This window comes from Nicotiana tabacum, chromosome 8 (genome assembly GCF_000715075.1).
Source record: "Nicotiana tabacum cultivar K326 chromosome 8, ASM71507v2, whole genome shotgun sequence".
Taxonomy (NCBI): Eukaryota; Viridiplantae; Streptophyta; class Magnoliopsida; order Solanales; family Solanaceae; genus Nicotiana; species Nicotiana tabacum.
The window spans coordinates 92,707,269-92,779,357 of NC_134087.1; the positions used below are offsets into that span (position 1 = coordinate 92,707,269).

General features: G+C 40.4%; 1 long non-coding RNA gene across 1 annotated transcript; it reads left to right on the forward strand.

Moving 5' to 3' along the window:
* The first annotated feature begins 11,312 nt into the window (after positions 1 to 11,312).
* LOC142162760 (uncharacterized) lies at positions 11,313 to 20,767 on the forward strand. The gene is made up of 3 exons (XR_012694140.1): positions 11,313 to 11,641; positions 12,717 to 18,785; positions 19,865 to 20,767. It is a non-coding gene; the product is annotated as an uncharacterized LOC142162760 (long non-coding RNA).
* Positions 20,768 to 72,089: the final 51,322 nt, after the last annotated feature.

Below are 72,089 nucleotides of genomic sequence, written 5' to 3' on the forward strand. Positions count from 1 at the left end.
ACTTGCACCGATTCCTACTTTAGTTACTAATTTTGCCATAGTCATGGCTGCTACATCGGGGTCTGCCCGACAGAGAGGAGAGAGTTCCGCCTCTGACATTCAGTACCAACGAGAGTATACCTTGAAGATTACTTCTTTTGTAGGAGAAGAGCAACTTGAGTTAGTGAGAAAAGACTGCGGATGGGGGAGAAAGTAGTGTTACAGACATTTTCCCCGGATGAGGGCATCACCGATCATGTCGATGGATTTTTGAATGTGTACATGCATCCTTTCACACTAGACCCCCTTGATATATTTGTGCTCTACTTCTGTTTAAAGTATCGGGTTACCTTGGCGCAGATCCATCCGTCATTTTGGCGAACGGTGTTGATGGTGAGATGTTTCGCGGAGAAGGCGGGGCTTGAACTTATGCCCAATCATCTTATTAGGCAGTTCGAGCTCTTTCACCATTGAGGTATGCTAACCTTGCGATGCCGATCGACTACGCCCTTCGTTGTTGATGATGTGGAAGATGGAGACCGAGAGTGGATGATTCGCTTAATCCGAGTACGGACTGGTGACATTATCCCCGTGGAGCTTAAGCTATTCCATGAGGAATGGAACTATACACGTAAGTGGTGCATTCCGTGCCTTCTAAGTTTTGTCTTATGGCAAAAGTTTGTTTCGTAACCGTGCCTTCTTTTCCTTTTCTGCAGCGATTTCATGGGCGCTGAGCGCCGTTCCTGATCTATCGAATTGGTACAGAAGTTGGCGACCCACTCGACCTACGACGAGCACAAGTGGCGAGCTTTGTCCCGGGGTAGATGGAAAGCAAAACATCATGGTGTGTGTTGTGATATTTTTTCCTTTCCCTCCCTTCGTATGGAGATGCATTTTCCCTTTATGCGTATTAATCTTGTTGTTGTAGGCATCGGAGAGCCTTCCAAGGCGAGGCCACGCTCCTCTATAGAGGGGGACGAGTTGCCAGCTTCCGGGCTAAAGAATGACAACAATAAGCAAAAGATGCTTTTACAAGGCGATGGCGCTCAAAACAAGGCAAAACGGGATTGGGGCTTTGGGGCGGAAGCATCGCCCGAGACTACTGCATTCGTACTTCCTGGTTCTAGAAAGATGGTGTCCCCATTGTTGTCGCCCTCTTTTTCTATCGACAATACTTCGAAGGATACTAGAAACCCGGGATCGCACATAATGAGTGACCGTGCCTCGACTGGAGTCGATCCTTTCAGAGCTGGGAGAAATAGGTTGGCAGATGTGCGCTTGGTCTTCGAGGAAGCCCAGCGGCTTCAATTCGTGGTGGGTTTTGGCACAGGTCTTTCGAGCTTTCCCCCTTCCCTTCCTTATTGGGTTTTCTTTTGCAGGAATTCGACGGGCTTATGTCCGGGCTACTTCATTGTGAAGCCAGGCTGTGGAAAGCTCTGGATAAGGAGAGATCCTTTATGCTCCTTTGCAATGAAAAGGAAGTTGAGTTGGTATACTTGCGGTATAAGGGGGGCCGGAGCTTGAATTACGAGAACCACTTGAAGGAGCAGGTAATCTTCTCTCTCGGGTGAGCGTACATTCTGCCTCCTGGCTTCTGGGGCTAACACTTCATTTATTTTAGTTGCAGAAAAAGACGAAGAGCCTGGAGTGCCTTCGGGATGAAGTTGACTGGGCTAGGCATGAGCATAGCCCATGCTTCAGAGGGGATGGATGCTCTGGCTAAAGTTCATGCTTTTGAGGCTCAACTTCGCTTGACCCGTGATAATGCTTTGGTTCAAACTGATATGATTAAGAAGCTCGAATTCGAGCTTTCGAAGGTCAAGGCTGAGATCATTGATGCCCGGGCTGAAGCCACAATGAGCCAAACTAAGGTTGACCAGGAGATGGCGATCTATTCAAAGGATGTCGCCGATGCTCAAGCTGAGCTGAGAAGGATCCTTGACCGCGAATAGAGGATCAAAGAATGCGCTCGTTGCAAGTCTCGAAGAAGGACCCTCAAGGAGATCTGTGCTAGAGGTTTCGTCCACTCAGAAGAGTTGGCGCGAGCGAGGGCGAACGAGCGTGATGCTCGATTATTTCTATCCGACACCGAAGAAAGCGAAGATGAGGCTGGCATGCTGTAACTCCCAGGGGGCGTAGATTTCACCATTTGTATGTAGCATTTTCGAAGCATGTTTATAGATGGAGATTGCATTTTTTCGTATATGTGTATAAAAGAAAACCTTGTGGCTTTATTTCTTCTGCACCATTTTCTGTCTCGAATTTGGCCAGGTGAACTGGTCTTTGAGTAGGTAGGAATCCTTGGATTCGTGATGTGGCCTTGGGGATCATTAGACTGGAAATAATGGCTCTTATGCCTTGGGTCAAAGTGACCTTTTGTGCGTGTGGCCCTGAGGCTCATCTGCATGGCAACAATGGCTCTTACGCCTTGGGTCGAAGCGACTTTTATTGTGGGCTGGCGACAATGGCTCTTACGCCTTGGGTTGAAGCAACCTTTTATGTGTGTGTCCATAAGGCTTATCAGGATGGAGACAATGGCTCTTACGCCTTGCTCTTAGGCATATTTTAGTTAATTGTTTTGGGTTTAGTCTCTGAATCAGGTTACGACTAGAGCTCTTTTGACCCTCCAGTTTTCGGATTTGTGCAGGCTGGCGACAATGGATCTTATGACTTGGGTCGGTGCGGCCTTTTAGTGTGGGCTGGCGACAATGGCTCTTACACCTTGGATTGATGCGACCTTTTATGTAGGCTTTATTTTTCCCTCATTAAGGAGTTTTTTAAATAATTTTTGCCGAACTCTTCGATGGTTTAATAAAAAACCTTGATTGTGAGTTGTTATATGGCGATGATCGAGCACCTTGGGAGGTTTGGCTCGGAGGCTGAGTATCTCAAAGCCGATGTTTAGGAGCTGACGTAGTCGAAGCTTTTTTTCCTATGTCGAGGGCAGCTTGTTTAACCAGTTCTTTTCAAAGTAGATTCGAAGTAATTGAAGGCCTGTGATTTTGTAGCGGCGGTCGGGCGTCCCCGAGTCGCGTTAGTTCGGCTGGTACAGCCTTGTGACCGAAGTTATTTGTGTTCGGCCGGAGGCTTTAAGTCTCAAGTGAAGTAGTTTCGGCATGTATATCGAGGGTATGCCTTTTTAGGGGTCTTACTAGTTTGATATATTTCCGAAACTTTGCGATCGGGTTTATGCCTGTAGTAAGGTCTTACTAGTTTTACATGCCTTTGAGGTCTTACAGTTATGGATAATTTGTACAAGTATTGTTCATGCCTTGCTTGAGGTCTTACAGATATTGTTGCTGCCTTATATAGGTCTAAAGAGACCGAGTCTTCCCGCTCAGGGTCTTATGGCCTCGGGTTTTTTAATGAATGGCGATTGGCGACAGTCCCCGAGTCATCAAGGATATCTTGGCTCGGAAGCCATTACTTGTAAACTTTGTATTGCCTCATTGAGGGCTTATGGCTTCAGCGATCCCGACCTTGAGGTCGTGCGTTTTTTGAGATTTTGACGCTAGTCCCCGAGTATTCGAGCCACTTTCAGCCATGGAGACATTTTCGTGGTTTTCATGTTGCCTCGCTGAGGGCTTATGATTTGGAGTCCTGACTGGGAGGTCATTCAGGTGTTGAATTGTTAAGGCCAGTCCCCGAGTGTTCGGGACGTTCTCGGCGGAGGAGTCGTTTTTGCGAGGGTGCCGAGCTTCTTTTGGAGTGTGAGATGCTTTGATAAAAGATATTTTTTGATTATTTGGCACAAGTGTAAATTTTTTTGCCATCGTGGGCCCGGCTATACGGACACAGTTCGTTCGACCGTTTGGCCCAGTACATCATTTTTCTATTGGGACCCCATTTGGCATTTCTTGGTTTTTCCGAGCGGATGGCCTTCCAAGAGGGATATCCCCAGTGTTTTAGTTTGATTTCAAAAGGAGCCTTGAATGCTTGTTGAGTCTTCCTTAGGTAGCATGTGGATGTTGCCTCGTTAAAAACCTTGCCGGTAAAAACCCTTTTCGAGATAAAAACTCGGCCGAAGGAAAAGAGTGCAATAGATGCTTTAAAACCTTAAGGTCTTCGAGCTGGGTTAGCACTTTGACTGGTTCGGTCGGGTGCCTGCATAAAGGTTAGTATGAAATATAAAATGAAAAGGGAGACGGTTATACCTTAGTGTGTGGGATGTGCCGGCGATGTTTCGAGGTCCGATATGTCCCAGTTACTCGAGATAAGGACGTGGTACGGTCCTTTGATTTGTTTAATCGGGCTATATCAAATATGTAGTTCGATTACCCTACAGCTCTTTTGCGGGTGGAGGCATTGGCGGTGGCGCCACATCGTGTACCGCGAACATTTCTCTCATCGCATATTGTTCCTCGTAGACGATTTTAATTCCATCCTTCGATAGGAATTTCTCAATTTGGTGGATGGAGGATGGTACTACTCTCATGCAGTGTATCCACTCCCTCCCGAGCAAGGCGTTGTACCTCATGTCCCCTTCGATGACATGAAATTTAACATTACGGGTTGTGCCGGCCACGTTGACTAGGAGGATGATTTCTCATTTTGTTGTTTCACTTGCCATGTTGAATCCGTTGAGAACTTGAGTGGCGGGCACGATTTGGTCGAGCATTCCAAGCTGCTCTATTACCCTCGACCTGATAATGTTGGCCGAGCTACATTGATCCACGAGTACACGTTTTATTTGAAAAGTATTTACAAGGAAAGAAATTACTAGTGCGTCATTGTGGGGTTCAGACAAGGTTTCGGTGTCCTCTTCACTGAATGTGAGGTCATCCTCAGGTATATACCTCGGTTTCACTTTTCTCTGGTGATGGATACTTTTGTCCTTCTCATCACGGGTTCTAGTGGGGCATCGATGCCTCCCAGGATCATGTGATGACATGTTGTGGCTAATTTGCTTTGTTCTTCTTGGCCGCCTCTCTTTATCAGAATTGATTTTTGGCTTGGTCATTGAGGAATTATCAGAGGTGACCTTTGTTAAGTAGTCGGGCTACCTCTTCTTGGATTTGGTGGCAATTCTCGGTCCTATGGCCGTGCGTGTTGTGAAATTTACATACTAAGTAATGATCCCTTTGCGAAGGATCTGATTGTATAGGCCTGGGCCACCTGGCGTCTCTAATTTTGCTAATGGCGAACACGATGTCTGACACATCGGAGTTGAAGGTGTACTGTGATAATAGAGGTGACTGCGTTAGCCCCGCGCTCTTATCAAATCCAGCTCTGTTGATGAGTCCTCGAGGATTCTGTCCTCGGTCTATCCTTCGATCGTTGTAAGGTGGGTTGCACCTCGGGGCATTCCTTCTATCTTCGATGTATGGCTGATATCTTTCTTTGTTTGGCTTTGGCTCCTTCGCCAAAAGCCTGCTTGGGTATACTGAGCCCGAGAGGGCTCCTAGATGGTCATCTTCAACCCTGATTGTTTACCGTGAAAATGGTAAAAACAATTAAATTTGTTTATGGGATTCTAAAAATACGTGATCTATTTTTATGCTAGTTTGTTAAGCAGTTGATGCTATGTGTGAAGTTTAGAAATGAGATAAAAGTAAGGAGGGAAGTGATAACCAAACCGATAGGATAATTATCGGGGCCTCGAGCTTGTCGATTCGGGGCCTTGAGGCCGATTCTAGAGCTCGGCTAGGAGCTATCGCAGGCAGTCGAAGTATGGCTAATAGTTATAATAAAATCAACGAATGCTCTTTGTTGATACCCAATTTTTTCCTATATATTTTAAATATGCATAAATACCTTCAAAATAGCATATATATATATATGCATGCACGAGGTTTTTATAATTTTCTTCAAGTAGGCCCAGGTTTCCCAAAGGCTCCAATGGTCTCATAAGCCTCAAATCCATAGACAAATCAGGGTCTAGGTGCATCAAAGTTCCCTAAGGGTCTCAAGGGCCACGGGAAATGCTTACACCTACACTTAATAACCAAAGAATTGAACAAGTGCAGTGTGGAAATGCCAGCCTCAGTATGCCAGAGTTCATAGGGTTCTCAAAAGGATCCCAAGGCAGTACACATACTAGAGGGGGTAGAACTTATTGACTAAGAGTAAAGTGAGAAGTGAAGGACACAAATTGAAAAGGTTTTAGGAAGACTGTACTTTAATAATAGTAATTCAGTGAAGCAACAGAGGTTATCTAAAAAAGAGATTGGAGTAGTTAGAAAAGTTCAAACACTTTAGGATAGGATCATGCACATCTAGTTCACAGAACCAATTGAATTCATTAGTCACGCGGGGGTCAAGGGGGTTTGGGACACATAGAACTTTTGGCTGCAAACACATAACCTAGCAAAGGTCTTAGGACTAGTTCAGACATGCTCAGAAACAGCTGACACTAGCATAGTCACAGAACTAGTCATGAAGAACACAAACACATAGAGGGGTGATAGGGATTTGGGAATCTATGGGATATAAGATGGTAAGTATACAATAAGTAAGAGACAATTGGTAAGGCATGCTCAAAAACACACATAAGGGGAATGTACTAATCTAAAGGAAGGGGAAGATATAATAACATGCTCATAAGGTAACTTTTAACTACACATTTCACAACAGAGCCACAAATAGAAGCAAACCAGAAACAAGAGAAACTGAAATAATAATAGAAGCATGTTATTGTTGGAACTCTAAATTGAAATTAGGACATACCAGTGAAGAGGAAAATAAACAGAATGAAAGAACAAGAGAGAACACATGGTTAGCCTTGGCTTACAGCCGGCTAACAGTAGCAAATAGCACAAGAGAGAGAGAGCAGAGATATTTTAGTAAGAGAGAGTTTTTTGAAACCAAGTGTTCGTGTGTCTATGTTAATGAAAGACTAGAGTATTTATAGCATTGAAAATAGGTAGAAAATAAGGTAATAAGTAAAGATTTAGCATAATTATGGAAGTAATCACAATTAGAATCTAATTAATACAAGTGCTCCCCTTTATTCAAGGAATCACAGCTTAAATGGATACCGATAGGGATAATCAAGGAAATAAAATCAGTTGATAAAGACTGATTTTTACCATATAAGGGGTAGTAAAAGTATAGAGCATATGATTGAGTCTAAGTACAGAATATACCAATTAAGGAAAGGATTCAGTAAGAACGAAGTACCACAGCAAATAAGAAAATGGAATCAGTCAATTTAAACAGACAAGGCAGAGTTTTAGGGTTTTAAAAGAAAATCTTTCAATCAAACCATCAATTAAGGAAATCAGAATCAATCAAGAGGGACTCATGTTTCTATACTTCAACATATAAATAAACAAGAACAAATAGAAGTAGCAAACCGGCAAGGTCAGCAATATTGACAGAAAGAGGCAAGAGATGAACAAATCAAGATGAATACAATCACGCAGAGGTGATACAAGTAGGCTAAAGACTCAGTAGAAAACCCATTCGAAGCATGGTAACCACATAAACTTAACAAGAGTCGAGTAGTCATGCTAACACATAGAACAAAAACAACGAGGATCTAAAAAAATTTGGGCTTTTAACAGAGACATGTTGAAAAAGCAGTAAGAACATACAACCAAGCAAGATATGCAAGGAAAGAGTTTTAAACATAAAGAAAAATCAGTTTAAACAAGTGTAGAAGAAACTCTGAGAAACCCTGACTTTAAAGAAAGTAAAAACGGCTTAAAGTTGATGATTTTTCAAAAGAAGTTTGAGAATAATGTAAAACATAGAAAGAAATAGACTTAAATCGTTAAATGAGCACAAATCTGAGAGATATAAACGAAAGTTAGGGTTTCAAAGGAAACCCAAATAGAAACGGAAGAACCTGCTTAAACTTCAAAGATCGTAACATATATGGTGTGATTTTACCCAAAATCACACCAGAGAAGCCATGAACAACCAATCCAGAAACCCTAGATACAAATCAGCATGGCTCAGGGCCCTTGAGGGCCTCAGAGATGATGAGCAAGGCCATGGAGGGACCATTGGAGGCTTGGGGTTGAAAGGTGGTCGCCGGAGAGGGAGGCGGTGGTTGAAGGAGGCTAGGGTTAGGTTGAGAGAAGAGAGACGACCAGAGGATTCAAAGGCGGCGTGTTTGGAAAAGTGATTAGGGTTGGGGGGTGTTTAGAGTTAAAAAAGGAAACGGGAAATGAGGGTCGTTGATCTTTTAGATCAACCGCCAGGATTCAATGGAGCTTTGGGTCGGGTAGGAGTAATTGGTGCCTGGGTCGGGTATTTTAATCCGAATTTGGGTTAGGGATTGGGTCCAATTAGGCTAGAATTGAATGCCAAATCTGGCTATAAATTAAATAGCCCATTTTCCTTATTTTAATTTTTAATAAATAATAAATAGTTTTCTGAAAATAATTTTTCTATACCAAAATAATTTAAAATATTCAATTATAATTTTAAAAATATAGGGGCCAACTTTACACATATAAAATATAATTATACATTAAAATGGGCTAACATTGCAATTATATGCAATTTAGCTTCAAAATACTAAATGTAATTATAAAAATGCATGAAAAAATATATTAGCCATATTTTGTTATAAGTATAGAAATTAAATGAATAAACTATCATAAAAATAATTTTGGAAATAATTATTGGGGATTTGATGAATAAAAGGGGAGAAAATAAATCAATTTAAACCCTTAAAATTATGGGGCTCCCTATAGAATAGCTTCTTGATTTTCTATTTCTACTTATGTAATTCATTCATTGGCCTGTAATAATTTGTAAATAGGTATTTGAGGTATTTAGTAAAAGGGATGGGTGGATGTATACTTTATGGGGTAATACAGATAGAAATCCTACTTTTAGGATCTTATTTTTAAAGTTTGTCTGCTTTACTCAATAGAAAACATGTTCATAGGGTTTCACTCTTTAATCTAATTTCTTTGCCTAAATAGAAAACATGCTTATAGGTTTGCTCTTTAATCTTTTTTCTTTGCCCAAATAGAAACCATGTCTATAAGGTTTTACTTTTTGTCATGTTTAGAAACCATGCATATAGGTTCCGGACAATAACGTCTTAAATCAGTTTAATAATAGATGTCATGCCTACAGGACTCAATTCCGATTCAGTTATAATGTGTATTTCTGTATGTTGCTGCAAATCAATTAAAATCAGTAATCCACCTAGATATCATACCTATAGGGATCTCTACTCGCAATACTTTCTGATAATTTAATTTAGTCTAACAAATCAACTTCATTATGCCTAGTTCCTTTTATACTGGTCTTATTAGGTATTAAGCATTTTCTGAAACAAGCTCTTTCAAATTGCCTCAACCTCATTGGATATCATGCCTATAGGTATTAAAGGAGTCTATTTCAAAATCTATTTGCTTTCTGCATTAACATAGACACCAATATTCTGCATATAGGCAAGCCTTAGGGCGTTTTCAACAATTGCATTTCTCTAAAATTGTCTCTGTTGCTTAACGTTTCTGATTCTAACAGGCTTTTAAAATAGCCCCTAGGCAACTACTAGGGTATAATTTCTGAGTCCCAAAAAGGTTTTTGCTATTTCTGAATATTCACTTAGATATCCTGCTTTAGGACATTGTCTAATAAAGACCTTAACTGTGTTTGAGTCATGCTGCTTGTGTGTTTGTTTGAGGAGGAACCTCTGAGCCTCTTAATTTCTCCCATTATGTGAATGTCCTAAATATTTTGATTGTCGCCTTAGAATTTTTGCCTTTCTAAACCTTAAGGGTACATCTAGAACTACCTATAGGAAGAGGTCCTACCTCCCTCCAGGACCATTAAGAAGGGACGGGTAGCAGCACGCAATAGGAATCATTGACCAGGCACTCGCTTTGCATGACCAATAAGGCGATGGAAAAGGTAGACATGGGATATGATGACTATGCGTTAATGTCACGTGTAGCCCCTCATTGAGGAGTGTTTACTGGAAATTGCATGGGATGATCCTATAGGATAACCAACCTAGGACCCCTCTTTACCCAAATCCTCTCTTTATTTAAACTTTTGTTTTACAACTTGTTCAAACCTTTATCTTGCTACTTGAGTTGTCCAATGTGCTTTACTCATAACTTATTTGATTCAACTGTTTATATGGACTAATTTGTGAATATAAGTTCGGTTGGGACCCACAGTTGTGGACCAAGAGGGGTTCCTAACACCTTCCCCTCGAGGTTACTTCGAGCCCTTGCCCTAATCTCTAGTAATGCAAACCAACCCAAGAGTTAATCGCTCTAGGTGCCCTAATGCACCATAATACGTTAGGTAGCGACTCTTCAAATACCCAATTCCCAAAAGGAAATGAGTCATTACACCCCGTGAATGTCAATAAGGAAGATAGTAGATGAAAGCAATAATATCAAGAGAATAGGTTAGAAATCAAAGAGAATGTTCTTGTATATTAAATGTAGAGCATCTGAAGAAACAACATGGGTTTTTAAAATGATAAGTATCCCCTTTATATATAAGGGGAATCCTAACATAGTACAAAATGCATTAATTACAAAGAATCGGAGATGGGACAGCTAGATGACATCCTGATTAAGGGCTAGGGTAGTCTACTAGGCCCTGTCAGTCCTAGCCATATGCCTTGGGAACTACCCATTTCTACCGTGGCCGCAGTCAACGTTGTCACAAGATCAGAAGTCGACGAACCTCGAGGGAGGAAACTTTGCCATAGCCTTTGTTACACCCCATATTTTCGTACATGAAAATACGCCATAAGTAAATTAATGAGAACCCGAAAGTGAGATGTCACGTCCCACAATATTACATTACGGTGATGTCACGTTTCGCAATATTAAGTTACAATGATATTGCACCCCGAAGTATTGTACGTTAAAGATTTCATTTTCAGTTAACCGACGTAGAATGGGGAATGAGATTGTCTTGACGTTAACATACTTACGCTATTTATAACAAGCGATAAATAAGTGTTATGAAGAATAAGAGGGTACACGGATTAAAGAAAATGAGTTTCGTTGAAAGTGGTTAATTTAGAATAAAATACGGGTCGAGCGATAATACCCGATAATTATAAAATAGTACCATGTAAGGTACCATATGATCACGGTAGTATAATATATAAAGTATATATGAAGTATTTTAAAAATAAATAGAATTTTAAGTAATTTGTAGTAATTTTTAAATTATGCGGGTAATCGATTAATTACGGGGTAGCGGGATATTATCTGGTTAACTAATAAGTGGATAAAACTTAATTAATTATACTCGAAAAGACATGTGGCAACATATGAGGTGACTAAGCAATTAAAATAGCCTATGTGGCAACCTAGGAAATGATATTATCCAAAAGCAAGATATTTGTTCAAGTCTTAAATTCCAAAGACTAAAAAAGTAACGTTACTCATTCAGAAAGAAAACAAGAGAGATTTCTTTCTTAAATTTGAAACGTTATCCTTACAAGTCCTCTTTCCAAGATTATTTCATTTCAAAAACAAAAGTCTTCATTCCAAGATTATTTCATTTCAACAACAAACTCCATTCAATAATATTTTCGTTCCAAACTTCAAACAGATAACGTTTTCCTCTCAATTTCAAGGAAGCCAAAACTGTTATTTTGTTCCAGAATTTTTAAGAACTAGAAATAAGTTTTCGTCCATAAATTTCTAAGGAGTAGAGGCAAATTTCGTTCAATCTACGAAGATTTCCAACGAAATATTATACGGAGTTTTCCCTACTCCAGGTATGTTAAGGTCCTTCCTTCTTTTCTTTTGGCATGATCCATACAATAAATTTAAATAGCATACTTGCAAAGTTGTGATGTCTATTAGTATTACCCAGAAGGGTACTTAGAAATTTAAGTAATGGAAAGTCTCACTCTGTTGCTACACAAAAAAAATACAGAATATGACATACCATAGAGTAATATATTAGATTGGTAAAGAAAGAGGAAAAGGAAAAATGCTTTAGTTATGGTTATGCATGACACTGGAGGATAGAGTTTAATCGTAAAATAAATATGGATCTTTAGGAAAAAGAAAATGATAGACAAGCTATCAGCACCTTTTATAACAGTAATCTCCATAATCATAGTAACTTCTTTAAGTATGAAGTAAATGAGCTTCCGTCCCTTTAATTTCAAGACACAACTACTGATGATTAATGATAATGAATTTAACCTTTTTAGTATGTTAACGCTAAGCTCTTCTTTCATTTGGCATGATCTCGTCATTACATTCACATCCCGGAATTTACGTATATTTTGCTAGTCTCGCAAATTGCGTATTTTTTTCTAGTGTTGTAAGTTATAATATTATCCTTATCGGGATTTCATATTTAGTTGAGTATTTCCTTCTTCAAGTCAAGAGAGCAGAGAAGTTACATATATACAATATTAAAAGTATTTTAATTACCATCGAGCTATAATCGATGGGCAGGCCCCTATTGGGCAACCTCTGATCAGATGGCAAGTTATATGACGATCCTACTGTGGCCGAGCGCATATGAGCGAGCCCAGTTGGTCGAGATACATAGCCTAGTATGGCCGAGCGCTTATGAGCGAGCCTACTACGGCAGAGCAGTTATATATATGTATACCGAGTCTTATAGGGTCGGACAACTATTTTACTTACTATATTGAGACAGTTGAGTCAATATCAGCAGGTAAGCATATCTTCATATTATATTTGACTTCTAGCTACTTGCAGTTATTATATTATGAGTTCAGTTTCAGCTTTCAGTATATTGCCTTACATACTCAGTACATTATTTCGTACTGACGTCCCTTTTTCTGGGGGCGCTGCATTTCATGCGTGCAGGTCAGACAGACAGATGAGTAGGCCTCTTCAATAAGTGTTGCCCGAGTTCAGCTTGATCGGTAAGCTCCATGCCTTTCAGAGTTTCCGGGTCTAGAGCCTTATGTATATATTGTATATATATGTACATATGTCATGAATAGGTCGGAGGGCCTTTACGATCACAGTATATCCATCAGTAGAGGCTTGTAGATATATCTTGTCAGTTAGTGCAGTATGTTAGGCTTTTAGGCCTTGTATGTATATTTGGTTGGTTTGTCAGCTGTAATAAATATGACGGCCTTGTCGGCCAAGTTTTATATTGATATTTAGTCAGCATTCGCAGTTGTCTTTCAATGTGGCCCATGGCCAAAGTATGAAATCACATGTGCAGAGTTCCTTAGTCGCAAGTTGGTACGCAAGGATAGGTGAGGCATTGAGTGCCGGTCTCGCTTCTAGGTTTGGGGCGTGAAAAAAGTGGTATCAGAGCAGTTCTATCCTAGGGAGTCTACAAGCCGTGTCTAGTAGAGTCTTGTTTATGGGTGTGTCGTGCACCACACTTATAAGCAGGAGGCTACAGGGCATTTAGGATTGTCACTCTTTCTTCTTACTCTAGATCGTTCTATAGAGCTCACTTATAATAATCCAAGTTCCGAAAATTCTATTTTATTCGAAAAAAGACGATGCCTACATCAAGAAAGAAAGTTGGAAAGAGAGATAGTTGTGGAGGAGCTGAGTCGGAGGAATTAGATTTTTGTATAATGCCTACGATAAGTAAATGTGAGGTCTTTAGCAGATCATGGGTATACTGAAAGGTGTAAGCTTCTTGATAAGAAGCCATACTATAAGAATGCTTATCCATCTTTATGGTGAAGGACAATGAGAGATTAAGAAGATAAGTACAAGTTTCAGCAAGTAAAAGGAGTAATGTGAAAAAGGGTACGAGGTACCCAGTTAATGAAGGTTAACAATGGTTATAATTGAGGTAGAGGAACATGAGCTTTTTGAGTTATATTCAATAGTAACAAAGGTATATACAATTTTGCCGCACCCATTCTAGATATGCTCTATAGGGGTTAACAAAAGTAGTGTAAAAATATATGATGGATGAATTGTTTGCGTCAGTTGACATTTTCGAAGGATATTACAAATGTTCTACTAGATTTCATTATGAGACACCCAAATGGTACACTATAAAATAGTGCAGCCAGATATGAGTACTACAAAGACATGTACTATAAGCCTTGAAGGGATAAATATTACCTTAATGTGGTTCGCATCCCTAGTAAGTGAGAATGTTAAGCAACTAGAAGAGCCAGTGGATGGAGCAAAGGAAAGCTAAAAGCGAAAGAACATCGTATTGAAGTTTTTACAAGAAAAGGGATATGCAAAAATATTAGCAGAGTAATGAGAAGAGAGAGAACGAAGAATTATGAATAAGGTGTGACACGTAGATGAAAACGGTAGAGTGTTACAGAACCTATGGTCAAATGAAGGAAGATACGAAAGGTGATGGGCCTTAAGACAACAAAAAAGTATAGTCCATAAGGTTATATCCTCATTTCGAGAAATAAGTTCGTAACTCCAACGTGACTACCAGAGGAGAAAGTTAATCCCCAGAGTAATGAAAATCTGTATGTGCTGGTAAACAAGATAAACTAAAAATGAATTTGGGACTGAATGATTGGAAAGTGCTTGGCATCATGGTAATTTTAGATTTTGTTCCGGCGGTAATAGAATGGACCACAGAAGAAGATTCATAAGGAATTCACAGAATGGTCATTCAGGAAGACGCTTCCCTAAAGCAAGCAATGATAGCAAAGTTAAGCTTAAGGGACTATATGTACCAGTTACATTAAGTGTCGCCCTCGCGAGTAAGAGAATTTGTCATCCTTGGTACAGAAGGATTGCCGCAAGGCGAGTAAGGATCATTGATGTTGGGAAACAACGCTAAAGATGAAGATGTAAAACATCTATAGGTAGATCCTCGTAGCTTCAGCTCTTAGTACACCCCTAAAGGGGGGAATATGGAGTGATGTGGCATTAAGTCAAATAAAGGGGTTCTAGTGACTATGGAATGGTAAAGGAAGAATGCGATAAATGAAATAGGAATGAGATGTCACTTATCCAAATCTTACAGATACGCAATGATTCAAGAATATTGTGCATGCACGACGTCAAGGAAAGGAAGTAAAGGTTCATGCCTGAGTGGTTATTAGTAAATAAGGAGCCAGTGCGAGACGTAAGTTAAAACAAAGTATATAACCCAAGAAATATTACAAGGAAGATTGATATGAGAATGGAACAACGAGTAGTTAGTAATTGGTCAGGGAGATCCCAGTTACGGCTAAAAAGGAGGCTACAAACGAGTCATCAGTTCGTGTAAGATAAACATAGTAGAACCCAACATGGAAAATTCAACCTCGAAGAATGCCGTTATAATACTCGAGATATATTCAAACAAGAGTCGGAGTAGTTAAAGGTACCGTATGAGTGTTACGAGGGTAAAAGAAAATGCCACTAGGAAGGCAGTCAAAATATCAGTTCAGAAGCAACCATACAAGCACAAGGGCATGGAAGTAAGCAACTACAAATGATTATAGGCAAGTAAGGACATCAAAAAGGTCCGTAATAAGCTCACAACTTTACGAGAGTCAAGGGTTTTCCCAAAGTACTACAACGAAAGACTAACTGAGGAGATAAAAAAGAAGGCTTCACCTAAGCACAACGACCTAAAGAGAAAATGGTCGTGTAATAAAAATCTCGCAACGACATTATAAGCATTCCAAAGGAAAATGGCATCTACCGTGGGTCATGAACGAGAAGTAAGTATTAAAAGTAATATTCAAAATCATATGAGTTGTATGAAAACTCTAGCCAGTCTGAGCACTAAGATAAGCTAAGTATGGACGCAACAAGGGGTAAATAGACTAGGAAAAGTAATAGCTTACATTGAAAGAAAGCTAATATGGAACGAAAGAATAATTTGATCAATGATCCAGAGTTAGTACGTTATGGACACACTCCAGATTTTGGAGCATTATCCAGGCAGTATATTTGTTGACAATCATACAGCCATAGACGACTCTGGTATAAGTTAAAAGAAAGAATTGAGCCCAGGGCATAGACAAAGGATTGAATTGTTAGAAGATTATATCATGGATATTCCATAATGCCCTTGAAAGGCTAAGGTAATGATTGATACCATGAGCCATAGATCGGAAGACGGCTTAAGCCTACGTAAAGGCTGATCAGAAGGAGAGGAGACTAAAGAATTACATCAACTAATTAAATCAGGAGTCTGATTATTGGACCTAGAAAAATTATAGAACTTGTGCTTGTGAACATGACAGAATCACTCTTAATATCAGATGTTCAAGAAATAATACAACAACCATAATTTATAATGGTTATACAAGGATGCCAGTTAGAAGAAATACCAGCCTTATAAGAAGTCAGTACCAAGCTCCCACCATATTGTGTATGTACCTGAGGTGCGAGTATTATAATAGAGCTTCAATTTATGAACTTGAATTACACCTAGGTGGAAGGGAGGTCAGGAAAGAGATAGAAGATACGATGAAGGATTTTAAGGTAAGTAAGGTAAAGGGGAACAACGTACGAGATACTCAAAAGTAGAAGATCATGAATAGTCCTTACTTCAGATAGAAGGCTAGAAGAACATGAATCCAATAACCGGGAATGATAGTGGCATCGTCGGTGGCATGTCTTCTAACCAATGGTTTCTATGTACTGAGAGATCTAGTTAAGAGAATAGAGAAAAGTTGGAGACGATGTGATGTATCACTTGACATTCTAGTATAACATAAGGAAATCTATGGTGCAAGCAAGTTGAAGGAAAGTTGCGAGTATTATAAATAGATATTTATAGGTCGCAAGTTAAAGTATGGTAGAGCGACAAAGTTAATAAAACATGAGTAAGATTGAGGAAAGACAAGTAAAAAAAAGAAAAACCAACGAGAATGGATAAGTCCTCAGAATTAAGTCTATGAAAACAAGAGAGATAATGGTTTCTCTAAGTTATTGAAAGTTCAGTATAGCCTGAATGAACTTAAAGGAATCTAAAATTAATAGCATTCGGAAAGAATGAAATGCTGACCTAGTAATAAAATGAGGGGATAATTGTGGCAGATAAATGATGACGTTTGGGCCTTCGTTTGAATAATGATTTGAAAAAAAGAAGAGAAAATAGAAGAAGAGAAGGAGAAAAAGATTTCGCTGGCGGCACAAAATCAAGATACCCCATAAAGTGAATCACATTGAGACACTATGAAATATGATTATGGAAATCACTTCAAATATTCCTCAATACAACGTAAGCTCTAGCGGTAATGTATTATGTAAAGAAGTTTCAAGTCTTCAAGTAAAGGATTATAGATCAACGTTGAGGCGAATCAACAATAGTCAGTTATAAGTTACAAAGTATGACATGAGGCTAGGCCATGATTCTTAAGACGAACGGTAATGAAGGGGCAGTGAAGGACTGAGATTTATACCTAAAGGGTAGGCAGCAAAAGTAACTAGGAACTTGGTAAGCATACCTCAGTAAAGGTAGATTGAAGCAAAGATTATGGTATAGTATAACCCATGTAAATGCAGTATAGTCATGTGAATGGGTAACCAGATCTATGAAATAAGATATAGCCATATTCCCAAGTTCTACAAAGTATCGAGCAAAGGATATCAGTATACCTCTAGAGGCCCAGAGAGGTATCCTATTAAGCCTTGTATATACAAAGTAAGACCTAAAGATTGACTAAAAGATAAGATGAAAAAGGAAAGATGAATTACATAAGTGCACCTATAAAGCCGAGGTCATACAAGCTGCATGACAAGAGGGAACAGAAGTTGCAAGATTAGGAAGATTTCGACCACAGGTCGTGATATGGGCAAAAAGACTAAAGGGGGGAATACCCTGGCCTTTAGACTTATTCGCAGAACAGTTGCCTAAATGGCAAGAGGACAACTAAAGTATTCGCAAGAGCTATGAGATATGAGAACGATAAGCGCATCAGTCAACATTCGAGGACGAATGTTCAAAAGGGGGGAATGATGTTACACCCCATATTGTACATGAAAATACGCCATAAGTAAATTAATTAGAACCCGAAAGTGAGATGTCACGTCCCGCAATATTACATTACGGTGATGTCACGTTTCACAATATTAAGTTACAATGATATTGCACCCTGAAGTATTGTACGTTAAAGATTTCATTTTCAGTTAACCGACGTAGAATCGGGAATGAGATCGTCTTGACGTTAACGTACTTACTCTATTTATAACAAGCGATAAATAAGTGTTATGAAGAATAAGAGGGTACACGGATTAAAGAAAATGAGTTTCGTTGAAAGTGGTCAATTTAGAATAAAATATGGGTCGAGCGATAATACCCGATAATTATAAAATAGTACCATGTAAGGTACCATATGATCACGGTAGTATAATATATAAAGTATATATGAAGTATTTTAAAAATAAATAGAATTTAAGTAATTTGTAGTAATTTTTAAATTATGCGGGTAATCGATTAATTATCGGGTAGCGGGATATTATCTGGTTAACTAATAAGTGGATAAAACTTAATTAATTATACTCGAAAAGACATGTGGTAACATATGAGGTGACTAAGCAATTAAAATAGCCTATGTGGCAACCTAGGAAATGATATTATCCAAAAGCAAGATATTTGTTCAAGTCTTAAAATTCCAAAGACTAAAAAAGTGACATTACTCATTCAGAAAGAAAACAAGAGAGATTTCTTTCTTAAATTTGAAACGTTATCCTTACAAGTCCTCTTTCCAAGATTATTTCATTTCAAAAACAAAAGTCTTCATTCCAAGATTATTTAATTTCAACAACAAACTCCATTCAATAATATTTTCGTTCCAAACTTCAAACAGATAACGTTTTCCTCTCAATTTCAAGGAAGCCAAAACTGTTATTTCGTTCCAGAATTTTTAAGAACTAGAAATAAGTTTTCGTCCATAAATTTCTAAGGAGTAGAGGCAAATTTTGTTCAATCTACGAAGATTTCCAACGAAATATTATACGGAGTTTTCCCTACTCCAGGTATGTTAAGGTCCTCCCTTCTTTTCTTTTGGCATGATCCATACAATAAATTTAAATAGCATACTTGCAAAGTCGTGATGTCTATTAGTATTACCCGGAAGGGTACTTAGAAATTTAAGTAATGGAAAGGCTCACTCTGTTGCTACACAAAAAAAAATACAGAATATGACATACCATAGAGTAATATATTAGATTGGTAAAGAAAGAGGAAAAGGAAAAATACTTTAGTTATGGTTATGCATGACACTGGAGGATAGAGTTTAATCGTAAAACAAATATGGATCTTTAGGAAAAAGAAAATGATAGACAAGCTATCAGCACCTTTTTATAACAGTAATCTCCATAATCATAGTAACTTCTTTAAGTATGAAGTAAATGAGCTTCCGTCCCTTTAATTTCAAGACACAACTACTGATGATTAAATGCTAATGAATTTAACCTTTTTAGTATGTTAAGGCTGAGCTCTTCATTCATTTGGCATGATCTCGTCATTACATTTACATCCCGGAATTTACGTATATTTGGCTAGTCTCACAAATTGCGTATATTTTTCTAGTGTTGTAAGTTATAATATTCTCCTTATCGGGATTTCATATTTAGTTGAGTATTTCCTTCTTCAAGTCAAGAGAGCAGAGAAGTTACATATATACAATATTAAAAGTATTTTAATTACCATCGAGCTATAATCGATGGGCAGGCCCCTATTGGGCAACCTCTGATCAGATGGCAAGTTATATGACGATCCTACTGTGGCCGAGCGCATATGAGCGAGCCCAGTTGGTCGAGATACATAGCCTAGTATGGCCGAGCGCTTATGAGCAAGCCTACTACGGCAGAGCAGTTATATATATGTATACCGAGTCTTATAGGGCCGGACAACTATTTTACTTACTATATTGAGAGAGTTGAGTCAGTAACAGCAGGTAAGCATATCTTAAAATTATCTTTGACTTCTAGCTACTTGCAGTTATTATTTTATGAGTTCAGTTTCAGCTTTCAGTATATTTCCTTACATACTCAGTACATTATTTCGTACTGACGTCCCTTTTTTCTGGGGGCGCTGCATTTTATGCGTGCAGGTCGGACAGACAGATGAGTAGGCCTCTTCTATAAGTGTTGCCCGAGTTCAGCTTGATCGATAAGCTCCATGCCTTTCAGAGTTTCCGGGTCTAGAGCCTTATGTATATATTGTATATATATGTACATATGTCATGAATAGGTCGGAGGGCCATTCCGATCACAGTGTATCCATCAGTAGAGGCTTGTAGATATATCTTGTCAGTTAGTGCAGTATGTTGGGCTTTCAGGCATTGTATATATATTTGGTTGGTTTGTCAGCTGTAATAAATATGACGGCCTTGTCGGCCAAGTTTTATATTGATATTTAGTCAGCATTCGCAGTTGTCTTGCAATGTGGCCCATGGCCAAAGTATGAAATCACATGTGCAGAGTTCCTTAGTCGCAAGTTGGTACGCAAGGATAGGTGAGGCATTGAGTGTCGGTTTCGCTTCCAGGTTTGGGGCGTGATAGCCTTGTAGCCTCGAGACTTTGAAATGGTCTTCTAAGGTGCCTCGATGATGATAAATTGGACCCTTTGATTTTACCATATACAGATAGTCCTCGCATTTCTTAGAGAGAAGCGATAAGAAATAATTTTGACATCCGACTCTTCGAACTTTCCGCAATGACGTCATACCGATGATGCATGCCTCCGTGATTACCAAAACGTCCCGTTGTTTCACTTCTCCAAGATCATCCAAAGCATTACAGTTTTTGATTTTTCAAAGCTATAATGTCGCTGAGGATACACGCCCGAGGAGATGGCGCTCGAAGATGATGCTGTCGAGGATGCACCTTTGGGAGAAGGCGAGGCTTTAAGCTTTTTGCTACATGTGTACCTTTTCTCTTCTTTGTTTCTGTGTAAAGTCCCCTCGTGGGCTTTTGTAATCAAGTGTTTTCTGAATACAAAGAAGTTTCTTCAATTTCGTCTTTGATGCTTGCTGCATTTCCCTTTATTTACGTTTATTGAGTTTCTAAATATATGACTCTACCAGTCGGTTCCAATATCAAGCCCAGATGTGTGTGTTTTTTCCCGATTTCTGATTGATTAACATGGCTTCTCGTGGAGCCCTTCACCGTTCCTTGGATCAAGCTTGGATTGGACCGATAAACTCTGGTTATCGGGACTTTTATTCCAAGTTGAATGGAAGTAACGCTTCGAGCCTTGGAACCGTGATTTATCACTTAGGCTCCGTGGTAACCTTTGAGGGGAAATTTGCCTGGAGGCCCGTGGATAGGGACTGCCTTTGAGCATAGTTTTGATAGCCTTAAGGCGCTGTAGATAGTTCTTGGAAGAGGGTTTTTACGAACTCAGACGGTACCCCGGGGCCAAGCCCATACGGGTGGAGCTTAAGTGCTTATTTCCTTGGAGCCTAACTCCTTTTGGACGAATGTCCCCAAGGTCGGGTACCACCTCAAGCCTTGTAACGATGTTATTGGATTTTTAGGGCCTAACTTTCCTTTGATGGAGGTCCCCGAGGTCGGGTACCACTTTAGGACAGACACTTATGTTGTTGGCCTCTTAGCGACTAACTTCTTTTTGATGGAGGTCCTCGAGGTCGGGTACCACCTCGGGACTGGCGATGATACGAGGATTTCCGTTCTCAAAACATTACATGGTGTCACTTAATGTACGATAAGGTTGCCAAGTTTTTGGGGTGACTTGGTGACATCTGCCAGTGTTTCTAATCGACTTTGAGGCAGGCATATCGTCGCCGTTTTATCCATATATAAATATAGGTATGTTTCGGCTCTTTTGGAGATCCCACCATTTTGAGTAATTGCCCTTCTTTTTCTGCGTTAAGTCTTTCATTACTTCAATACTAACATACTTGCACAGATTCCTGCTTTAGTTCTCTAATTTTGCCATGACCGCTACATAGGGGTCTGTTCGGCAGAGAGGGAAGAGTTCCGCCTCCAGCATTCAAGACCAACGAGAGTATAACTCGAAGATCACTTCTTTGATAGAAGAATAGCACCTCGAGTTAGTGAGAAAAAGACTGCGGATGGGGGGAGAAAGTAGTGTTATAGATATTTCCCCCGGGCGAGGGCATTACGGATCATGCCGATGGATTTTTAATGTCTACATGTATCCTTTTACACTGGGACCCCTTGATAGGGTTGTACTCGACATCTACTTGGAGTATCGAGTTACCTTGGTGCAGATCCACCCGTCATTTTGGCGAACATTGTTGGTGATGAGATTTTTCGCGGAGAAGGCGGGGCTTGAACTTACGCTCAGTCATCTTATTAGGTTGTATCGTCCCTTTCACCAATGAGGTATATTGACCTTGCGATGTTGATCGACCATGACCTTTGTTGTTGATGATGAGTAAGATGGAGGCCGGGAGTGGATGAACCGCTTTATTCGAGTTCGGACCGCTGAAGTTATCCCCGTGGAGATAATGCCATTCCTTGAGAAATGGAACCATACACGTAAGTGGTGCATTATGTGCCTTCTCTATTTTGTCTATGGCAAAAGATGGTTTCGTAACCATGCCTTCTTTTCTTTTTCCACAGCAGTTTCATAGGTGTCGGGCGATGTTCCTGATCTGTCGAACTGGATGCGGAAGTTGGCGACCCACTCGACCTGCGACGAGCGCAAGTGGTGAGCTTTGTCCCGAGGTAGATGGGAAGCAAAACATCATGGTGCATGTCATGCTATTTAGTCATTTCCCTTCCTTCATTTGGAGAGGCATTTTCTCTTTATGCGTATTAATCTTGCTATTGTAGGCATCAGATAGCCTTTCGAGGCGAGGCCATGCTCCTCTGGAGAGGGGGAAGGGTTGCCAGCTTCCAAGCTAAAAAATGAAAACTACAGGGCGATGATGCTCAAAGCAAGGCAAAACGGGACCCGAGCTTCGAAGCGGAAGCATCGTCTGAGCCTGCCGCATCCGTGGTTTCCGATTCTGGAAAGATGGTGTCCCCATTATTGTTGTCCTCTTTTTCCCTCGATAGTACTTCGAGGGATACTAGAAACCCGGGGTCGCTTACACCGAGCGACCATGCCTCGATCGGAGTCGTTCCTTTTAGAGCTGGAGGAACTAGGTTGGCAGATGTGCGCTCGGTCTTCGAGGAAGGCTAGCGGCTTCACTTCATTGTGAGTTTTGGCATAGGCCTTTTGAGGTTCGCGCCTTCCCTTCCTTATTGGGTTTTATTTTGCAGGCCTTCGACTAGCTTAAGTCTGGGTTGCTTCATTGTGAAGCTAGGTTACTGAAAGATCTGGATGGGGAAAGATCCCTTAGGCTCCTTTGCAATGAAAAGGAAGTCTAGTTGGTACACTTGCGGTATAAGGTGGACCGGAGCTTGAATTACGAGAACCACTTGAAGGAGCAGGTTATTTTTTGTCCCTGGTGAGCGTTCATTCCGCCTTCTGGCTTCTGAGGCTAACACTTCATTTATTTCAGTTGCAAAAAAAGTTGGAGGGCTTGGAGCGCCTTCAGGATGATGTTGACCAGGCCAGGCATGAGCATGATGAGCTAAAAGCTCGGGCAGAGGCACAGGCCTTAGAGGGGAAGGATGCTCTAGCTAAAGTTCCCGCTTTTGAGGCTCAACTTCGCTTGACTCGTTATAATTCTTTGTTTCAAAATGATATGATTAAGAAGCTCGAATTCGAGCTTTAGATGGTCAGGGCTGAGATTGTTGATGCCCGGGCTGAAGCTGCAATGAGTTGAGCTAAGGCTGAGCAGGAGATGACGATCTATTTAAAGGACGCTACCAATGCTCAAGCTAAGCTAAGAAAGGCCCTCAACCGCGAAGAGAGGATTGAAGAATATGCTTATTGAATGTCTTGGAGAAAGACCCTCGAGGAGATCTATGCTAGAGGTTTCGTCCTCTCGGAAGAGTTGGCACGAGCGCAGGCGGATGAGCGTGATGCTCGATTACTTATGTCCGATATCGAAGAAAACGAAGATGAGGCTGGCAGGTCGTAGCTCCCAGGGGTCATAGATTTTTCCATCTATATATAGCATTTTCAAAGCATGTTTGTAGATGGAGATTGCATTTTTTCGTATATGCGTATAAAAGCAAACCTTACGGCTTTATTTCTCTTGTATCTATTTTTGTCTAGAATTTGGCCAGGCGAACTAGTCTTTGAGTTGGTAGGAATCCTTGGATTTGTGATATGGCCTTGGGGATTATTAGACTGGCGATAATGGCTTTTATGCCTTGGGTCAAAGCGACCTTTTGTGCGTGTGGCCCTGAGGCTCAACAGGATGGCGACAATGGCTCTTACTCCTTGGGTCGAAGCGACCTTTTATGTGTGCGTCCCTGAGGCTCATCAAGCTGGCGACAATGGCTCTTACGCTTTGCTCTTAGGCATATTTAGTTAACTGTTTTGGGTTCAGTCCCCGAATCGAGTTACGACTCAAGCTCATTTGACCCTCAAGTTTTTGGATTTGTGCAGCCTTTTAGTATGGGTTGGCGACAATGGCTTTTACGCCTTGGGCCGATGCGGTCTTTTATATATGTGTGCTAGCGACAATGGCTCTTATGCCTCGGGCCAGTGCAGCCTTTTATTGTGGGCTGGCGATAATTGCTCTTATACCTTGGGCAAATGCGACCTTTTATATATATGGGCTGGCGACAGTGGCTCTTACGCCTTGGGTCAATGCAACCTTTTATGTAGGCTTTATTTTTCCCTCGTTCAGGACTTTTTGAAATAATGTTTGCCTGACTTTTCGATGGTTTAATAAAAATCCTCGATTGTGAGTCATTATATGGCGATGATCGAGCACCTCGGTAGGTTTGGCTTGGAGCTGAGTATCTCGGAGCCCATTTTTTAGGAGCTGACGTGATCGAAGCTCTTTTGCCTATGTCGAGGGTATCCTGTTTAACCCATTCTTTTCGAAGTAGATTCGAAGTAATTGAAGGCTTGTGATATCATAGCGACGGTCGGGCGTCCTCGAGTAACGTTAATTTGGCTGGTATAGCTTTGTGAACAGAGTTATTTGTGTTCGACCGGAGCCTTTAAGTCGTGAGGGAAGTAGTTTCGGCATCTATATAGAGGGTATGCCTTTTTAGGGGTCTTATAAGTTCGATATATAGCCGAAACTTTGAGATCGGGTTTATGCCTTTAGTAAGGTCTTACAAGTTTTACATGCCTTTGAGGTCTTACAGTTTTTGATACTTGGTACAAGTATTGTTCATGCCTTTCTTTAGGTCTTACAAATATTGTTGTTGCCTTATATAGGTCTTACGAGACGGAGGCTACCCCGTGTGGCCTTACGACCTTGGGTTTTGATAAGTCGATGGAGATGGCACTTGACGGCAGTCCCCGAGTTGTCGAGGTTTTCTTGACTCGGGAGCTATTACTTGTAAACTTGGTATTGCCTCATTGAGGGCTTACAATTTTCGAAATTTCTAACCAGGAGGTCATTTGAATTTTTGACGCCAGTCCCCGAGTGTTCGGGTCATCTTTTGGCTTTGAAGCCACTTTGTGATCTTGTTGTTGTTGCCTCATTGAGGGCTTACGAGCACGAAGCTCCGACCTAGTGGTCGCATTGTTGTGAGTTATCGACGCCAGTCCTCAAGTGTTCGGGACACTTTCGGCCTTGGAGACGCTGCGTGATTTTCATGTTGCCTTGTTGGGGGCTTATGAGTTTGGAGTCCCGACCCTAAGGTCCTTCAGGTGTTGAATCGTTGACGCCGGTACCCGAGTGTTCGGGATGTTTTCGGCGGAGGAGTCATTTTTTTTGAAGGTGCCAAGCTTCTTTTAGAGTGTGAGATGCTTTGATAAAAGATATTCTTCAATTACTTGGTACAAGTGTACATGTTTGTGCCGTCGGGGCCCCGGCTATACGGACATGGTTCATTCGACTGTTTGGCCCGGTACATCATTTCCCTATTGGACCCCATTTGGCGTTTCTTAGTTTTTCCGAGTGGATGGCTTTCCGGGAGGATGCCTTCTAGTATTCGAGGTTGATTGAAAAAGAAACTTTGAATACTTGTCGAGTTTTCCTTAGGTAGCATGTGGATGTTGCCTCATTACAAACCTTACCGGTAAAACCCTTTTCGGGATAAAAACTCGGTCGAAGGAAAAGAGTGCAACAGATGCTTTAAAACCTTAAGGTCTTCGGGTAGGGTTAGCGCTTTGACTGCTTTGGTCGGGCGCCTGCACAAAGGTTAGCATTTTAAATATAAAATAAAAAGCGAGATGGTTGTACCTTAGTGTGTGGGATGTGCCGACGATGTTTCGAGGTCCGATATGTCCCAGTTACTCGAGATGAGGACGCGACATGGTCCTTTGCTTTGTTTAATCGGGCTTAATCGAAGATGTAGTTTGATTACCCTTCGGATCTTTCGTGAGTGGAGGTATTGGTGCTGGCTCCACTTCGTGTACCGCGAACATTTCTCTTGCCGCATGTTGTTCCCCGTAGATGGTTTTAATTCCATCCTTTGTCAGGAATTTCATCATTTGGTGGAAGGTGGATGGTACTACTCTCATGTAGTGTATCTACGGCCTCCCGAATAAGGCGTTGTACCTCATGTCTCCTTCGATGACATGGAATTTGAAATTCTGGGTTGTGCCGACCACATTGATTGGGAGGGTGATTTCTCCTTTCGTTGTATTACTTGCCATGTTGAATTCATTGAGGACACGAGTAGCGGGCACGATTTGGTCAAGCAGTCTGAACTGCTCTATTACCCTCGACCTAATAATGTTGGCCGAGCTACCTGGGTCCACGAGTACACGTTTTATTTGAAAAGTATTCACGAGGAAAGAGATTAACAGTACATCATTATGGGGTTGAGACAAGGTCTTAGTGTCCTCTTCCCTGAATGTGAGGGACATTCTCGGGTATATACCCTCGGGTTCGCTTTTCTCTGGTGATGGATATTTTTGTCCTTCTCATCACGGGTTCCTATGGGGCATCGATGCCTTCCAGGATCATGTGGATAACATGTTGTGGTTCATTTATTTCGTTGTTCTTGGCTGCCTCTCTTTCCCGGAACTTATTTTTGGCTCGGTCACTAAGGAATTCTCGGAGGTGACCTTTGTTAAGTAGTCGGGCTAACTCTTCTCGGATTTGGTGGCAATCCTCGGTCTTTTGGTCATGCGTGTTGTAAAATTCACACACTAAGTTATCATTCCTTTGCGAAGGATTCAATTGTACAGGCCTGGGCCACCTGGCATCTCTGATTTTGTTGATGGCGAACACGATGTCTGACGCATCGATGTTGAAGTTGTACTCTGATAAGCAAGGTGCCTCTGTTGGCCCCGCATTTCTATCGAATCTGGCTCTGTTGATGAGTCCCTGAGGATTCTGTCTTTGGTCTATCCTTCGATCGTTGCGAGGTAGGTTACGCCTCGGGACGTTTATTCTGTCTTCGGTGTATGGATGATATCTTTCTTTGTTTGGCTTTGGCTCTATTGTCAGAAGCCTGGTTGGGTATATTGAGCCCGAGGGGGCTCCTAGGTTGTCGTCTTCGACCCTAATCTTCGACTGGTATCGGTTGCGGACGCCCGACCAGGTCACAACGGGATACTTGGCCAAATTCTATTTCAACTGCTTTGAATCCATCGAGCTGCATTCAATCAGACCTTGAGTAAAGGCCTGCACTATCCAGTCATCGGAGACCGATGGTAGGTCCATTCGTTCCGTTTGGAAGCGAGATATGAACTCTCGCAACATTTTGTTCTCCCTCTACTTGATGTTGAACACGTCAGATTTCCTTGTTGCTACTTTGATGGCACCGACATGTGCCTTTATGAAGGAGCCAGCTAGCATGGCAAATGAGTATATGGAGTTAGGAGCTAGGTTGTGATACCACATCATGGCCCCCTTCTAGAGTGTTTCCCCGAACGTCTTTAGTAAGACGGACTCGATCTTGTCGTCCTTTATGTTGTTGCCTTTCACTGCGCAAGTGTAAGTAGTAACGTGCTCATTGGGGTCTGAGGTCCCATTGTATTTTGGGAGTTCTGCCATTTTGAACTTCTTTTGAATGGGTTTCGGGGCCACTTCCTCTAGGAACGTCCTCTGTATGAACTTCTTCAAATCTATGCCTTTCAGGACCGGGGGTGCGCCTGGAATTTGGTCGACCCTAGAGTTGTAGGTTTCAACCTTCTTGTCATTGGCTTCTATCATTTTCTTGCCCGATTTGATCCCTCTGGTGAGGTCCTCGAGCATTTTTACGATGACGGGATCGGCCATCGACACGTTATTTCTCGATCTCTCTGGTACCTGTTCGACTGGGGCAGCTGTCCCTGGAGCTACCGTGCTATGATTTTGCTGGTGACTTTGTAGCTGAGCGATAGGCAGCTTGTTGTGCCTGCAACATTTCAAAAATAACATGAAGGCTAACCTCTCGTTCTTCCTTGGTTGGGGTTTTCTAAGATTCTTGTTGATCCCCTTGGAGCACGCTCCTGTCAATGTGGGAGTTTATGTCGATGCGTTGGGCGTCGTGTCAGACCGCATCCACGGGGATTGGTTCTGGCGCATTCCCAAAGTTTTGTAGTGGCACACCAACACCTGGAACACCCACATCGTTTTCTCCGTGGTCCTCAAAATTGTTGTTTTCATCTCGATTCACTGAGATAGACATTTTGACCTAAAATCGAAGATATTGGACAAGAAAAAGCGTGAAAGATAACTTGCGTTGTGTAGCTAAACCAGCAAGAAAATAATCTCTATTATTATTAGCCCCACGGTGGGCGCCAAACAATTTACCGTAAAAATGGTAATAACAATTAAATTTGATTATGGGATTTTAAAAATACGTGATCTATTTTTATACTAGTTTGTTAAGCAGTTGATGCTATGTGTGAAGTTTAAAAATGAGATAAGAGTAAGGAGCGAAGTGATAACCAGACCGATAGGCTAATTATGGGGGCCTCGAGCTTGTCGATTCGGTTCCTTGAGATTGATTCTGAAACTCGGCTAGGAGCTATCGAAGGCAGTCCAAGTTTGTCTAACATTTATAATAAAATCAACATAGGCTAGTTATGGCCAATGATAAGAAATAAATGAATAACAATAAGGAAGATAGTAGATAAAAGCAACAATATCAAGAGAATAGGTTAGAAAGCAAAAAGAATGTTCTTGTATATTTCATGTAGAGCATCTGAAGCAACAACAGGGGGTTTTAAAATGATAAGGATCCCCTTTATATATGAGGGGAATCCTAACATAGTACAAAATGCATTAATTACAAAGAAGCGGAGATGGGACAGCTAGATGACATCCTGATTAAGGGCTAGGGTAGTCCACTAGGCCCTGTAAGTCCTAGCCATGTGCCTTGGAAACTCCACACTTCTATCGTGGCCACAGTCAACGTTGTCCCAAGAGCGAGCGTCGACCCTCCGATTTCACCGTATACACTGATATTCGACTGGCATCGGTTATGGACGTCCGACCAGGTCACAGCAGGATACTCAACCAAGTTCTGTTTCAACTGCTTCGAAGCCATCGAGATTCATTCATTCAGACCTTGAGTGAAGTCTTGCACTGCCCAGTGATCAGAAACCGATGGTAGTTCCATTCATTCTGTTTGGAAGTGAGATACAAACTCTCGCAGCATTTCGTTCTCCCTCTACTTGATCTTGAACACGTCAGATTTCCTTGTTGCTACTTTGATGGCACCGACATGTACCTTTATGAAGGAGACTCCTAGCATGGCAAATGAGTCTATGGAGTTAGGATCTAGGTTGTGGTACCACATCATGGCCCCCTTCGAGAGTGTTTCCCAGAACTTCTATAGTAAGATGGACTCGATCTCGTCATCCTTTATGTCGTTGCCCTTCACTGCGCTAGTGTAAGCAGTAACGTGCTCGTTGGGGTCTAAGGTCCCATTGTATTTTGGGAGTTCTGGAATTATCAACTTCTTTGGAATGGATTTTTGGGGCGCTTCCTCTGGGAACGACCTTTGTATGAACTGCTTCAAATCTATGCCTTTCAGGACCGGGAGTGCACCCCGAATTTGGTCGACCCTGGAGTTGTAGATCTTAACCTTCTTGTCGTTGGCTTCTATCATTTTCTCGCCCAATTCAATCCTTCTAGTGAGGTCCTCGAGCATTTTTATGATGACGGGATCATTCATCGACCCTTTATTGCTTGATCTCTTCGGTACCTGTTTAGCTGGGGGAGCTGTCCCCGGTTTTACCGTGCTAGGATTTTTCTGGTAACATTGCAGCTGAGCAATAGCCAACTGTTATGCCTGCAACATTTCAAAAATAACATGGAGGCTAACCTCCTGTTTTCCCTAGTTGGGTTTTTTTGAGCATCTTGTTGATCTCCTTGGTGCACGCTCCTGTTGGTGTAGGAGCTTATGTCGATGCGTTGGGCATCGCGTGAGACCACGTCCACGGAATTGGTTCCGGCGCATTCCCAGGGTTTTGTGGTGGCACATCAACTCCTAGAACAGCCACACCGTTTTCTCCGTGGTCCTCAAGATTATTGTGTTCAACTCCATTCACTGAATTAGACATTTCGACCTGAAATCGAAGATCTTGGACAAGAGAAAGCGTGGAAGATAACTTGCATTATGTAGTAAAACCAACAAAAATATAATCACTAATATTTTTAGCCCCATGGTAGGCACCAAACTATTTACCGTGAAAATGGTAATAACTAATAAATTTGATCATGAGACTCTAAAAATAAGTGATGTATTTTTATGCTAGTTGTTTAGCAGTTGATGCTATGTACGTGATACTTATAAACTAGATATGAGTAAGGAACGAAGTGATAACCCAACCAATAGGCTAATTATCGGGACCTTGAGCTTGTCGGTTCGGGACCTTGAGGTCCATTCCGGAGCTCGGCTAGGAGCTATCGAGGCGGGTCAAAGTGTGGCTAACAGTTATAATAAAATTAGCAGAGGCTCTTTATGTCCAATGATAAGCAATAATTGATGAACAAATATGAAGATAAATGAATGAAAGTAATAATATCAAGAGAATATGTAAGAGAACAAAGAGAAGGTTCTTGTATATTTCGTGTAGAGCAACTGAAGCAACAAAGGTCTCTAAAATGATAAGGTTCCCCTTTATATATGAAGGTAATCCTAATATAGTAAAAAATGCATTAATTACAAAGATAAAAGGATGAGACAGCTACATGACACCTTGATTCAGCGCTAGGGTAGTCCACTAGGCTCTGTCAGTCCTAACCGTGTATCTTGGGAACTCTCTGTTTTTATCGCAAATGTGGTCAACATTATGCTTAGGCCGAGTGTCAACGAACCTCAAGGGAGGAAACTCGACCATAGCTTTGCATCCTCGAGACTTCGAGATGATCATCCAAGGTGCCTCAATGATGAGGAATTGGAACCTCTGATTTCACCCTATACAATCTTATTTATTTAGATACCATTCCTATATGTTGTTACAATATCTTATCTATCTAGATACCATGCCTATAAGTTGTTACAATATTTTTTCACTTATACATCATGCCAATAGGATTCAAAAAATCGATCCTGCATTCTGATAACATGTCTGTAAGTTTGTTGCGATGTTCGCTTAGATACAATGCCTACAGGGGTTTTAAAATTAATTAGTCTTTCCTGAAAATGATCAGATTATGCATACTAACAATGTTTAAATTAATCTTCAGCATGTTTTAATCACTACATTTAGATGCCACGCCTATAGGATTCTAAGACCAGTTTTTGCATTTAGCTGCCAGCATCTATAAGTCTAAAATCAGTTATTCAGCGCCTAGACCAGCATGTCTATAGGACTTAAAAAACTCAAACTGTTTTAAAATGGTTCGTAGAATTCTGATTGCATTTATATAGCATGTGTATAGGGTATTACGGATTCACTCCTAGGCAAGCCTATAAGTAATCAAGGTCTAATAAAAACTATGAAACTGCTTTACTTATTATGACTGCCCAGATTAATAGGTTCTAAAAATTCGGTAGGCAAACTGAATAGGTCTTTAACACTTTTGCCTTAACTCAACATTATATATTCACTACTTGTCATGCTCACCTAGATATCTTGTTCTAGGGCTTTTCTTAAATATCTAAAATCTGTTGTTGAGACGTGCACTTACTTGCTCCAATTGTGGAGGTAAAATGTAAGCCTCTTAATTGTTCTATCTTTGGTCCAGTCCTATATGTTTTGTATGTCGCCTAGAGTTTTCTCCATTTAATTATTGTAGGAGAGTCTAGATCCACATTAACTAGAAGTCCTAAATACCTCCGGGCTATATAAGTGAAGGGACGGGTAGTGCATGCATAGGATACATCTTAAGATTGCTATAACGCTTAGGCTATGACCAATGGGAGGGTAATTGGATAGTAAAGGATATGATTATATGTGCGCTAATGCCACATGTAACCCCTCTATTTGAGGAAGGCTTACTGGGTATTGTACAGATGTGATCCTATTGGCTAACAAACCTAGGACTTCCCTCACCTTATTTACATATGTGTGCTTAGACTGCCTATCTCTTAAACTTTTCTTATTTACATATGTGTGCTTAGACTGCCTATCTGTTAAACTTCCATTATTTACATATGTGTGATTGGACTGCCTATCTATTAAACTTCCTTTATTTGCATATGTGTGCTTAGACTGCCTATCTGTTAAATGACTAATTCATATAATTGAGTTCGGTCGGGACCTACCGTTGTGGACTGCGAGAGATGCCTTACACCTACCCCTCAAGTTTATTTCAAGCCCTTACCCAATCTCTGGTAATGCAAATTAGTTATATGAGTTAACTGCTCTAGGTTCCCTAACATACCTTAATCCGTTAGGTGGCGACTCTTCAAATACTCAATTCCCAAAAGGAAACGAGTTGTTCCCAATGAATGTCGAAACCCGGACTCCGCGAGGAAAAAAGGGGAGCGACACTCCACTCATGCTTACTATCAACATAGCGGCGCTTGATGAGTGTCCGGGCCTTCTTAAAAACACCTTTTTGAAACCGAAAAGGTTTATTTGTAGTAGACTAGTCGATCAGCGGTGCAATCGATGATCTCGTGCCTTTCCCTCTAAAGTTTTCCACTTCAGAGTACAAGTCTAGACCTTTCTAGAAACCATATTCTGACTTGAAATATACATACATCATGCTAAAGCTAGTATGGATTGAGACGTCATTGACGTATCAACCCACTTAGATGAACCTTGTCCAAAGTCCAATAGGATTTCAATAATCCCAAAGGACACCATCATATTATGTGCATTACTTGGAGAAAACGTGCCAATATGTTGATTATTATTGCGTAAATAATCGAATTTGGGGGTGCGGGGAAGGATAACTTTTTTTTGTTTTGCAGAAAATGAAGCATGAAATCCCCAAGTTTGGTATGGTCCAGAATATCCTGCCTAATTGATTGGTGGAACGACCTTACACCTTGTGATAGAAACCATGTGAGGAGAGTACTGGGTAACTTGCCATCTTTGTTGAATTATTCAACCTAACAGGGGGCGAATTTAGGCAGCCACCATGTTCTGGGATGAAATGAGAGCTGTCTTTCGATTTAGCAATATAGAAATGACTCCTCTCCTAGAAGAAATAGGGGGCTTCGCCATGTTACCATGGCATAGTTTGGGTCTATCGCTACCAGAAAACTGCACCCCATGCGTTTTTCTGAAGATGCTGGTTTAAGAATAACGACTAACTGGTCTGCCCGAAGAAATCATATATCCCCTTTGAATTTCTCTATGAGTGTTATGGGCATAGCAAACCATATTGCCTTCATTATGAGGAGCTAGCCATTACCTCATTGGGGTGGGCGCACCATCGAGTCAATGGCTTCATAGTCTTCTTCTTGGGTTTGTTGATCTTTCAAAATGTAAGGGGGAAGAACTCATACTCGCTTAGTCATTGTCGTCGGGACCTTAATGGAAGGTATCAAGGGGAAGAAATACACTATCATACCGATGATCATAGCTAAGATATACCATTCTTTGGATCGGTGCAAGCATGGGTTCGGACACTTCGAGGGTTGTAATCTCCTACTACAAGTTTGGCTGTTGGAACACTTTCAGAGTGGTGATTATCGCTAGGATCTTCTACGAAGGCAACTTAATAACTACATATCCAGTCATTAACCAAAGAAGATGACATTCATTCCAGACTGGTTTTCAAAGCCTGGAAGTGTCGTAGGCTGGGTGCATTTCTTCAATAATCTGGCAGACGAGAAAGTGCATTGGATATTTGAATAATTCCCTAATAGTGAGTTCATCATTAGGTCCAAAGGAACCACTCACTTTGTATTGATCAGGCTACAACGCATCTACCCTTATGCTCCTATAAAGGTAATGAGGCAAGCTGGGAGGAAGCATGTCATACCTTGGGTGTCCAACATTGTTCAGTATAAAGAAAACTTCAAAGAAGATGTCATCCCATTAAAATTTGAAACCCAACACATGTGGAACCAAAAGATCATCATAGAGGGAGAAACTATTAAGCCGAAAAAGTATCACGCCGGTCATATGTACTACTAACTCTCATGGTTGGAAGACGGCATAGCCGGGGACGTCAAACCGAGGGTCAAAAGGATAGGATCATAGATAAGGTGGTTGTGGCACAGGTAAGATACAAGAGACTACATTAAAGAGTGTTCGAATCTGCAGCTAAGCATCTAGAACAACATAAGGTGGATATGGAGGCGATATGATAATGGAAGGAGATTGCAAATAAGTCGACAGAAAGGTTGGAGTATCTAGAGAAAGGACTGATGGAGCGAGAGGGGTAGATGAGAAAGAGGCTTTGGGATTGTCAAGGCATGGATCCTAGTGAAGGAGGGAAGATGGCAATGGCATACTTGATACTCGACATGCGAGATCTAGGAAATGTGATTGATGGAGTCAAGAGATCCAAGCATGGAGAAGGTCCTTCATTGACCAAGTACACTAGGAGATATGTTCTTTACTGCTTTAGTATAATATTAGATTTCGATGTAATAAGGCTTAATGCCATTAGTGACTTTATAATTATTATTTCGATTTACTGAAAAATTATTTTGGCTTATTTTTGCATTAATGGAATGAGGCAACATTGGCATGAATTTTCTCCAAGTCTATGTGTTGCTTAGTCCTACCTCGAGCACAATGAGGTCCCCAAATTAGGATGTGAATTATTGCATGACCTTACGTGATACCTACTTAAATACTGCAAACACTATTTTACTTCATCTTACTGATTTGGTTACCTTTTATTTTTTCTTTGTTTTTATTACTTCCATTGCCAAAGGTTGGTTCGTGCATTCAGGAATCATCACCGTACCACGCCAGATCCAGAGGTCCTCCACTTCCTCCCCCACCGAGAAATCCAAAAAGCAAAGGAAAAGGGAAGATGGATGATCTAAGTGGTAACCGAAAAGACAATACTACCATGGCAGAGAATGGTGAAACCTTAGACAGAAAAAGTATGACAGGACCGAATGAGTTGGTCCTATGTTTGGAACAGAAAATCTTGGAGCTACAGGGTTAGATTGAGAAGGTACAAAATCTCGCAAACCACTCCCTTACTCTAAATGTTCTTGACATAAATCAGCAAAACACAACCACTCTAAATAAAACACCACCGCAAAATTCTCTCGTAACGCACAAGTATCACAATCCCGCACCTTTTCAGAACGTTAACCTACCACCAGTGCAAACCCCTCAATAACACCACCATCATCCAACCCAATATCTGTAAACCACCACTTATCATACCACTCAAAGCGCACCATAACTCACCCCCGATCCCCCTCAAACTTCGATTAATGATCACCCATATACCTAAATAACAAGAACTCTTCAAGGAAACCCTATATATGTGGAAACCTTACCCCACACCCTGCAACAAACCTTGTACATACCTGAACTGACCGAGAATGACCTACTCATCCGAAACATGAAAGTGGCACTCAAGAAACTGATAGAGAAAGTCTAGAGTGTTAAAGAGTGGAAGGGTGTTGAAGGTTTAAACTACGAAGACTTGTGTATCCAGCAAGATGTAGAACTGTCGGAGGGTTACAAAACTCCTAAGTTCGATATGTTAGATGGAAACGGTAATCCCAAGGTGCATCTGAGAACATACTATGATAAGCTTGTAGGAGTGGGTAACAATGAGCAAATCCGCATAAAGTTGTTCATGTGAAGCCTTACAAGGGACGCCTTATCCTGGTACATTAGCTAGAATCCGAAGAAGTGGGAGAACTAGGTGAGCATTGCACCTGATTTCATGGATAGATTAAGGTTCAATATAGAAAACGTGCCAGAAGTTTTCTATATCCATAACCTCATGCCGACAGAAACCTTTTGCGAATATGCTACTCGTTGGAGATCAGAGGCCGCCAAGGTGAGGCCACCACTTGAAGAAGAAAAAATGAAAAAGTTCTTTTGTTAGAGCTCAGGATCCTCAGTATTATGAAAGGTTGATGGTTATCGCTAATTACAAGTTCTCAGACATCATCAAGTTAGGAGAAAGGATAGAAGAAGGAATAAACAGCGGAATGGTGACCAATTTCGAGGCACTACAAGCCACCAATAAAGCCTTGAAATTATAAGTTATCTCGAAGAAGAAAGAAGTGGGTACCGTAATGGTATCCCAGGGCCCTGAGTCTCCCCTTACATACCAAACACCTCCACATGTATACCAAGCCTAACCTCCAAGATACCAATATCCTATGACAAACTACCATACCTATAGCATACAACCTGCATATTACCATTCACCTCCTAATGCCCTCCCAAACTTCCCAAAGCCACAACCAAACTTTGATCGCAAAGCACCCAAACAATATAACCCAATCGCTGAACCCATAGCAAAACTGTATGAGAGACTAAAGATCGCTGGTTACATCACTTCATTCCTGTTGTTGCGGTCGGGAACCCTTCCCAGTGGGTTATCCCCAACAAAATATGTTCTTACCATTTAGGAAGGAAGGGCCATACTATTGAAGAATGCCGAAAGCTGAAGGATATGATTCAAACACTAATCAACACTAAACTTATACAAGCAAAAGAGGTTGTGCCAAATGTCCGTAATAATCCTCTTCCTGATCATAGGGGCGAGGGAATGAATATGATAGAAATAGATGAAAAATAGGATCAAGAGGGATTCATCGGACTTATTCGATGGGGGATGCTCCTAAAACATCTCTTATCACCCGCTCATCATTTGTGGTGCAAAACTAGGCACTGTCGAGGTAGTTATGCTCTTCACTGTGATGGTATGTCCAACACCATCCTATAAGTTTGATGTTGTCCCATGAGATTATGTGGCAGAGACAAGGAGAAAAGGAAAAGCCATGATGTAAGAGACAGGTGTTGCACAAGGAATGGCTAGAATTGTTAGAGTTTATACACTTGAGAATCTTGTAGGAACAAGAAAAGAGACCACATCTAAGTCACCTATCGTGGAGACAGACACTAATGATCTTTGGAGGAAGGTATAGGCGAGGGAATACTCTGTTGTTAATCATCTGAACAAGACTCCAACCAAGATATCTATCTTGTCGCTGCTGCAAAAATCAGATGCGCACAAGAATGCCTTGATGAAGGAGTTAAGTGAAGCTTATGTGCCTACCGGTATCACTAGTGGAGAGATGGCCAATACGGTAGGACATGTACTGGAGATACACAAGATTACTTTCCACGAAGATGAGCTATCACTAAAGGGATTGAGTCACAACAAAGAATTGCACATTACTGTGCAATATGAAGACAAGTTCATTGCTAGGGTTGTGATAGATGGGGGTTCGAGTATGAACATATACCAGCTGACTACTCTGAAAAGACTGGGTAAAGTCCTGCAGGAGATATGGATGGGAAGCATGAATGTGAAGGCATTCGATTGATTTTAGAGAGCCACTATTAAAGAAATCAACCTTGATCTACAGATGGGCCCGACCTGGTCTGCTGATAAATTCCAAGTGCTAGATATATCCACCACCTATAACTTTTTATTGGGACGACCATGGATATAGGCAGTTGGGGCAGTTGCTTCTACTATGCAACAAGCTGTAAAGTTCTAGTGGAATCATATATAGGTGATTATTCACGAAGATGGAAGAAACTCTATCTACACCAACCAAACGGTGCAGGTTATTGAGAACAGGAGGAAATTGGGAGGAGAAACATATCACCGCATTGAGCGCGTAAATGCAATTGAGAAGGGTTAATGGTGGAGCAATAATATAGAAAGCATACTAATGTTGTTAGGGTATGAACCAGGCAAGGGTCTCGGCAAAAATCTTCAAGGGGTCACAAAACTAGTACGACAACAATATCATGGCACAACCTTTGGTCTCGATTATGAATATACTGTGCAAGAATACCAACATTGGATACTGCCATGGCGTGCCACTTACTATCCATTGGAACAACCAGTACCACAGCTGCACCAGACATTCCGCCAAACTGATGTAATTTAGGGATACAAGGAAGATTAGGTTTTGTCCGGCATGAGGAAGTTGTTTCTAGACAAGGAAGACATGGACTGCAGTGCAATATTAGAGGAGGAGGAGGAGGAAAACCTTACCATTCAAACAGTGCGAGAAGGAGCCGTTCTCAAGAACTAGACTGCTGCACCATCCCGGGCTCGCCGAGTACCTAGGTAGCCTTGGAAGAATTAGCATGATTAATTTTAAAATTGTTTTTGGGCATTTAAGACATTTTCAATATTCTGTTTTTAAATAATTACTTGAGACATCGAGTCGTACTTGTTGATAATTTCAAGTTTTATTAATGCATTATCGTTTTTGTTTATTTATTATTATCTTTCTACATTCTTTTTAGTGTAGTTATTACATACCTTGATGAATCTATGACTGTGACATCTAATGCGACAATGAAACATAAGGAAAGTGATTCGAGGATTTGGAAGATGATATAATACCTGAGGAAATTGTCAAAGAAGTAGAGAATTTTGAGAATAAACCAAAGTCCAATTTGGAAGAAACTAAGGCTGTTAAGTTAGGGGATTCTGAAATAGTCAAAGAAACTCGCATAACCATTCACCTATCACCATTATAGAAGGAAGAGTATATGGGGTTTCTAAAGGAATATGAAGATATTTTCGTATGGTCCGACGACGACATGACTCGGTTAAGCACATCCATAGTAGCTCACAAGCTACCTACCAACCCCATGTGTCCACCGGTAAAGCATAAGCTCAGGAAATTCAAGCTAGATATGAGTCTGAAGATAAAGGAAGTGGTTACCAAGCAAATCAAAGGCAAGGTTTTTCGAGTAGTCGAGTAACCATCCTGGCTAGCATACATTGTGCCAGTTCCAAAGAAGGTTGGGAAAGTCAAAATGTGTGTTGACTATCGATATTTGAGTAGAGCAAGTCCTAAGGATGACTTCCCATTGCCCAACATACACACATTGATCGACAACTGCAAAAAGCATAAACTCCAATCCTTTGTAGATTGCTTTCCAGGATATCACCAAATTTGGATGGACGAAGAGGATGCCGAAAAGACATCCTTCATCATGCCATGGGGGAATATATTGTTATAAATGATGACGTTTGGTTTGAAGAACACCGGGGCTACCTACATGAAGGCCATGATGACTCTTTTCCATGACATGATACACAAGTAAATAGAGGTGTACATGGATGATGTTATCATCAAATCTAAAAGAAGTTCGGATCACAGAGCAGTCCTGATGAAGTTTTTTGACCGGTTTCGAAAATACAATTTGAAGTTAAATCCTGCAAAATGTGCTTTCGGAGTCCCCTCTGGGAAGTTTCTAGGCTTCATCGTTAGTCGTTGTGGTATTGAGCTAGACCCGTCAAAAATCAAATATATTCAAGACTTGCCACCGCCAAAGAACAAGAAGGATGTGATGATTTTTCTAGGACGCCTCAATTATATCAGTCGTTTTATAGCACAACCAATGGTGATATGTGAGCTGATCTTCAAAATGTTGAGAAAATATGCTACGACAAGCTGGATCGAGGAATGTCAAAAGGCTTTCGACAAAATCAAGGAATATATGTCTAAGCCACACGTATTGGTCCCGCCAGAGCCAAGAAGACATTTGTTGTTGTATTTGTCTGTGTTGGATGGAGCTTTTGGTTGCATCATAGGGAAACATGATGAATCCGGGAGGAAAGAGAAGGCGATATATTGTCTGAGTAAGAAGTTCACACTCTACGAATCCTGTTATGCTATGTTGGAATGCACCTATTGTGCTTTGACATGGATAGCTCAGTTGAGACACTACTTCTATGCATACAATACATATCTTATATCACGGATGGATTCACTAAAATACGTCTCAGAAACCCACGCCTACGAGTAAGTTAGCAAAGTGGAAGATATTGCTAAGTGAGTTTGACATCATCTATGTGGCCTAGAAGGTAATCAAGGGGCAAGCATTGGCTAATCACTTGGCAGAGAACCCCTTAGACGGAGAATACCAACCATTGAAGATGTATTTTCCCGACGAGGAAGTGTCACATGTAGGTGAAGATATTGTCGAAATATATAATGGTTGGAGGATGTTTTTTTACGGAGCCTCAAACTTCAAAGGAGTGGGTATCTAATCTATTTTATTATCAGAAACTGGTCAACACTACCTATTGTCCCCTAAGCTTAGGTTCTCGTGCACCAACAATATGGCGGAATACGAGGCTTGCATCTTGGGACTCAAATTGGCCATCAACATGAATATTTAAGAGTTGCTAGTCATCGGAGATTCAGATCTACTAGTAAATCAAGTACTTGAAGAGTAGGCTATCAAGAAGACTAAAATATTACTATACTTGCATTGTGTACAAGATTTTATCAAGAGGTTCGTAAAGATAAAATTCAAACACGTTTTGAGGATTCAAAACGCATTTGCAGATGCGCTGGCTACCTTGTCTTCCATGATACAACATCCAGACAAGAATTTCATTAAGAACCTGAGTGCACGCTTTGAAGATTTGCCAACCATTTATTTCAAAGCGGAGGAATTCTTTATAGGAGGACTCCTAATTTGGGATTGCTGTGATGCATCGATGCCAATGAAGCATCTAGATTACTTGAAGAAATACGTGTCGGAACTTGCGTACCTCACATGAATGGGTTTGTTCTGGCAAAGAAGATATTAAAGGCAGGGTATTTGTGGATGAACATGGAGACAGACTGCATTAAATATGTTCAAAGGTGCCACCAATGCCAAGTACATGCTGATATGATACGAGTGCCGCCCAACGAACTCAATGCAACAAGCTCACCCTAACCATTCTCCGCCTGGGGCATGGATGTCATCAGACAAATTGAACCCACTGCTTTAAACGGACACAGGTTCATTTTGGTGGCTATAGATTACTTCATAAAATGGGTCAAAGTCACTTCCTTCAAAGCTGTAACTAAGAAGCTCGTAGCAGATTTCATTCAGGATCGTATTGGTTATCGATTTGGAGTGCCGGAGTCAATCATTACCTACAATGCTGCCAATCTCAACAGTGCTCTAATGAAATCCATGTGTGAAACATTCAAGATCAAGCACCGGAATTCCACAACATACAGGTCATAGATGGATGCAGCCATAAAAGCCACCAACAAAAACATCATGAAAATATTAAGGAATATGGTGGACCACTACAAGCAATGGCATGAGAAGCTACCATTTTCTTTGCTTGGGTACTGCACCATAATTCGTACGTCGACTGGGGCTGAGCTCAGTGGTGTAGAATAGATACGGAGCCGGTATGAGAAATTGGCTCTCATTGACGGTAAGAGGATGAACGTAGTGTGTTACGATCAACTCTACTAGAATAGAATGGCAAGGGATTTCTACAAAAAGGTTTGATCAAGGCAACTGATATTGAAACGAATCTTCCCGTATCAGGATGAAGCAAAAGGGAAACTCTCATCGAACTGTCAAGGCCCTTACATGGTTCACTGAGTACTAACAAGGCCCTTACATGGTTCACTGAGTACTGATAGGTGGAGCGCTTATACTTGTAGAGATGGATGGAGAAATATGTCCAAACCCTATCAATTCGGACCCAGCCAAGAGATATTATGTTTAAGATTATATTTGAACTTTCTCTTTGATATAACCTGAACTACGCTTGACCTTAATCCCATTTAATAGGGGATACATAGGCAACCTTGTAGGTTCGGTCACATCATAATAAAATCTCCATCCCCCTTTATGGTCAGGAACTATGGCAAGATTTTGAGTTTTGTCAATCGCATTACGTCAAGGGTCGCTAGGAAGTATACTGCTGAGAGTGTACATTTAAACTAGGGTAGAATTTTGAGGAGGGTCCTCAAAATTCCGAGTTGAGAAGGTCGCGATATCTCAAAGCATGTCACAATCTCTGATTCGACAAAATTGTTTGTTTTATGCATCATCGCATATTTTGAAAAACTGCATTTCTCACAAATGATATTGCCTAGGGTAACTCGAACAAGGCATCAAGACAAGGAGCAAAGGAGAAATGAGGAATCAAAGGCACATACCAACCTTCCCCCCAAAACTCATGATTTTTCTTTAGACGGGGGCATAACGGACATAACAAACATGTCCACAAATACATAACAAGAATGCTATCATCAAGATAGAAGACACCAAACACAAACGCATCAAGCTAAGGACCACTTCCATCTCACATTTAATTATTGCTTTCTTTGCATAGGGCTAAGCACTACTCTCACCATCGCATAAGGGTAAGCATTGCCTTTCTCAGCATAGGGCTAAGCACTGTCCTTATTCTTTGCATAGGGCTAGGCACTGCCCTCAATCATTGCATAAGGCCGAACATTGCCTTTCCTTGAATGGACTAAGCACTGTCTCCATCACATTTTTATGAGGCTAAGCACTACCTCCAACATTGCATAAGGGTAAACACTTCTTTTTGCATGATACTAAGCATTGTCTCCATTACATTTCATGAGGCTAAGCATTTCCTCAGTTATCGCATAAGGCTAAGCACAACCTTTCTTTGCATAGGCTACGTATTGCCTCCATTAGCGTATAAGGCTAAGCATTGTCTTTCTTTGTATGAGACTAAACATTGTCTCTGTTGCATTTACATGAGGCTAAGAACAACCTCCTTTATTTAATAAGGCTAAACGTTGTGTTTCTCTGCATAGAGCTAAGCACTACCCTCATCACATACAAGGCTAAGTGCATCCTTTTTCCTTTCTCGCATATGATTGAGCATCACATGTTCCCTCTATCAAATTATAAATATCACCACATCATTATATTTCATGGGCTGAACACTGCCACATGCCCAAAGGCTTCATAATCCAAAGGCATCATCCTCATAGCCTGAAGACATCATGTCATGGCCTGAGGATCTCTCGATGCTTCTCTGCATAGAGCTAAGCACTACCCTCATCACATACAAGGCTAAGTGCATCCTTTTTTCTTTCTCGCATATGATTGAGCATCACATGTTCCCTCTATCAAATTATCAATATCACCACATCATTATATTTCATGGGCTGAACACTGCCACATGCCCAAAGGCGTCATAATCCGAAGGCATCATCCTCATAGCCTGAAGACATCATGTCATGGCCTGAGGATCTCTCGAAACTACATAGCATTATTCAAAGGCATCATATTCTAGAGAAACCATCCTCATGGCCCGAGGACAACATCTCATGGCCTGCAAATCCCTTATCATACGCTTCATAGCCCAGGATGTCATGGTTTAAGAACATCATCCTAATCGTCCAAAGACAACTCTTATAGTTCGAAGGGAATTTGCATCATGTTTAAATTTCCGCAATGACCATATATATTTGCGTGTATTGTGTTTTAAGTTTTGCAGGTAACTCGGGAGGTAACCGTTTTACAAACAGGAGCAGTTCTCTCTCCGATTTTCATTCATGATGTTCACGTCCTTTGATTATCTCAGACATAACTGATAATCAGCAATTGTTTACTCTTTGTCCCAACCACCCAAACGTTTATCTCAAATATTTGTAACATCAAATTCACATTCATAGCTCCACCCAAAATTATCCGCTACTCATGACACCATCCTATACAAAAGATCTTTCCTCGAAACATAACTCCATCGGTTCCATTCACCGCTAGATCTAGAACTACACATGGCCTGATTCCTATAACACCAGGGATATGTAGGCAACTCAGGAACCAGGGTTTGGCCCCATTTTGTTCAAAAACACATCATCCTCACTCATTTCGGACAAAATTGGTCATCATTTTCTTTACCCGACGATCTTTAATTAGGGTTTGATTTTCGATTTCTCCTTCTATCATCCCCATTATTAATTGCATGTGATATTTTCTTTCCTTATTTGTGCTTAATTTATTGTTTTCCATATTTATTTGTTCAATTTCTACTACTATATAAACCCTTTTTTTTGTTTCCCTCTAAGTTCGGAACGACTATCACTTGACTACTATTACGACCACTATTCTCTAATTGTCTATTATTCTGAGATTTTGAGTTTGGCCGGCTAAAAACCAATGACACTGGAATTTGATTGTTTAACCTCTCTCAATGTGAGCACTGATCAGGATTCACTTGAAACCCTTGGTAACACTGACGCATTGGGATTTTGGGGTTTTGCTTCTCTTTTTCTACTAATGATTAAAGTCCTTCTAGAAATTATCCTTCTTACTTACTTGTCCGTTAATTTGTAACTGGTAAGTACCTTTGGCCTTTGTAGTTTCATTCTCTATTCGTTGGTGTTCATGCTCTATATATCTATGCCATAAATATCTTTGTGAATCAATATGCTATTATGTTATCTATATTTGCAGCTCTATTTGCTCTGAAGTTATTCTCGTGGCTCTATATTTTTTCTAGCATCTAAACTAGCCTAAATTATAACCCTGATTCTATCCTTCCTAAGCATGTCTAACCTAGTGTGTTTTTTTGTGTCTGAATGCTTACATTTGTTGCTTGTCTTGAGTTTACCTACTATACTATTTTGGATTCTTATGATATACCAATTTACGCTCAGAATATGTTCTAATTCATGCTGAATCATTTATGTATGCTTTCCTAGAGTTAATTCTTGATCATATTATTATTCAAACATGCTTTTTTTTCTACTTAATGTGTGCTCTCTGATTTGTTCAATCATGGGCTCCTTAATATTGCCTAAGACCTCTAGAATGACACTTAATATCTAGCATCTTCTCCTATATGTGATTAAGACCTAATATCTATATGTCCTATTAATATGGAGTTTATATATTTTCACTTAACATTAACTCTAGTATTGTTTTGAACCTTTGTGCTATGATTAATACTCGATATGTTAAGTTCCGTGTTCAACTAAGTGACATATTTGTCAACTGTTGCAAACTATGCCCACTAGCCTATTGTTAAGATGTTTGTGACCACATCCTTATAAGTCTCTCATGTTAAAAACCATTATGTGAAAACTGACATCCACATGTTCCTCTCTGTGACTTTGCTAGATTCTCATCTTAATTGGCTGACGTCCTGTAGGCTAATTTTGGACTATGCTTTGCCTCTTGAAACTCTTGTTGGAATAATTCACTAGCGTATGATGGTCAATCATGTAATCCTAACGTTGTTTCTGAAAAATATAAGCATCAAGCTGCCTTGGGAACTTGGCAATATTTCGTGTGATCCTATCTATATTCTTTGGTTTAAACTACTGTTAGATATAATATTACAAACTAAGTATTTTTGCCAAAAATGCTACTAGTATGATTATTATGCAAGGCATTCATGTTGAAATTCTCATATTAAGATTGTACTCCAACTTCTTCTTGCCTATGATTCTACTAGGTTGTCATAAGAAGCTCTTTGAGTTGGTTCTATTTTGAAACACTATTTGCAGTGGTTTGTTAGTTTATGATATCCGATCTTGTCACAGTTAATCCTGTTTTTCTGGAATTACTTGCCCGTATGTGTCTTTGATACCATTCAACTTAGCATAGCCATGTCTATTGGCTAAAATTGCAGCTTTTACATTTGTAAAAAACTAAGTGTTTAAGTTATTCCATGAGTAGTTCTGTTACCTATATGACTAAATTTTTGATCCATTAGCTTAATTACTGGAATAGTTTGGGCCTTGTATGTTGGGTCTTCCTTTGGTATCAGGGGCTCGAGGAATACTATCTGCACCTAGAGTTTTGGCATGTTGTCCACATGAAGTCCTAAGTTATTTGAAGTACCAGAATATTACTGGGATATTCTATATTTGTATTTGGGCCTATAATTTATTTAGAATGATCTGTAATAGCTTGTAAAATTGATTGATGGGGAAATTAGTGAAAAGAGGGTTGGGGTATTCTAATTTTTGCATGAACGAGTAGAAAACATGTCCATAGTATTTAATTGCCTTGTGTGATCTTTTTTGACGTGCTTTGACTCTACACACTAATAGAAATCATGCCTATAGGAATCACATGTTTCACTTAACTTTTCTAATACTTGTACATTATTCAAAGCATATTAGTTTAAGTAATTGCTATACCTTTTTTCATGTCTACTACTATGCGCTCTTAGACAACATATCTATAGGGATCAAACGCCTTGCTTAATTATTAGACAACATGACTATAAGATGAAATAGTACATGCCTTCCCTAGTGCTCATATGGATATCATGACAACAACAACAATAATAACAACATACCTTGTATTATCCCACACTGTGGGATCGGAGGAGAGTAGTGTGTAGGCAGACCTTAACCCTACCTTGTAAGGATAGAGAAGTTATTTTCAATAGACCCTCGGCTCAGGAAAGCATAAGCTCCACATTAATGAAAATATAAACAAGAAGGGACAATACCAAAAAGCCATATAAAAGCAGAATAGAAACAACAATATTATTAGATGATTAACAATGAAAGAAAACAACGGTTAGTCATAAAAACCTACTACCAATAGAAAGCGAGACTGCGTGCCAATACTACTGTAATGAACACTCTAGAATACCTACTATACTACCCTAATCCTTGACCTCCATACCTTTCTATCAAGGGTCATGTCCTCAGTCAGCTGAAGCTACACCAAGTCTTGCCTAATCACCTCTCCCCATCTCTTTTTTGGCCTACATCTACCTCTCTGTAGGCCCTCCAATGTCAACCCCTCACGCCTCCTCACTGGGGCATCTGTGCTCCTCCTCCTCATATAACCAAATCACCTAATCCGCACTTCCCCCATCTTGTTTTCAATAGGGGCCACACCCACCTTGTCGCGAATAACCTCATTTTTATCCTATCTAACCTGGTATGCCCGCACATCCATCTCAACATCCTCATCTCAGTTACCTTCATTTTCTGGGCATGAGCGATCTACTGGCCAACACTCAACCCCATACAACATCGTTGGTCTGACCACCACTCTGTAGAATTTACCCTTAAGTTTTGGTGGCACCTTCTTGCAACATAAAACACCAGAACTGAGTCTCCATTTCATCCATCCTGCCCCAACATAATGTGTGACATATTTATCAATCTCCTCATCCCTCTGAATAATAGACCCAAGGTACTTAAAACTCCCTCTCCCAGGGATGACCTGCGAGTCCAGACTCACTTCCCTTTCCCCTCCTTGATTCTCGCCACTGAACATACACTCCAAGTATTCTGTCTTGGTCCTACTAAACTTAAAACCTTTAGATTTCAAGGACTACCTATATACCTCTAATTGCACATTCACACCATCTCACGTCTCGTCAATCAATATAATATCATCTGCAAATAACACGTACCACAGAACCTCTCCTTGGATGTGGCGCGTCAGTACGTCCATCACTAGAGAAAACAAAAAAGGGTTGAGTGCTAACTCCTGATGCAACCCCATCATATCTGGAAAATGGTCTTAGTCCCCACCCACCATCCTCACTTGTATCTTTACCCCATCATAAATGTCCTTAATCAACCTAATGCAGGCAACAGGTGCACCTCTAGCCTCCAAACATCTCCATAAAACCTCCCTCGGAACTTTATCGTGCACCTGTTCTAAGTCGATTAACACCATATGCAAGTCCTTATTTCTTTCCCTGTACTGCTCCATCAATATCCTAACAAGGTGTATAGCTTATGTAGTCGAACACCCCAACATAAACCCAAACTGGTTCTCGGAAATATACACACCTTCTCATCCTTAACTCTACCTCTCTCTCCCAAACATTCATAATATGGCTAAGTAGCTTGATACCTCCATAGTTATTGCAATTTTGGATATCACCCTTGTTCTTGTATATAAGAACTATCGTGCTCCACCTACACTCTTCGGACATCTTCTTCGTTCTAAAAATGACATTAAATAGCCTAGTGAGCCACTTTATGTCTGCCTTGCCCCCACTCCACCAAAACTCTACCAGGATTTCATCCGGCCCGGTCTCTTTTCTTCTACTCATCTTACGCATAGCCTCCTCTACTTCATCATCTATAATCCGCCTACAATACCCAAAGTCACAACGATTCTTGAAGAGTTCAAAATCACTCAGTACAATATTCCTATCCCCCTCCTCGTTCAAGAGACTATGAAAGTAGGTCTGTCATCTCCGACGAATAAGCTCCTCATCCAACAAAACTCTACCTTCTTCATCCTTGATGCACTTCACTTGGTCCAAGCCACGCACCTTCTTTTCTCATGCCTTGGCTAACCTGAACAACCTCTTATCTCTACTCGGCCCTTGAGTTCCTCATACAAATGACTAAAAGCTGCAGTCTTGGCCACCCTAACTGCTAGCTTTGCCTCTTCCTTAGCAAACTTACAATGCTCCATATTCGCCCTCTTCTACTCCTTGTCTACAATTTCCACTAGATTCAAATATGTTTCTTTCTTGGTTTGCACTTTTTCTTACACCTCTCCATTTCACCACCAGTCTCCCTTGCAACCACCAGAGTAACTCTTTGAGACCCCTAATACCTCTCTCGCAGCTTCCCTAACAAACTGTGCAGTCGTGGTCCACATAGCGCTTGCATCCCCACTACTCCTCCAAGCCCCCATAGTCACCAACTTGACCCCATACTCCTGCGCTTTAGCTTCCATCAAGGATCCCTATTTTATCCTATGTTGGCTATACATCTCCCCCTCTCTCCATTTCCTTGTGATCTCAAGGTCCATGACTAGTAGCCTATGAAGGGTCGAGAGGTTCTTACTCGGGATGACCTTGCAATCCCTACAAAGACCTCTATCAAACTTCCTGCAGAATAATAATCAATCTGAGTCTTGGACACCGAACTCCGGAAGGTGACCAAGTGCACCCTCTTCTTCAGGAAAGTCGAGTTTGCTATCACCAAATCAAATGCTCTAGCAAAGTTCAGCAGAGACATTCCTCCTCTATTCAAAGTAAAACCTCCAACAACTAGTTTAATAGTCATTAGCATGTCATTCACCCTCCTAACCTGCACTACTAGTTCACAGAGGTCCTTATCAACCAAGATACCTACCCTGTTCCTACACCCATCCTCCCAGAATACCAAAGTTTGAAACTACACAAATCTTGCGTCTTATCTCCTACCCACCTAGTCTCCTGTACATAATCTTCCTTTACTCGAGAACTTTGCTAACTCTATCCATTTTCCAGTCAAAGTTCTTATGTTCCAAGACCCCACTCTTAGCCTTGTAGCTACCTTAGCCCTCTTACCCCCTTACCCCCTCCCCCGCGCCCCGCGCTGACAACCCCGAGGACAAGACCTTACCCTACCATCATTCGCCAAAGCCACTATAATCTAGGAGTCACTATACAAGGACTATCCCAGAAGAAAAAAAAGCAACAAAAATAAAATGAATTGTCGAAGTATAATCTACCACTAAAGGTCGCAAAACAGGTGAAGAAATAAAAATAAAGGAGTTAACGGGAACATTAATCTACAGCTAAAGGTCATAAAAATAGGTGAGGAAATAAAACAAAGGAACTATAATCTACAAGTAAAGGATAGAAAAATAGGTGAAAAAATACAATACAAGAGCTAAAGGGGGCTATAATCTACAACTAAAGATCACAAAGAAAATGTGCAAAATTAGAACAGAACTACTAGGGGATATTTGAAATAATGATTCAAAATAAAGATGTAAAATAGGTAGATAACATTATAAATAAGTAGGCAAAGCTATCACTAAATGCACTTAATTTGATAATAATAGGGAAAAGACTACCTAAAGATTCAAGAACAAAATAGCCAGGTAACGAGATAAAATATCGCAAAAATATCAAACTATTAAAATATCAAGACAAGAGAGGAACAATAGAATCTGGATTGCAGCCCTTAAGTTAGTGAAAATCTGGTTGTGATGGATTGCTTTATGGGAATCCTTCGAGAAACTCTCCAAATAACGGAAGTAAAGCTACCAAAAATAATTGTGTACTCTTTCTTGTTATAATAATGGAAAATGAAGCAAGAGATAAATTTGACGGTGCTGGATGGATTTTGACGGTGGATTTTAGTAGGTGTTCATAGACTATAATGGAGGAATTCTGTGGCGGGGAAGAATGAGATGAAGGTGGTCAGCGAAAGAAAAAGATCTACCATAAGATAAAAGTGTGGTAGTAACCCAAGTTTTTGGTTTTATGCCTTTCTGTCCTAGATATCATGACTATATAATTTTATTAAATAAACCTACTTCTTTTGTTGCTTTCATTATACTACCCAACCTAGATGACATGCCTATAGGGATAAAATATTATAAAATCAAGTTCAATTGTCAACTGCTAGAAATCCTACATATAGGATATTGTCACTCGCCTAGAAAACCTATCTATAACATCAACACTGTTAATTCTGAGCTTTCAAACATTTATATTGTCTCATTGCGCAAACAATTAAGAGATCATGCCTATAGGGATTTTAACACGTTTAATTTGCAAATTCAATAGTATAAAGCTACAATAGTACTCGTACGATACGGGAAATTAGAATCACATAGAAACTATGTCTATAGGACTTAACGACTCTCATGCGTTTTAACTCTAAAACTGTCTACTGCCTAATCTGTCTGCATGTATTTGTTGCTTATTTGTAGAGGATAACTCGAGCCATTTATTGTCATTAAGTGAAGTCCTATATGTTTAGAATGTGCGCCTAGATTTTGAGCATCCTAAGAAGAGTCTAGAACCACCCAAATAGTAGGTCCAAATCCTCTTAGACTATAGGCATGGGGCGGGTAGCGCACGCATAGAAGATGGTCTAGAATTGAATTAGAGGGTTTTAAGTAAACAACTTTAATATAGTAATCGATAGCAGGAGATGATAGTCTATGCCAGCTAAATAATATGAGCAACCCCTACCCTAAGGGAGTTGCGAAGTATTATTTATGTTGCACGGGGTGATCTTTTAGGCTAAAAAACTTAGGACCTCCCCTCCCCCTCCCTATATATGTTTATTTTTTTGCACTTCGTCTCTTGAACTTGGAGTAATTAAGTTGTATCATGTAGCCTACAAAAACTTATACCAATTATCTATATAGTTTAAGTCTTGTACGAATTTCTTTACACTTAGTATAACCTTTAAATTCCTTGTCTTCCCTTACATATATGATCACATAGGACAATTATAATACGCTAATCTCACATTGCGTAAACTTTGGCCGGAACCCCATAGTTGTGCGCCTTGAAGAGTTCCTAACACCTTCTCTTTGAGGTAATTTGGACCCTTACCCGATCTTTGGTGACGTGGACTAATTAAACAGAGTTATTTGCAAATAGGTGCCCTAATGTGCTTTAAAATCGTTAGGTGGTGACTCTTCTTTTTTAACACCCATTTAAAAGAGTTGTCATGGCGAAATCTGCTTTTGAGAGAAAAAGAAGCGCGACACCTTAAACTAACAAGACACGAGGTAATCACCCTACTATCATGCATTAATACCACGCCAAGCGTAATACGCGATGTATCACAATACACGGTATATGATCTCAAACCTGTAGACAGCACCAACACTAGGGTTGTAGTCAATGCAGTCTTGATCTTCTAAAAGCTCACCGCAGTCTTGATCTTCTAAAAGCTCACCTTGCACTAGTCAATGCAATCTTGAGCACCCTTCTAGGTCAACTTGGCCAATGGGGCTGACATAGATGAACACGAACTGGTATAATAACCTGCCAAACCTAAGAAGCTCCAAATCTCTGTAGCTGAAGTAGGTCTAGGTAAGTTTTGAACTGCTTAAATCTTCTTAGGATTCATCTTGATACCCTCGGAAGACATTGCATAACCCAAAAACCCAACCGAGTCTAACCAGAACTCACACTTTTGAAAACTTAGCATATAACTAACAATCCCTTAAAGTCTAAAGTACGATTCGCATGTGTTGCTCATGCTCCTCTCGACTACGAGAGTAAACCAAAATATCATCAATGAAGATGATCACGAAGGAATTCAAATAAGGGTTGACAGTTTATAAAATCCATAAAGTTTGTTGTAGCATTAGTCAAGACAACTGACATCACCAAGAACTTGTAGTGATTATATCGAGTCTAAAAAGCTGTCTTAGAGACATTTAGTGCCATAATATTCACCTGATGGTAGCCAGATCTCAAATCAGTCTTGAAAAATACCTTGGAACCATGAAGCTGGTCAAATAAGTCATCAATCCTTGGTAATGTATCCTTGTTCTTGGTAGTAACCTTGTTTAACTGCCGATAATCTATGTACATCCTCATTGATACGTCCTTTTTCTTCACAAACAACACTGGCGCACCCCAAGGAGAGACATTAGGTATAATGAATCCTTTGTCAAGCAAATCTTGTAATTGATCGTTTAATTCTTTTAATTCAGCTGGATCCATATGGTATGGTGGAATAGAAATAGGCAGAGTGCCCAAAACCAAATCAATGTGAAAGTCAATATCCCTATAGGGTGGCATGCCCGACAAATCTGTACGAAACACCTCAGGGAACTCACTTACAACCAGTACCAAATACGCCAAACACCCATACGTCGAGCCTTCACATATGAAACCATCATCCTGGTAGAATGACCAATAGTCCTTCTACACTCCAATCTAGGCAACCCTAACATAGCTAACGTCACAGTCTTGGCATGACAATCAAAGATTGCGTGATAAGGGGACAATCAATCCATACTAAGAATAAACTCAAAATCTACTGTATCCAACAACAGAAAATCAACTAAAATACCGTACCCATTAAATGTAAAAATACAAGACCTATACACCCATTAATTACTATAGAACATCCGACCGGTGTAGACACAGAAACAGGAACATTGAAGGAATCACGTGGCATACTCAAATATGAAGTAAAGTCTGAATACACATTGGAATATGTATGACCTGTATCAAACAATACAGAAGCATCTCTATGATAGATCGAGATAGTATATGTGATAATTGTATTAGAAGACTACCCCTCAAGTATAGCTGGAAATGCATAGTAACTCGGCTGAGCCCCAACAACCTGAGCTCCCCCCCTCGACCGACCTCTCACTGACTGGCCTCTACCTCTAACTCTAACTATCTAACCACCACCTCTGGCTACCTAACCCCCGGCTCAAGCTGGATGAGGAGGTGATAAAGCTACCGGTGTCGGAATCATGGCATGAGTACCCTATTGTGGACTACTACTCAATCTAGGATAATACCTCCAAATATGGTATGCATCTCCGCACTCAAAGCAACCCCTCGGCTAGCGTAACTATTGAGTTTGAGACTGACCTTGATGACCCGAACAACTACCTTAGTAACTCTAGAGTAGTTGTGCACTAATAGAAGCTGAAGGCACACTGAGTAATGGCTTCTCGGAATAAGACCCATACGCACCATGACCACCTGAAAGACCATGAGACACCAGAAGTGCTAACTGAACCATCCTGATAGGATAGCCTCTACCAAATGAACCCCAGTCTCAAGATGAGGCACCACTAAAACCACCGAAATAATGATGCCTCTTCTCATATATCGCCTCTCTACCTTGACCATGTGATAAGTAAGGATTTTAACCATTATTTTCTCTCTTTTTACTTGCGTTTTGGGCTTAAAATGCGTAAAAGTATCCCCAAAAACTAACATAATATGTTTGCTTGCAGGGATTGTTCACAATGAGCCAAAATGGCCATGATCAACTCATAAAGGAGTCAAAACAGGAACAAAGACAAAGACTGGACCAAGATTGTAGAACGTGGACTGCGACAGAAAAGTACGATCGCGAAAGTGTCACCGCGGACGCGGTCATGAATTCACAAACCTCGAGAGGGAGAATTGGAGACGTGGTTTTTGGGCACATACATAGATGCGGACCAGGCCAGAAATTAGCAGCCGTGAAAATACTACAACGACTGCGATTGGAATTTTGCTGATTGCATTTGCTTAGGTTCGGAAAGATCACTAGAAAGGTAAAAATGTTAAGCGCGGGCCGCATCAAAATTACGCCTCCGCTGAAGGCTTTTATGTAGACGCGGTTACAATTACACAGTCCATGAAATAAGTTCAAGTCCGGTCTTAGATATAAAGAAACACGGGCCGCGCTCAATATTACACAGCCGCAAAAGCAAGAGTGCGGCCGTGGTCAAAATTACGGGGCTGCGAAACCTCCGCAGGGGCATTTTTGTTCAAAAAATTTTGCCTAGTATAAATAGATTTTTTTCACATTTTTAGGTCATGTTATATTTTGCTGAGTACGTGAGACAACTAGTATTTCCTATTTGGGCAATTCTTTACAAGATTTACCTTATAACTTTAGATTTTCATCTTTTAATTTAGCATTATGGATTTTCTATTCTCTTTATCTTTGATTTTCTATTCTCTTTATCAACTCAATACAATGAATTCCAAAATCACAACAATAAAGGGAACCAAAGCGTATAAATCACCAAGGAAATACGAGTACAAACAGAGAACAACCAACAACTCAAATTCATAAAGTATCCTCACATCATAAGACAACACGAACCTCGACAAGTCATTAACGCAAGAGCAGCCAAGGTCTCGCACAATCAAATATAACCTAATAAAGTGAAACAAGTACTAAGTATAGGCCATAAAGGCAAGTAAAGACAATAATGGCAAGGCATGAAACAGTAAAGACGCTCATTTACCACAGGTGAGAGCATCTAGCAGGTAAAAGAAGATAATATTAAAGGAAGGTTTTAACAATTAAAATTAATGACAGGTAACAAGTAAAGGCTTAAATATCAAGTAAACACCTCTATCAAATAAAGCATGTAATAAGATATAGATGGTAGGTTGATAATAGCCCACCCCGCATGCTTGAACCCATGATAATGCATATACACATGTTACCTATCATATGTGATGCCCCCACACATAAATCACATAGCAAATAGACCAATCAAATTCTAATTCCCTCAAATCAATGTTAATCACAATACTTACCGCTTTTTGAAAATAAGTCAACAATCAATCACGATTTTTCCTATAGAACAAATCCCAAAACCAGTCGAATCTAGCCAAATATCGTTCCAACAATTCAAAACAAGCTTTAGAAACTAACCACAAATGAAAAAGGCTCAATCTTTAAATAAATCGAAAAGGTCAACAAAACGTCAACCCAGGCCCACGTGGTCGAAATCTAAGATTCATACCAAATTTCGATTACCTATTCAGCCCCAGCTCTGATATGTGATTTGTTTCAAAATCTGACCTCAATTTAAGATCTAAATCTCAATTTTATAAAATTCCTACATTCTACCCAAAATCCCTAATTTCTACCTTTAAACTACTAAATTTAAGGATAAAAATTGATGGGTGTTTATGGAAATAAATCAAAACTAGATAAAAAGCACTAACCAATAAAGTTCGGATGAAAATATCTTCAAAAATCTCTCCAATCCGTGATCTATGTCTAAAAAATTGTAATAAATGGTCAAATCCTGATTTTCAATTTCTAGTATACTCTTCACGTTCGCGGAGCACCTACCGCGTTCGCAATGTACACAGACCAACAAGGCTTCGCGTTTGCGGGGTCTTCACTGCATTCGTGAAGGCATCACCCCAGCCAAGCCTCCGCATTCACGTTAACAAGGTCGTGTTTGGGATGAAGACCCCATCTACCTTCACCCAAGACCCCAAGCCTGCGCGCTCGTGTGAGGGTTGTCGCATTTGCGAAGGCCAGCCCCCCTAAACTTCACGTTCGCGAGCTACCCCTTGCATTCGCAGAGTAACCTACCCTTGTCCCAAATTTTTCCTTCGCGATCACGAGTCACTGAGATACACTAAAAACCATCTAACTCTACAAGGCTAAAAATGATTTAAAATCAATCTGAAACTCACTCAAGCCTCCGGGCTCCAATCCGAACATTCACACAAGTATAATAACATCATATGAAATTGCTCGTCACCTCAAATCATGAAAATAACATCAAAAATTACCAATCGATCATTAAAATTCAAGAATTTTAAGTTTAGAAAAAATTCAATCTTTCACATAATACGCTGAAACACCCTCGTGTCACTCGATACCCAACCAAACATGCGTAAAAGTCCAAAAACATTATACGAACGAACCAGAATTGTCAAAATACTGATTTGAGATTGTTTATCAAAAACGTTGATCATGATCAACTCCAGCCTCATTTTAAGTCAAAAATTATATTTTCTTTGAACTTTTACACATAAACTTTACAGAAATCGACACAGGCTACGCACGCAGGTCATAAATCATCAAATAAAGCTACACCAGGTCTCAAAATAAAGAAAAAAGAGCTAGTACTCAAAACGGCCTATCTAGTCGTCACAATTACTAAACAATTGCATAGGCAAGGTTTTTTATTGTAAAGGACTTTGCTTAATTTAATTATTTGTTTACAAAGTTTGATGTTTGTTTAGAATAAACTTCTAGTTTGGTGTTTCTTTGGAACGAAGTTTTAATGAGAATTATTATTCTTTTCTTTGCAAATTTAATATTGCACTCAATGTAAATTTATTTTAAAGTTTTCTAATAACTTGAATTACTAGGTTACACATTTGGTAATACTTCTTCTTTTACTATTTAGAATTATTTTAATATGTTAACTAAAATAAAAATAGATACTTCCATCCCAAGACGTTTAAGATTGTTTAGAATTTTTGTCTATTTCAAACAAGAATGATAATCATAATAGAAAGTAAAGAGACTATATTGAATTATCCAAATTTATTATTTTTGCTTGATCACACAACAAACGAAGTAGAGTTAACAAAATTATGTACCTACTAGCAGGTCATAAAAACTTCATGTAAAGAGAATGTTTTCATGTTTGTACCCTATAAAAGTGAAATATAAATATGCTTTTGAAAATGGAAAGAATAAATTAAAGTTCTTTTAGTTTTATCTTATTTATTGTCCAAATAACATGACTTGGTCCTACTTAATTTGAATGTTACTTAAACTTGCTCCGTGACCCATTTTAGCCTTTCCCCCATTCTTGACCTCTTCTCCTCGACTCGACTGCGGAAGCTTCCTTGGTTTTGGAACGTAGGTTTTCTTTTAGGTTGTTGACTTTTTCCATAAAAGGAGACTCACGTTTAGCTACCAAAGTCACAACATCCTGCAGCTCAGCCTATTTGTCACGACCCCGATTCACCCTTCTTGAACCATCGTGACGGCACCTAGTCTTTACGACTAGGTAAGCCTAAAATGCGGAAGATAAACTAAATTTGCGGAAGAAAATAAAATAATTTAAAACAGAAATAGTGTAATAAAACAGCATTTGAAAGTGCAACTCGGCATACACAGTACCAACTCTCATAAACTAATACAATTTTTCCAAAATTCGGAAACTCATGAATCACAAGATATGAATATAATAAAAATTCTCTAGCTCCGGGATGTCTACATCAACAGAAGTAAATAGAAGGGCTATCACTACAAGATAGAATGGAAAGGGACTCCACGGTCTGTGGACGCGGCAGATATACCTCGAAGTCTCTAGAGCAGTCGCCTCGCCTCAAAGGTGATAGGACTGAGTCAAAGTACCTGGATAGGCACGTAAAAAACATACGCAGAAAGGGGCATGAGTACACCATAGCGATACTCAGTAAGTTCCAAGCCTAACCTCGGTCGGATAGTGACAAGAAAGGTCAGGGCTCTACTGAGAAAAATATAAGATATGACAGTATAAGATAAGCAGTACAGTTGAAAGCTAACAATAAGAATTTAATACAAGAAGACGAGGAATTCAATAACTGAAACAGAGGCAAAACAGGCACAAGGAAATAACTGGGAATCTCTCAGTATCCCGAGGATCTCTTAGTACCCTCAATATATACCAGGGATCTTTTGGTATCTCGAGGATCTCTCGGTATCCTCAATATACGCTAGGGATCTCTCGGTATCCTCAATATACGTGCTAGGGATCTCTCGGTATCTCGCACCACAGCTCAAATCATAATTGCATGCAGGGGATCTCCCGGGATGTCGTCCCGTAGTACCAAAGTAAAACACGCAACAACAACATAAGGAATATTCATTAAAGCTCAATTTAGTACCAAGTAAACAGGTAATTCTAACCTAACATGCTTCATATAATACAATTAGGACAGTTTAAGCAAGTAAGAAATTAAGTCAGTTAAACATGCTTTTCTAGGCTAACAATAGGCTTAAATTGCAAGTAGTATAAGACAGGAAAAAGGAACACAATTAAAATTGCTTAAGGAAAACCGGATTTTCAATAACTAGCTTAAGTACACACTCAACACCTCACGTACAAGGCAATTCAATTATCAAATATACCAAATCCTAAAGGGAAGGTCCCCCACACAAGGTTACGCAAGCCACTTACCTCGAACCAGCTCAAATCAATCCGAAACCATGCTTTTGCCACGAGTACTCGACACCAAATGGCCCAAATCTATTCAATTCAATTGCATAATGTAAATAACACTTCAACTAACTGATTCTACAAAGAAATTCTAAGTAAATACGCGAAATTAGGTAAAATGACCAAAACACCCCTTGGGCCCACGCCTCGGAATCGGGTAAGATTTACATTTCCAGAATCAACACACTCTCACGAGTTCAGTCATACCAAAAGTACCAAAATAGGACCTCAAATGGTCCCTCAAATCATCACTCAAAGGTCTCTAATTAGTCAAGTCCTAACCCCCAAATTACCACTGATTTTCCTTAATTTTTAATGCTTATAATGATAAAAATCACTCCAATAATGAGTTTAGGGACCAATGACCTTACCCCAATGAACTCCTCCGAAAAATACCTCTTGAAAAATTGCTCCCCAAGCTTCTTCACGTTTGAAAAGAGGTGAAAATAGCTAAATTTCACGAAAGCAAGTATTTATATGTTTTTGCCCAGTTAATCCGCTTCTGCGGTGCGGTCCCGCTTCTGTGAGGACATGTTCGCATTTGCTACCTTTCACATAAAGACCAGTTTCTGCACCTACAATTACCCATTCGCAGATGCGGTACCGCTCCTGTGGTAAGTCTCCAGCATCTACGGACCCTGCTGATCCTCCCCAATTCCGCTTCTGCGGTTGCTTTGCCGCTTTTGCGGTTCCTCATCTGCGGGACCAACCGCAGGTGCGGTTATGACAGATATCAGCAGCTTCAGCTGCTTTAAACCACTTCCAATTTTTCCAACAACCATCTGAAATCATCCCAAGGCCCCCGGGACCTCAACCAAAAGTACAAACAAGTCTAATACCACTGTCCAAACTTATACCAATCCTTAAAACACCTAAAACAACATCGAAATGACGAATCAACCACGAATTCAAGCCTAACAACTCCAAAACTCAAAAAATACGCTTTCGATTAAAAATTCTATCAAACCTCGTCCGAATGACCTGAAATTTCGCACACACGTCACATTCAACACTACAAAGCTACTCCAACTTCCGGAATTCCATTCCGACCCTCAGATTAAAATCTTACTATCGAACCGGAATTTTTAAAATTCATTCTTTCGGCATTTCAAGCCTAAATTAGCTACGGACCTCCAAAACACCATCTGATCATGCCCCTAAGTCCGAAATCACCCAACGGAGCTAACAGAAACATCAAAAAACCATTTTGAGGTCATCTTCATATTGTTCCGACTACGGTCAATTTTCCAACACTTAAGCTCTCACTTAGGGACTATGTGTCCCAAAACTCTCCGAAACTCAAACCAAACATCCCGGCAAATCAAAATAGCAAAAAAGAAACACGGGGAAAATAGTTAACGGGGGATCGGGGCATTAATTCTTAAGACGACCGGCCGGGTCTTCACATCCTCCTACACTTAAACATTCATTCGTCCTCGAACGAGCATAGAGACATACCTGAAGTAGTGAAAAGATAAGGGTACGACTGCGCATATCCTGCTCGGTCTCCCAGGTCGCCTCCTCGATCGGCTGACCCCGCCACTGAACCTTTACTGATGCAATGTTCTTTGACCTCAGCTTTCTAACCTGCCTTTCCAATATCGCCATCGGCTCCTCAACATAGGATAGATCCTTGTCCAACTGGACTGAGCTGAAATCCAACACGTGTGACGGATCACCGTTGTACCTCTGGAGCATCGAAACATGAAATACTGGATAAACCCTAGCCAAGCTGGGAGGTAAGGCAAGCTCATAAACAACCTCCCCAACATGCCTCAATATCTCAAAAGGGCCAATAAACCTCGGACTCAATTTCCCCTTCTTCCCAAATCTCATAACTCCTTTCATAGGCGAAACCCGAAGCAGAACCCGCTCTCCAACCATATAGGAAACGTCATAAACCTTATGGTCTACGTAACCCTTCTGTCTAGACTGGGCTGTACGGAGTATATCCCAAATCACCTTAACCTTCTCCAAAGCATCCTGAACCAATTCTGTGCCCAATAATCTGGCCTCACCCAGCTCAAACCAACCCACTTGGGATCTACACTGCCTACCATATAAAGCCTCATACAGTTCCATCTGAATGCTGGACTAATAGCTGTTGTTGGAGGCAAACTCCGCCAATGGCAAGAACTGATCCCAAAACCCGCCAAACTCAATCACGCACGCATAGAGCATATCCTCAAGAATCTGAATAGTGCGCTCGAACGACCCTCCAGAATCGTGATGTGAACTCAGTATCTCTATCTGAAATGATGGAAACTGGAATACCATGCAGACGAACAACCTCCTGGATATAAATCTCCGCCAAATGCTTCGAAGAATAAGTAGTACCCGTAGGAATGAAGTGAGCGGACTTAGTCAGCTGATCCACAATCACCCAAGTAGCATCGAACATTCTGGGAGCCCAACAACAAAGTCCATGGTGATCCACTCCCACTTCCACTCCGGAATCTCTATCTACTGAAGCACCCACTCGGTATTTAGTGCTCGTACTTCACCTGCTGACAGTGGAGGCACCAAGCTACAAATTCAACTATATCTTTCTTTATCTACCTCCACCAGTAGTGCTGCCTCAAATCTTGATACATCTCTGCGGCACCCGGATGAATGGAATACCGCAAACTACGGGCCTCCTCCAGAATCATATCCCGAAGCCCACCAACATTGGGTACACAAATTCGACCCTGCATCCTTAATACTACATCATCACCAATAGTCACATCTATGGCATCACCATGCTGAACCTTGTCCTTGAGGACAAGCAAATGAGGGTCATCATACTGACGCTCCCTGATACGATCAAATAAGGAAGACCAAGAAACTACGCTAGCTAGAACTCGACTGAGCTCCAAAATATCCAATCTCACAAACTAGCTGGCTAAGGCCTGAACATCCATCGTCATAGGTATCTCCAATGCTGGTAAAGAAGCCAAACTCCCCAAACTCTCTGCACAGCGACTCAAGGCATTAGCCACCACATTGGCCTTGCCTGGGTGATACAAAATAGTGATATCATAGTCCTTTAGCAACATTAACCACCTCCTCTAGTGCAAATTTAAATCCTTTTGCTTGAACAGGTGTTGTAAGCTCTGATGATCAATATAAATCTCATAGGGAACCCCGTACAATTAATTACGCCAGATCTTCGGGGCGTGAACAATGGCAGCTAACTCAAGGTCATGGACAGGGTAATTTTTCTCATGTACCTTCAATTGTCTAGACGCGTAGGCAATCACCCTACAATCTTGCATCAACACCACTCCGAGGACAATCCTCGAGGCATCACAATAGACCGTATATAACCCTGAATCTGTAGGTAGTATCACAATTGGGGCTATAGTCAAAGTTGTCTTGAGCTTCTGAAAGCTCACCTCACACTATTCCGTCCATTGGAGCGGAGCACCTTTCTAGATCAGTCTAGTCATAGGGGCTACAATCGATGAAAACCCCTCAACAAAATGATGGTAATAACCCGCCAAGACAAGGAAACTACGGATCTCTATAGCTGAGGATGGTCTGGGCCAACTCTGCACAACCTCTACTTTCTTCGGATCCACCTGAATACCCTTACGCAATACCATGTGGCCTAAGAATGCCACGAAATCCAACCAAAATTGACATTTCGAGAACATAGCATATAACTTCTTCTCTCTCTGAATCTGAAGCATAGTCCTCAGGTGCTGCTCATGATCTTCCTGATTTTGGGAATACTCCAGAATATCATCAATAAAGGCAATGACGAACAAGTCAAGATACGGCCGGAACACAATGTGCATCAATGCATAAAAGTTGTTGGTGCATTAGTCAGCCCAAATGACATAACAAGGAACTCGTAATAACCATACCGAGTCCTGAAAGCAATCTTCCAGATATTTGGCTCCCGAATCTTCAACTGATGATATCCTTAGGGCAAGTCAATCTTATAAAACACCTGTACGCCCTGAAGCTGGTCAAACAGATCATCAATACGAGGCAAAGGATAACGGTTCTTCACTGTAACCTTGTTTAACTAGCAATGATCAATACACATACGTATAGAACCATCCTTTGTCTTCACAAAAAAGATAGGAGCACCCCAAGGTGATACACTAGACCGAATAAAACCCTTATCAAGCAATTCATGTAACTGATCCTTCAACTCAAGAGGAGCCATACGATACAGAGGAATAGAAATTGGCTGAGTGCCCAGCAACAGATCAATGCCAAATTCAATATCTCTATCAGGCGGCATGCCCGGATGATCAGCGGGAAACATATCGAGAAAATCCCGTACTACTGGACTGAATCAACTGAAGGGGTATCAATACTGACATCTCTAACATAAGCTAAATATGCGTCACACCCCTTCTTAACCATACGATGAGCTTTAAGGAAAGAAATAACTCTACTGGGAGTTTGATCTAAAGTACCCCTCCACTCAACATGCGGTACCCCTGGCATGGCCAGCATCACGGTTTTGGCGTGACAATCAAGAATAGCAAAATGGGGCGATAACCAGTCCATGCCCAAGATAATATCAAAATCTACCATGCTAAGCAACAATAAATCAGCTCTGGTCTCAAAACCACTAAGAGCAACCAAACACGACCGATAAATGCGGTCCACAACAAGATAATCTCCCATAGGAGTAGAAACATAAACAGGGGAACTCAAAGAATCCCGAGGTGCACCCAAATGCAGAGCAAAATAAAAAGACACATAAGAGTAAGTGGAGCCTGGATCGAATTGAACCGATGCATCTTTATGACAAACCAGTACAATACTTGTGATGATAGAATCGGAGGCAACAACCTCGGTACGGGCAGGAAGGACATATTATCAGACTAGGCCTCCCTCTCTAGGGAGACCTCTACCTCCCCGACCTCTACCTCTGTCTGGCTGAGAAGGTGGGGTAGCTACTGGAGCTGTAACCATACCCTAAGAACTCTGCGGGGCGCGCTGTGGCTGAGACGTCTGTGGAGGTGCACTCCTCCCAAGTCTAGGGCAATCCCTCACCATATGGCGTGTTTCACCATACTCAAAACAAGCTCTGGGAGGATGTGGTGGTTGTGACTGGCTCGGGCCATTTCTACTGGACTGACCTCTTAAAGTACCCCGCATAGGAGGCGTGCTAGATACCGGAGGTGCATAATAACGCTCCTGAGGTCTAGGAGGAGCTAGAATACCACTAGCTAATGAAAGAGCTAAATGAACAGGGCAACTCATATAACCCCTACCATGATGGCCTTCAGCTAGGGCACGGACACCAGAATAATGGCCCGAATCTCGAGACCTCTTGGCCTCCCTCTCCTTTCTCTCCCTAGCATGCATGCCCTCAATCCTCCTAACAATTCTCACCACCTGTTGATAAGAAATATACATCTCCAACTCACAATCCATGCTAGATCTAATGCTGGAAATAAGGCTCTCAATAAACCAGCGAACCCTCCCGCGAACAGTAGAAACCAAGGTTGGGGCATGTCTAGCCAAACTAGTGTAACGGACGGCATACTCTAAGACAATCATAGCACCCTGGCGCAAGTGCTCAAACTCTGTGCGCCATGCGTCCTTGAGGCTCTGAGGAAATACTCTCTCAGGAACAGATCTGAAAACTGAGTCCAAGTCAGTGAAGCAGCCTCATCCGGACTATCTAACTCATAGGTGCGCCACCACTCATAGGTGGCTTCTCAAAGTTGGAAAGTAGTGAAGAAAACCCCACTCGATCCTGATATACCCATGGTACGGAGAATACGGTAACACTCATCTAGAAATGCCAGAGCATCATCTGATGCTAGACCACTAAATACTGGAGGCTTGTACTTCTTGAACCTCTCAAGACTCAGCTGCTCATCCTTGGAAACTATTGCCCTGTCCTTGGGTTGATCTTGGACTGAAGGTCGTACAGGAATAATCTCAGGGACCTGCTCAACATGCACTCGCTGCTCAAGAGTGCGGGCGGCGGGAGTCTATGCTCCTCCCCTGGCTTGAGATGTAGCTGCAGCAAGGGGAAGCAACCCTGCCTGAGCCAAAGTGGTGTACATGCTCATGAATTGTGCTAGAATCTCGTGAGGTGTTGGAGTAGTAGTAGCAGTAGGTGTATCAGGTGCTTGAACTCCAGCTGGAACAACTGGTGGTACCTCGGCGGCAGCTCGCACAAGTGCTCTGGCTACACCATGTGCACGTCCTGGGCCTCTACCCCGGCCCCGGCCTCTGACGGCTGCGGTAGGGGGCGCGGGTGCCTAATCATCTCGGATAGCGCGTGTCCTCACCATCTATGAGAAAATACAAGACAGAAGTTTAGAATTGCGATATCAAAATCCCGCACGACAAGGAAATCAATTGAAGTGGAATATTCCTAACAATTACATAGCCTCTTGTAGATAAGCACAAACGTATCTGTGCCGATCAACAAGACTCTAATAAACCGGCTTGTGATTCATGACACCTATGAACCTGGAGCTCTGATACCAAATTGTCACGACCCCGGTTTGCCCTCCATGAAGAATAGTGACTGCACCTAGTCTTTAAGACTAGGTAAGCCTAAAATGCAGAAGATAAACCAAATTTGTGGAAGAAAAGAAATAATTTAAAATAGAAATAGTGTAATAAAATAGCATTTGAAAGTGTCACTTGGCATACACAGTACCAACTCTCATAAACTAATACAATTTTCCCAAAACCCGAAAACCAATGAATCACAAGCTACTAATATAATAAAAATGCTCTAACTCCTGAATGTCTATATCAACAGAAGAAAATAGAAGTGCTATCACTACAAGATAGAACGGAAAGGGACTTCTTGGTCTACGGATGCGGCAAATATACCTCGAATTCTCTGGAGCAGTCGCCTCGCCTCAAGGGTGATAGAACTGAGTCAAAGCATCTGGATATGCACATGAAAAACATGCGCAGAAAGGGGCATGAGTACACCATAGTGGTACTCAGTAAGTGTCAAGCCTAACCTCGGTCGGGTAGTGGCGAGGAAGGTCAGGGTCCTACTGAGTTAAAATAAAAATATAAGGTATGATAGTATAAGATAAGTAGTACAGTTGAAAGCTAACAATAAGGATTTAATACAGGATGATGAGGAATTCAATAACTGAAATAGAGGCAAAAATAGGCATAAGGAAATAACCGGGGATCTTTTAGTATCCCGATGATCTCTTAGTACCCTCAATATATACCAGGGATCTCTTGGTATCCCAAGGATCTTTCGGTATCCTCAATATATGCTAGGAATCTCTTGATATCCCGAGGATCTCTCGGTATACTCAATATATGCTAGGGATATCTTGGTATCCTCAATATACGTGCTAGGGATCTCCCGGTATCCCGCACCTCAGCTCAAATCATAAATACGTGCAGGGAATCTCCCGGCATGTCGTCCTGTAGTCCCAAAGTAAAACACACAGGAACAACATAAGGAATATTAATTAAAGCTCAATTTCGTACCAAGTAAACAGGTTATTCTAACCTAACATGCTTCACATGATACAATTAAGACAGTTTAAGCAAGTAAGCAATTAAGTTAGTTAAACATGTTTTTCTAGGCTAACAACAGGCTTAAATTGCAAGTATTATAACACAAGAAAAAGGAACACAATTAAAATTTCTTAAAGAAAACCGGATTTCCAATAATTAGCTCAAGTACGCACTCGTCACCTTATGTACAAGGCAATTTAATTATCAAATATACCAAATCGTAAGGGGAAGGTCCCCCACACAAGGTTAGGCAAGCCACTTACCTCGAACAAGCTCAAATCAATTCGAAACCACGCTCTTGCCACGAGTACTCTACTCCAAATGGCCCAAATCTATTTAATTCAATTGCATAATGTAAATAACATTTTAAGTAACTGATTCTACAAAGAAATTCTAAGCTAATACGCGAAATTAGGTAAAATGACCAAAACAAGCCTCGAGCCCATGCCTTGGAATCGGGTAAAATTTACATTTCCAGAATCCTCACACTCTCACGAGTTCAGTCATACCAAAAGTACCAAAATCGGTCCTCAAATGGTCCCTCAAATCATCACTCAAAGGTCTCTAATTAGTCAAGCCCTACCCCCCCCCAAATTACCACTGATTTTCCTTAATTTTTAATGCTTATAATGATAAAAATCACTCCAATAACGAGTTTATGGACCAAGGACCTTACCCCAATGAACTCCTCTTAAAAATCCCTCTTGAAAAATGCTCCCCAAGCTTCTTCCCATTTGAAAAGAGGTGAAAAATAGCTAAATTTCGCGATGGCAAGTATTTATATGTTTCTACTCAGTTAATCCGCTTCTGCGGCCATGGGACTGCATCTGTGGTCCCTCTTCTGGGAGGACATGGTCGCATCTGCGACCTTTCACTTAAAGACCAGTTTCCACACCTGCGAATAACCATTCGCAGATGCGGTACCGCTTCTGCGGTAAGTCTCCCGCATCTGCAGACCCTGCTGATCCTCCCCTATTCCGCATATTCTTTTAGGTCATGTTATATTTTGCTGATTACGGGAAACAACTAGTTTTTCCTATTTGGGCAATATTTTACAAGATTTACCTTATAACTTTAGATTTTCATCTTTTAATTTAGCATTATCAATTTTCTCTTCTCTTTATCTTTGATTTCTGCTATTTTCTTGCGTAGCTAAACCCATACTAGAGGTTGTGACCCAACCCTATTGTGACTATTTGATGGGTCTTGAATTTTAGTGCTTGAATGTGTATGGGTTAGTGATTTTTAGCCCAATTCTTGCTAGAACTATTGAATTAGTAGTTGCAAACACTGATTTATGCCTTTATGACTTAGTCTCTACTTGAGAAAAAGCGACTAAGTCTAAGAAAACTAGGCTAACATGGAATTGGGGTGAACTCAAGAAATTGATAGTCACAATTAAAAGGTTAAGCCTAGAGATAGTAATACCTGACTTGAGCTAAAATTACTTGAATTGCATGAATATCTATTTGGACTTGAGAAAACCAAATTGGGAAAAATCACTCAAACTACCGAGAGGTATAGAGTGAGTACCCGAATGTGATAGCTATGTTACGACCACAATTAATCACATGATTGTCCTAGATTCTTGCTACCCGTTAGATATCCACCTAGGCGGAAGTCACTACCCTAGTCCCTTTAAATCTTTGAAAATAACCAACAAAAATAGTGTACTTAGTTTCAAATACTGCATGCTATAGAATAGAAGCAGAAGTAGAAAACAACCAACTATTTGTGGAAGTGCAATTAAGAGAAAACCCCGCATCTCTACTCGTATATAAACCTAACTACAAACTAATTAACTCCCTGTGGATTCGATCCCGACATTTATTAGGTAAAACTGCATCGACCATCCTGCTACTCAATAGTAGTGCAGGTTTGGAACCGATCACCGTGAATCCTCTCAGTTCGCCTATGAATCTCCATAGCATGAGTAAAAGAAATATCATCATTAGTCTCTCTGGCCAGGTGAGAGAATAATACCATAAGTAAGGCCATCTATAAACCTCTGTACCATATCCCTCTCAGTAGAAATCAGGATAGTTGCATCGCATGATAAATCTACCAATCTAATCTCATACTGTGTAATCGTCATGCTACCCTACTGAAGGCGCTCAAACTGACTATGAAAGTTCTCTCTCTGTTGTGGTGCGCAACCTGTTTCCAATATTATTTCACTAATATTATCAACTCAATACAATGAATTCCAAAATCACAACAATAAAGGGAACCAAAGCGTATAAATCACCAAGGAAATACGTGTACAAACAGAGAACAACCAACAACTCAAATTCATAAAATAAAGTGAAACAAGTACTAAGTATAGGCCATAAAGGCAAGTAAAGACAATAATGGCAAGGCATGAAACAGTAAAGACGCTCATTTACCACAAGTGAGAGCATATAGCAGGTAAAAGAAGATAATATTAAAGAAAGGTTTTAACAATTATAATTAATGGCAGGTAACAAGTAAAGGCTTAAATATCAAGTAAACACCTCTATCAACTAAAGCATGTAATAAGATATAGATGGTAGGTTGTAATATCCCACCCCGCATGCTTGAACCCATGATAATGCATATACACATGTTACCTACCATATGTGATGTCCCCACACATAAATGACATAGCAAATAGACCAATCAAGTTCTAATTCCCTCAAATCAAGGTTAATCACAATACTTACCTCTTTTTGAAAATAAGTCAACAATCAACCACGATTTTTCCTATAGAACAAATCTCAAAACCAGCCGAATATAGCCAAATATCGTTCCAACAAATCAAAACAAGCTTTAGAAACTAACCACAAATGAAAAAGGCTCAATCTTTAAATAAATTGAAAAGGTCAACAAAACGTCAACTCAGGCCCACGTGGTCGAAATCTAAGATTCATACCAAATTTTGATTACCCATTCAACCTCAGCTCTGATATGTGATTTGTTTCAAAATCTGACCTCAATTTAAGATCTAAATCTCAATTTTATAAAATTCCTACATTCTACCCAAAATCCCTAATGTCTACCTTTAAACTACTAAATTTAAGGATAAAAATTGATGGTGTTTATGGAAATAAATCAAAACTATATAAAAAGCACTAACCAATAAAGTTCGGATGAAAATATCTTCAAATATCTCTCCAATCCGTGATCTAGGTCTAAAAAATTGTAATAAATGGTCAAATCCTGATTTTCAATTTCTAATATAATTGGCTGTCGGGTGCTCTTCGCGTTCGCGAAGCACCTACCGCGTTGGCAATGTACACAGACCAACAAGTCTTCGCGTTCGCGGGGTCTTCACTGCATTCGCGAAGGCATCACCCCAAGCCAAGCCTCCGCATTCACGTTAACAAGGTCGTGTTTGGGATGAAGACCCCATCTACCTTCACCCAAGATCCCATGCCTACGCGCCTGCGTGAGGGTTTTCGCATTTACGAAGGCCAGCCCCCCTAAACTTCACGTTCGCGAGCTTCCCCTTGGGTTCGCATAGAGTAACCTACCCTTGTCCCAAATTTTCCCTTCGTGATCGTGAGTCACTGAGATACACTAAAAACCATCTAACTCTACAAGGCTAAAAATGATTCAAAATCAATCTGAAACTCATTCAAGCCCCCGGGCTCCAATCCGAACATTCACACAAGTATAATAACATCATATGAAATTTCTTGTCACCTCAAATCATTAAAATAACATCAAAAATTATGAATCGATCATCAAAATTCAAGAATTTTAAGTTTAAAAAAAAATTCAATCTTTCACATAATGCGCCGAAATGTCCTCGGGTCACTCGAGACCCAGCCAAACATGTGTAAAATTCCAAAAACATTATATGAACGAACCAGAATTGTCAAAATACTGATCTGAGATTGTTTATCAAAAACGTTGATCATGAACAACTCCACCCTCATTTTAAGTCAAAAATTATATTTTCTTTGAATTTTTACACAAAAACTTTACAGAAATCGACACAGGCTACGCACGCATGTCATAAATCATCAAATAAAGCTACAAGTGTCTCAAAATAAAGAAAAAAGAACTAGTACTCAAAACGGCCTATCGAGTCGCCACAATTACTAAACAATTGCATAGGCAAGGTTTTTTTATTGTAAAGGACTTTGCTTAATTTAATTATTTGTTTACAAAGTTTGATATTTGTTTGGAATAAACTTCTAGTTTGGTGTTTCTTTGGAACGAAGTTTTAATGAGAATTATTATTCTTTTCTTTGCAAATTTAATATTGCACTCAATGTAAATTTATTTTCAAGTTTTCTAATAACTTGAATTACTAGGTCACACACTTGGTAATACTTCTTCTTTTACTATTTAGAATTATTTTAATATGTTAACTAAAATAAAAATAGATACTTCCATCCCAAGACGTTTAAGATTGTTTAAAATTTTTGTCTATTTCAAACAAGAATGATAATCATAATAGAAAGTAAAGAGACTATATTGAATTATCCAAATTTATTATTTTGCTTGATCACTCAACAAACGAAGTTGAGTTAGCAAAATTATGTACCCACTAGCAGGTCATAAATACCGCATGTAAGGAGAATGTTTTCATGTTTGTACCCTATAAAAGTGAAATATAAATATGCTTTTGAAAATGGAAAGAATAAATTAAAGTTCTTTTAGTTTTATCTTATTTATTGTCCAAATAACATGACTTGGTCCTACTTAATTTGAATGTTACTTAAACTTGCTCCGTGACCCATTTTAACCTTTCCCCCATTCTTGACCTCTTCTCCTTGACTGCGGAAGCTTCCTAGGTTTTGGAACGTAGGTTTTCTTTTAGGTTGTTGACATTTTCCATAAAAGCATACTCACGTTCAGCTGCCAAAGTCATAACATCCTGCAGCTCAGCATATTTGTCACGACTCCGGTTCACCCTCCGTGAACCATCATGGCGGCACCTAGTCTCTACGACTAGGTAAGCCTAAAATACGGAAGATAAACTAAATTTGCAGGAAAAAAAATTTAAAACAGAAATAGTGTAATAAAACAGCATTTGAAAGTGTCACTCGGCATACACAATACCAACTCTCATAAACTAATACAATTTTCCCAAAATCCGGAAACCCATGAATCACAAGCTATGAAAATAATAAAAATGCTCTAACTCTGGAATGTCTACATCAACAGAAGAAAATAGAAGGGCTATCACTACAAGATAGAATGGAAAGGGACTCCACGGTCTGTGGACGCGGAAGATATACCTCAAAATCTCTGAAGCAATCGGCTTGCCTCAAAGGTGATAGGACTGAGTCAAAGTACCTGGATATGCACATAAAAAACATACGCAAAAAGGGGCATGAGTACACCACAGCAGTACTCAGTAAGTGCCAAGCCTAACAGTAGAAGATAAGCAGTACAGTTAAAAGCTATCAATAAGAATTTAATACAAGAAGACGAGGAATTCAATAACTGAAACAGAGGCAAAAACAGGCACAAGGAAATAACTAGGAATCTCTCAGTATCCCGGGGATCTCTTAGTACCCTCAATATATACCAGGGATCTCTTGGTATCCTCAATATACGCTAGTGATCTCCTGGTATCCTCAATATACGTGCTAGGGATCTCTCGGTATCCCGCACCTCAGCTCAAATCATAATTGCGTGCGGGGGATCTCCCGGGATGTCGTCCCGCAGTACCAAAGTAAAACACGCAGCAACAACATAAGGAATAGTCATTAAAGCTCAATTTAGTACCAAGTAAACAGGTAATTCTGACCTAACATGCTTCGTATAATACAATTAAGACAGTTTAAGTAAGTAAGCAAGTAAGTCAGTTAAACATGCTTTTTTAGGCTAACAATAGGCTTAAATTGCAAGTAGTATAAGACAGGAAAAAGGAACACAATAAATATTTCTTAAAGAAAATCGGATTTTCAATAACTAGCTTAAGTACACACTCAACACCTCACGTACAAGGCAATTCAATTATCAAATATACCAAATCCTAAAGGGAAGGTCCCCCACACAAGGTTACGCAAGCCACTTACCTCGAACCAGCTCAAATCAATCCGAAACCATGCTTTTGCCACGAGTACTCGACTCCATATGGCCCAAATCTATTAAATTCAATTGCATAATGTAAATAACACTTCAACTAACTTATTCTACAAAGAAATTCTAAGTAAATACGTGAAATTAGGTAAAATGACCAAAATGCCCCTCGGGCCCACGCCTCGGAA